Here is a 72,089-nt window from a genome sequence, read left to right as displayed (position 1 = left end):
GATAGGATGAGAGAATTGTACCCAAGCTTGTTCATCGAGTAGTTAATTTCGGGGACGAAATTCCTAAAAGGGTGGGAGTATTGTAACATCCTGGAAATTTCTACCCGGAATTTTTGAAAACGATGTATTTTGAATGATATATATATATATATATATATATATATATATATATATATATATAAGTATTATTCAGTGTATATGCATATATGTTCTTGGTAAGGGTAGGAATAATGGGGGCAAGATACGCGGGTTAGACTAATTAAGGAAGAGAAATCCATAACTGGGAGGTTATGGGTTAATTCTTAATTAATTAGTTTAAAAATCATCGTTTTGCGTGCGACTTAGAATTTAACGAAACCAACCTCTGAACCACGCTCGGGGTTTTATTCTGAGCGTTTTGATATATATATTGAGTACTTTCAAAAAACTGGCCCCGACGGACACAGAGAAACGCGAGAAACTAGAACCAGAGAAACGACACGCAAACTGAGGCAGGATTTTAGCGTTTCAAAGGTCATATTTTTCTCACTTTTGTGGCTGAGTGTGGATCACAGTAAAAAGGGAAAGTGGGCCCTTTTGGCTCCACTCAAATAGGGACATGTGGCAGAGCTTGAATAAAATAATAGAAAAAGAGAAAACCCTTTATTTAAAACCAAAAAGCTTTCCTCTCTCCTCACTCAGCCAAAGCAGAAAAAATTCTGAAGCTCTCCCTCTTCCTCACGTTGCTTTTTCCTTCTCCTCCATTCTCCATTGAAACCCCAACAAAGCTCCAACCTTTGGCCATCATTTCTGCTCCAAATCGCGAAAGGAGGGCATTTTCGGGGTCGTGAAGTGCGTGGCTACGAGTGGGACTTCGAAAATTCAGGTTTGGGTGGACTTCTTTCTCTCTTAAATTTCGTGGGTATGGGGTTTTGGGAGATATGATGGGTGGTCTTGCTAGTTTTCTGCTTCATGATAGTTATTTGTGAAGAAACTTGTTGAAAGCTTGTTGAAATTGCCATGTTTGGATGAGTTAAACATACCCATTCTGTTTTAGGGTTTTGGTGATGATGTTTGTGATGTTTATATGCTGAAATTGCCCATGGAAAACTGTTAGAGATGAAATGTAGAGTTAACCTAGGGTTGGAAAGTGAGAATGTGGTGTTATGAGTGGAAAAAGAGTGAGGCTTTGAGGGTTGGAAGGTTAAGTCTGAATTCTGTGGTAAATGGAGGTTAAAGTGAGTTAATACTAGCTTGAAATGTCATTTAGGACTTGGGAGAAAGCTTGGACTGTGCTAGAGAGAAAAACAAATGATCAAAGTGAATAAAGAGCCATTTCTAGGGCAAAATTGGGTGTTGAGGAGTCAAATTTTGATTCGGTGGAATTTTAGGTGTACATCCAGTTTGAACAAGTCTAAATTGATGGTATAGACTTGTGTGAGGTGAGAGTTTGCTTCAAATTTGTCCCATTCTCAATTCCACTTCTCAAACCTAGAAAACCCATTGAATTGAGGGGTGTTGGACACCTAGATTCTGTGTTGTTGTGCTTTAAAGCTTGATTTTGGTTTAGACATGATTGATACATGATTTGGGACTTGTAGGATTTGATTTGGGCAAGATTGGATGAGGGGAAGTGTGCTTTGTTGGTGCCCAAAATAGGTATTATTAGGCACCAAATCCCTAAAATAAGTGATATGATGAATGTGTTGAGTGTTGCAACCTTCTTTTGTAAAATCAGTCATGCACACAACATCTTCATGATTCATGTACATAGGGACTCATTAGGTAGGTTTGTTCTTATTTTTGGTTTTAATACAAACATAGGTGCTCATATGGGACACCTTAGGTTTGTCGTATTTTTTTGTAGGAATAATCAACACGAAAATATAGAAAAAGGTACGCTTTATTGCATTACTTTCCTTAATTTTTTAAATAGTGGTCAAGGGGTTCCCACAGACCCTAAGAGAATAAAGGTCATTCCTGATTGGCCCACTCCACCAAGTATAAGGGAAATCTGGGGCTGTCATGACTTAACAAACTTTTACAAAAGGTTTGTCCCATATTTTTCTATACTTGTAGCACCACTCATTGAGTTGGTGAGGAACAATGTTCCCTCATGGGAAGATGTCCATGAAAGGGGTTTTCAGACCTTACCCTACTCTAACATACCCAACACCACTAATACTTATATTTTTATTCTTTTTACAGGTGTCGAGGGAAAGAGCCCAGAATATGAAGAACCTCGAGATTTGAGGTCAAATCCTTTCCAAGGTGGAGGGGATGATGCAATCCTACCCCTCAAGGGTATTGGATAGAAGACTCCAAGAGGATTGGGCTAGAGCTTCTAAAGAAAGCCTTGGGGTTCTCATGAATCCCAGGGTAGATTTCTGAGCCCATGGACCAAGGTTGGGTCCTCTCTTCTTTGTAAATATTAGAATAGATTTTTCCTTCTTTTAGGCCTTGTATTTTGGCCATTCTAGTAGTATAGGGTTTTAGCCTTGTATTTCAGGGCATTTTGAGTAGTCTTTGTATTAGGGACTTTTTTTTATATTTTTATGTATTTTGGCATGGGGGTTAGCTTAGCTATTATAGGGGGTGTGTGTAGCTAAGCTCTAGCTTCTTTAGGAATCTTCTCAAGGAAGCTTCTCAAAGAGGTGAGTTTAGTTATTAGAGGGGTGTGTGCAGCTAAGCTCTAGCTTCTCAATGAAGTTTTCTCAAAGAAGCTTCTCAAGGAAGTTTTCTCAAGAAAGCTTCTCAAGGAAGCTACCAAGTCTATAAATAGAAGCATGTGTAACACTTGTTGTAACTTTGATGAATGAGAGTCTTATGAGACATACTTCAAAGTTCCACTTCTCTCCCTCTTTTATTCCTTCAATTTCGTGCTCCCCCCTCTCTCTTTCTCTCCCTCTTTCTTTTCCTCCATTGAAGCATCCTTCCAAGCTTCTTATCCAAGGCTCATCTTGGTGGTGAAGCTCCTTCTTCCATGGCTTATTCCCTAGTGGATGGCGCCTCCTCTCACCTCTTCTCCTTTGTCTTCCGCTGCATCTCCATGGTGGAAAATCACCATTAAAGGACATCATTGAAGCTCAAAGATCCATCCTCCATAGAAGCCCCACAAGCAAGCTTCCATCAAGTGGCTTCAGATGAGTGATCATTTTCTGGTTTTGGCTCATGCTGTTGAGGTGCCTGGGCTGTTAAACTTTCATTATCCCCCACAAAAGAAGGTCGAGCCCCAGGCCAGGCCACCTTCTCAATGAACTTCTCTACACTCATAATTGGCCTTTGCTGAGCTAGTTCCTACAAGCTTTGTATAATGAGAATCTGTCCTTCGAACAAGCTTTGCAATTTGGCATATGAAGTTTGAGAGCTCTGGGCAGATAAGTCTGCTAAAGCTGGGAGTGGGGTGAAGTAGAGGATGCAAGGATGCCAGCTATTGGCGCAAAGGAAGAGGGAGCATCAGCTGCTCTGAGCTTGCTCTTCCTTGCCTCTAGAAATTTAACTGTTTGGTCATTTGCATTCCAACAGTTCCTTATGATATAAGCTAAGTCAATGGTCGGCCTTAAGTTTTCATAGGAGGTAAGGGCATCAAATCCTACTCCCCTCGATCTACACAAGGTTGTGATTAAAGCTGGAAAACCTAAGTGAGAAGAGTTAGACTGAGCCATCATGGTCATTTGTCCATAGATCAAACCACCAATGTTCATGTCCATCCTTGTGATTAAGCCATAGACCAACCTAGCTCTGTCTGTGTTCAAATCTGAAGTATGGGAGGTAGGATCTAGGTTTGAGTACGAGAAGACGCTCCATGTCTGAGCCAGGGTGGTAAGATCTTTTCTAAGGAGCTTCCATGGTTGGCCCTCTATGTTTAGAATAAAGCCCCTGGTCAGAATTAACAGACTATCCTCCATCTCTTTGGGATCAGACTTAGTCTGCAAAATCTAGAATAAGTGGGTAAGGATTCCCCCTCCTCTAATAACACTGGATTCTGGAGGAACTCATTCAAACTGTCTGCGTCTATCTTGATTAAATGACCTCTTATTCTAGCACATTTAGGAGCTTGATCTGCTGGACTATAGAAATTGGCATAGAATTCTTTAACCACTGCCACATCTATGCTTCTTTCCTGAAGGTTGGCGAGGCGTTTGTGAAAGTTTTGCCTTTCCAATTCTACTTTAAACTCGTCGAACTCAGAATGATAAAGTTCCACATTCCTTTCCAGAAGGATCCTTCGGTCTAAAATATTATCGATATATCGGTTCCAGGCTTCCTCTGATTGAAATCTCCTGTTATCATTCTGGTCTTGTGGCCTAGAATCACTACTCTTATGTTTCTAAGAGGCCATCTGCATATAAAGGAACCAAACAACTGATCTGGACACAAGTTATTCAAACTTCAAAAATTAGAAAATAAAAATGAAAACAACACTGGCCGCTTAGCGAGACATAATTCACTTAGCGGGCCTTCACAAAAACGACACTGGCTTAGCGACACAAGAGTGCCGCTTAGCGGAAATTGCTACGGTCCAGTGTTTTCAAAATTGGCTTAGCTGGCAAGGAGCCCGCTAAGCCTAAGGTTAGCCGCATGGATTTGAGCTTAGCCAAGAATAAGTTGCGCTTAGCGGCACTAAACTGAGCAAAAATTTCACTAAGTTATGGGAGCTTAGAGAGTGAAGCTCGCTTAGCTCAACGAATGCCGCAACCAATTGCGCTTGGCTTAGGAATGCTCAGCTTAGCGCGCGGCTATCACCAAAAAAAATGGTTAAGTTACCTGGCTTAGCGATTCAGTCTCACTTAGCCATATGTAGTTCAGCAAGAGGATGAATGTTCATCCTCAAAGGATGACCTCGTTTAGCGCAGTAAGTGCACTTACCGAGTTCTTCAGATAAAACTTATATACAATGAGTATTGATGAACTCGCTTAGCGCAACATTCTCGCTTAGCGAGTTCATCGCATTTTCCAGAAAACGCAAAAAACGCAGCTAATTTTCTCGCACTTTTCAAGCCTCTAAAAGGCATATTAGACATGCAATGTGTGTGCCATACTCAATTCAGTATACAAGCTTACATAACCCTTATCTTAAACTAATTTTAACAAAACATAAAAACCCTAAAAATCTAAAGCTACAGTTAAAGTCTTCTACCCTAAAGTTAAGACAAGAAAAAGAGAAAAAGGATCAAGGAACTTACTTGGACGGTGTATGATTGATGCTTCAAAGTCGAAAATGCACAAAGAGAGTACAAATACAAAATGTGCAAATTTTTGGAGAGAGAGAATGCATAGGCGAAGTTTCTGTAATCTGGAAAATGTGAGTGAAACTATTGTTACACTCACTTAAGCAATTTCGATACTTTCGCTTAGCGGACCGTTGCGCTAAGCGAGCAAGAGAGACGTTTGGTTTCTCAACCAGGTTCGCTTAGCCAACATTTCAAATTTGATTTTTTTTTAACAGAAACTCGGCTTAGTGTGAGAGTAAGTCCGCTTAGCGAGGTCTATAGATTAGAAAAGATGCAACTCTCGCTAAGCCTAGCTCTGGCCAACTTAGCTAAAATGATGCATCTTAAGTACAGAGGAGCATGCGCTTAGCTGAGAGGTTCTCGCTTAGCGCTCATATTGCCGCAATGAATCTCACTTAGCTGCCATGACTGGCGCTTAGCTTTATCGACCTCAGTTATGGCCGTAAGGAATTGCGCTTGGCGACAATAGGTCCCGCTTAGCCACTGATAAGCTATCGCTTAGCGATCAGGCTGAAGCTTAGCTAAATTCAGATCAAATCGAAGTTAGCTTAGCTCATCTTTGGCAAGCTTAGAAGACCAAATCAGCCTCAGATGCAAGGGTTGGGCGCTAAGCGCTCAAGACTCGTGGCTTAGCGCATGAACAGAGATGCGCTTAGCACGAGGCTTGCGCTTAGCAAAAGGATTGTTTTTCAAAAAGATTTTCTAAGTTATTTTTTAGTCCTTTTTCCAAGAAAGTGAAACCCTTATGTTACGCATTCGAAGATTGGCTGATATACTCCTATGTACAGATTACATAGCAAGTTCCAAATGATTTAAATGCATAAAAAAAACAAACAAACACAACAAAGATTAAAACTAGGTTGCCTCCCAGGAAGCATTTTTTTTTTAACGTCATTAGCTTGACGCTTTTACCTCTCTGGGCAATCTCATGTTTTGGTTCTCACCTTCAGAAACTCTTGACCTTCTCCCATTCCTTGTAAGCAAACATTGTGTTCTGGAGCAGGCTTGTCTTCCACAAACAAGTCAAAATCAATTTTCTGGTCTTCAAAACATAACTCCTGCTTTCTCTTCCCCATGTCAACTATGCAGCTTGCAGTCAACATGAACGGCCTTCCCATGATTACAAGGATGTCAATATCTTCAGAGATATCCATGACCACAAAGTATGCTGGGAAGATAAAATGCTTTACCCTAACCAACACGTCTTCAATCACTCCATGGGGCCTGGTAATGGAGCGGTCAGTTAATTGTAAAGTCATTCGAGTGGGCATAATCTCCAACTCTCCCAGTCTTTTGCACATGGAGAGTGGCATCAAATTAATGATGGCTCCCAGATCAATCAGAGCCTTTCCCACATTGACTTCTCCTATTGAACAAGGAATGGTTACACTCCCAAGATCTCTGTGCTTAGGTGGAAAGATCTTTTGGATTACAGCACTACAATTTCCTTCCACTATGATGTTTTCCTGATGAATGTACCTATGCTTCCTTGTCAACATATCTTTCAAAAATTTAGAGTAGAGTGGCATCTGCTGTAGAGCTTAGCCAAAGGGCATGGTTATTTCCAGTTTCCTGAAAATACCCAAAAATCTTGCCAAATGACGATCTTTTTCTTTCTTGGATGGCACCACAGGATATGGTACTTCCACACTCTCTTCCACAGCCTTTCCTCTTCTACTCTTCTTTGCAACCTTATTTTTTTCTTTTTCATTTTTCTCATTTTCTTTTTCTTTTTCTCTTTCTTTTTCTTTTTCTTGGTCCTCCATCTCTTTATTCTGGACCATTATTTTCTTCCCTTTTTCCTGATTCTCTTTACCCTTCACATCATTTTTCTTAACCTCGGCACCTTTCTTTTCACCTCTTTGCTCCTTTTCTACCATATTTTCTTCATCCTCAGCTTCCATAAACCATTTACTCCTGGTCATCACAGCCTTGCATTCCTCCTTAGGATTATTTTCCGTATTTGCTCCAAAGTTGTTTGATGACTTGTCAGCTATCTGCTTGGCCAGTTGTCCCATCTGTACTTCAAGGTTCTTTAGTGCTGACTCAGTACTCTTATGATTCGACATCGTTACCTACATAAACTGAGTCAAGGTCTCTTCCAACTTAGTTGTCCTCTGAAAGATGTTAGGCCCTTGTAGAATTGGCCTATTTGAGGATCCTCCTTGGTCTTTATTGAACTGGTTGCCAGGGTGTGTCCTCCACTGTCCTTGCTGATTATAAGGACCTTGCTGGAAGCCTGAAAATCCTCCTTGAGTGTACCCTTGCCTCTACTGATTCCCCATGAAATGAATTTCTTGAGTGTTATCGTCAGTGGGAATGCATTGGCCTGTCTCATGAGCTTCACCACACATGGTATAACTTGTGACCTAAACACAGAAGAATGTGTAGGTTGTCCAATCAACAGTTTAGTTGGTAGCTTACCAAGTGTTTCCGTTAAGATCTCAAGTTGCTTAGATAGCAACTTGTTCTGTGCCAACAAAGCATCGTGTGATTGATCGAGGTCATACCCGAATCAAATAAACATGAAAATGCAGTAACTAGAAAGTGATCCTAGGTCGTTTCCCAACGAGCAATGATAAACCAAACGTTCATAATATACTTGCAGTAACAGTAACGATTGGGGCGGGTTGTTTGATTTGTGATTTAAGGAGCAGAACAAGTAAACTGGAATACGAAACTAATAATATTAAAAATGGGTTGTTTCCTCTGATTCAGAAGCCATTCTCTTATCCTGGGTTATGGAGAATTTGTCCCCAATAGTTAACCACTTAATCCAACCCTATTTCAATTTACTAAGCGAAAATCAACTTAGGGTTGTCAATACGTGATTAGGCACCACATACACCAGTTAGCCCTTCGTCCATTAAGCATGAACGCAAGTTAGGCTCAGAGGCAATTAATCGAACACGAAGCATGTACTGATTAATGTTCGCGAATTTGGGTTAACTGGTGAAGGGAAAACTGCCAGGGAACCACATTATAAACGAAACCTCAAAGAGAGTTGGGCTTTGTCCTCAAAAGGAAACAACACCAGAATATTTAGCCTTCCATAGATTCAAACGGAAAACGTAAATGAAACATGAAGCAGAAACGAAAATGAAAACAGAAACGTAAATGAAAGTAGAAGAAGAAACAAGAACGAAATTGTAATTAGAAGCAGGAAATGGAAAATTGCATTACGTGAACAGTAGCATCCAAGCAGAAAAACGTAAAACCCTAAACAAAGCTCTGAAAAATGAATGGCATAACAGAATAGCCTTCACGAATCCCAAGGCTGCTATTTAAAAAGAGTCACTAAAAGTCACTGGGCCCTATTACAATACTCTGGCCCAAAACAAAATAAACATTGAACCACATAAAATAAAATTGCGAAATTTCCTAATTAAAAATTAATTAAGGTAAGCGCTGCTTTATTTGCCCTCTTCAAGTCCACAACCAAAATCTGGATTAAGCCCAATGTTTCATTAATTCCTAAAATTAGATTAAAAACATCAAATTAGCTAAATGAGCCCAAATAATAAAATTGCCTAATTAATTGACAATTAAAACCAATCAGTAATTAAAATGGTGCAAAAAGGGTTTAGAAAATAGAAGAAAATGATGGCACATCAAAAACCCCCCCATACTTAGCCTTTTGCACTCCTGGGCAAAATGAAACAAAGATTAAAGTCCAAGGATATCAAAGAGAGACAAATGAAAACATTCACATATTTCTCAATGAACATCAAGGAATGAAAGGAATGGGTAACATCTAACATAAGGAGATCCGAAAAGTCAAGACATTCATGAAAATCATCCAAGCAACCCAATCATGGCAAAATAGTTAATCAGCTCAAGAATGAAAAGTGATAAAGCCTCACAAGATATACACTCTATCTCTCAAGTGTTTAGGCTACTATTTACCCTCAAAGCACCCATGAAAATAAACACCACATAAACTTGGCAAGATTCTAAAATTGACAATCAACCCATAAACACAAGCACATGAGGATCAAAAGGTCTTTTAAGGTTGTAATGGGGCCAAGGACAAGGTATGGAAAAATATGGAATAAGTGGCTGAATCCCAAAGGAATAGAGGAGCAATGGGGAATAAGTGCATATTAAGAAAACATAAGAAAATAAAAAGAAGTAAAGATAAAATTTAAACATAAAGGGTAGAACCAAGAGTCTCATCATTATTTTGTCATTTAAGATCTTATTCACTCAACTTTATTGCTTTTCTTTTTCTTTTTCGATTTTTTTTTAATAATATATATATATTACTCTGTAGACTTTGAGAAACAACATCATATTTAGCATGTCCAACATTTAACCAATATGCAATGTACATCAAGTATGGCTCAAAATATATCATGAAGCATGGCCAACAAAACATGTTATCCAATGAAACAAAAACCCCCACACTTATTCCCAAAACAATTCCAAAGCTCCAAAATTCCTTAAGGATATGGTGATATCATTGTTTTTCACTTGAGGCTTGTAGTGAGCTTCAATACAAGGAAAGGGAAACAAGGCTCAAAAGGGCTATCAAAGGAATTAAGTCAAGGTAAGTCTATTTGGCTAGAAGCTTATAAGAACAAAATTGCCTCAATCATATCCAAATATGCATGTGAATTAGGAAGCATCAACAAGAATCAAGCCAAGGCTATTGTGCAAGCAATCAATGGGGCAAAACACACCAAATGATTATGATGATGGATGGCTCAAATTCTCAAAAAGGTAAACTCATCACTTTCAAATTGAGCTTTCAAAACTATCATGATATGTAGAGGAGCATCAAAGATTTCAAGTCACAAAATGTCAAAAACTTTTATTTTCAAAACAATTACCCATTTCTTGAACATATCCTATGATTCAAAGAAAAACATGCAAAGTCGTACATGCACACAGAATTGACCCAAAATATTAAACTAAAAATCCGACGAAACTAACAACATTAACAAATTAAAACAACTAACAAATTAACAAAACCAACAAAACTAACAAAAACCAAAGAACACTCCCCCCCCCCCCCCCATACTTAAACAACACATTGTCCTCAATGTAGCACAATTAAGTGATTAAAAACAATTAAATCATCAAATAGAATCGGACAAGTGTAATTAAAGCAAGGAAGGAGATAGGAAGAGAAGAACTCCCTAAGTCATGGTGGAGGAAGAGTAGGGTGGAGTAAGGAAGTCTCTTCCACCACTACGTCCACTAAAGAAGGGTTCGTGAGGAATGGCTTAAGTCGATGGCCATTGACCTTGAAGCTCTTGTTTGTGGAGTCGCTTTTGATCTCAACTGTACCATAAGGAAAAACATTAGTAACATCAAAAGGACCAATCCACTTAGACCTCAACTTACCACTCATGAGTCCAAGCCTAGAATTATACAACAACACTTTTTGCCCAACCATGAAGTCCTTCTTAACTATCATGATATCATGGAACTTCTTGGTCTTTTCTTTGTAGAACTTGGCATTCTCGTAGGCTTCTAGGCGAATTTCATCTAACTCATTCAGTTGCAACTTTCTTTCCTCACCAGCTTGATCCATAGAGAAGTTGCAAGTCTTCACTGCCCAGTATGCTTTGTGCTCAATTTCCACTGGAAGATGACATGTCTTTCCAAAGACAACCCGATAAGGAGACATTCCTATAGGTGCTTTGTAGGCAGTCCGATGTGCCCTGAGAGCATCGTCAAGCCTGGTACTCCAATCTTTCTTGCTTGGCTGCACAATCTTCTCTAAAATTCTCTTGATCTCCCTGTTAGAAATTTCTGCCTGTCCATTGGTCTGGGGTTGGTATGGTGTGGATATCCTGTGTACCACCTCGTACCTTTTAAGCAGGGCATGCATTGTTTTGTTGCAAAAATGGGTTCCTTGATCACTAACAATTGCTTTAGGTACTCCAAACCTGCAAAACAGATTAGACCTGACATAATCTGCAACAACTTTAGCATCATTAGTTCTAGTGGGCTTGACTTCCACCCATTTTGAAACATAGTCAACTGCAAGGAGAATGTAAACATAACCAAAAGAGACAGGAAAAGGGCCCATGAAATCTATACCTCAGACATCAAACACCTCATAGAATAGCATAGGTTGCTGAGGCATTTGTTGTCGCCATGTAAGTGTATTCCCTGCTCTCTGACACTGCTCACAAGTGCTGCAGATCTTCCACGCATCTTTAAAGATGGTGGGCCAATAAAAGCCACAATCAAGCACTTTGCAAGTTGTCCTTTGAACACCCAGATGACCTCCCGGTGCGGAAGAATGACAGAACTGCAAGACTGAGTCGGTCTCATGATCTGGAATGCACCGTCTAATTACCTGATCACTACACAATTTCCACAAGTAGGGGTCATCCCAAATAAAATGCTTAGCATCACTTTTAATTTTATATTTTTGGGCCTTAGATGCTAAGGGAGGAAAAACAAAAGCAACCAAATAATTGACAATGTTAGCAAACCAGGGAGTAGAAAGAGAGTCAGAAATACTATAAAGTATATACAAATGATCATCCGGGAAATCATCCCGAATGGGTGAATCTGCATCCGTTACACATTCGATCCAACTCAAATGATCAGCAACTAAATTTTGTGCTCCGCTCCTATCACGGATCTCCCAGTCAAACTCTTGGAGCCAGAGCATCCATCGGATCAACCTAGGCTTAGAATCAGCCTTCTTCAACAAGTACTTTAGAGCTGCATGGTCAGTATAAACAATAATGCGGGTACCAAGCAAATAAGATCGAAATTTTTCAAGAGCAAAAACTATGGCTAGAATAAGCTCTTTCTCAGTAGTAGTATAATTCGCTTGGGCAGCATCTAAAGTCCTAGAAGCATAGTATATCACCCTGGGCAATTTATCAATTTTCTGAGCAAGGACAGCCCCCAATGCATAATTTGATGAATCACACATAAGCTCAAAAGGGGCTGCCCAATCGGGTGCCTGGATGATGAGGGTGGTAGTCAGCGCTCTTTTGAGGCAATCAAAAGCCTCTTTGCATCTGTCATTAAAGTCAAACTCCACCTTCTTTTGCAACAAGTTGGACAGTGGAAGGGCTACTTTGCTAAAATCCCTTATAAAGCGCCTATAGAATCCTGCATGACCAAGAAAAGATCGCACCTCTCGCACACAAGAGGCGTAAGGCAATTGTGAAATAACAGAAATTTTTGCAGGATCTACTTCAATACCCTTATTGGAAATAATGTGGCCTAAAACTATACCTTGCTCAACCACAAAATGACATTTTTCAAAATTTAGAACAAGATTGGTTTCAATGCATCTATTCAAAACTTTTTCCAAACTATCCAAACAACCATCAAAAGAGGATCCATACACAGTGAAATCATCCTTAAACACCTCTATGCAATTTTCTAAGAAATCACTGAAAATACTAATCATGCACCGTTGGAAGGTACCAGGGGCATTGCACAGGCCGAAAGCCATCCTCCTATAGGCAAAAGTGCCGAAGGAGCAAGTGAATGTGGTCTTTTCCTGATCCTCAGGAGCAATAGTAATTTGCATATAACCAGAAAAACCATCAAGGAAACAGTAGTGAGACTTACTTGCCAGGCGTTCAAGCATCTGGTCAATGAATGGCAGGGGAAAATGGTCCTTTTTGGTAACCTGGTTCAGCCTCCTGTAGTCAATGTAGACTCTCCAACTGTTCTGCACCCGAGTAGGAATCAGCTCCTCCTTCTCATTTTTTATCACTGTGAGGTCGGTCTTCTTCGGGACTCACCCATTGGCACTGAAATTTTTGGGATTTTGGACAGATTGAGAAGGTAGCTTGTCAGAATTCTGGGACTGTCGTTGATTCAATTGTGTAGCCAATTGTCCCATCTGATTGGTTAAGCACTGAATGGAGGCTCTGGTCTCTTGTTGAAACTGCATGTTCTGCATAGTCATTTGCCTCACAAGTTCTTCGAGGGAAGGTTGTGGAGGAGCCTCAACTGTTGGTTTTTTCTGGGGCTGTTGCTGTTGTTGGATTGGTGGAGGAATGTATGGTCTGCTTGGGCCAGCAGCATTTTGGAAGGAAGGAGCAGGCTGATGTTGTTGTTGCTGAGGGCTAGACCATCTGAGATTAGGGTGATTCCTCCATCTAGGGTTGTATCTGTTGCTGGAGAGGTCATAATTGTTCTGCTGTAGTTGATTTTGCTGCTGAGGTTGAGGAGGTCTATTGTAAATATTTGCAGCATAAGCTTCGGGCTGCTCAATTGCTCCAGGTTGCTGCATGGAAGGGCAAAGGTCTGTATGGTGGTCAGCAGAGGAGCACAAACCACAGACCCTTGCAACAGGTACAGATTTCTGGTTCAAGGCCAGCTGGGTTACCAAGTTAACCAATGCATCCAGTTTTCCTTCAAGCTTCTTAGTTTCAGATGATGCAGCTAAGTTTGTAGCTACCTCATGCACTCCTTTAATGACTATAGCATCATTTATGGCGCTAAACTGCTGGGAGTTAGAAGCCATCTTCTCAATTAAATTTCTGGCTTCAGCAGGAGTCATGTCTCCAAGCGTTTCCTCAATGGGTTGTTTCCTCTGATTCAGAAGTCATTCTCTTATCCTGGGTTATGGAGAATTCGTCCCCAACAGTTAACCACTTAATCCAACCCTATTTCAATTTACTAAGAGAAAATCAACTTAGGGTTGTCAATACGTGATTAGGCACCACATACACCAGTTAGCCCTTCGTCCATTAAGCATGAACGCAAGTTAGGCTCAGAGGCAATTAATCGAACACGAAGCGTGCACTGATTAATGTTCACGAATTTGGGTTAACTGGTGAAGGGAAAACTTCCAGGGAACCACATTATAAACGAAACCTCAAAGAGAGTTGGGCTTTGTCCTCAAAAGGAAACAACACCAGAATATTTAGCCTTCCATAGATTCAAACAGAAAACGTAAATGAAACATGAAGCAGAAACGTAAATCAACAGAAATGTAAATGAGACAAAAATGAAAATTAAAACAGAAACGTAAATGAAAGTAGAAGAAGAAACAAGAACGAAATTGTAATTAGAAGCAGGAAATGGAAAATTGCATTACGTGAACAGTAGCATCCAAGCAGAAAATGTAAAACCCTAAAAAAAGCTCTGAATAATGAATGGCATAAGAGAATAGCCTTCACGAATCCCAAGGCTGCTATTTAAAAAGAGTCACTCAAAGTCACTGGGCCCTATTACAATACTCTGGCCCAAAACGAAATAAACACTGAACCACATAAAATAAAATTGCAAAATTTCCTAATTAAAAATTAATTAAGGTAAGCACTGCTTTATTTGCCCTCTTCAAGTCCACAACCAAAATCCGGATTAAGCCCAATGTTTCATTAATTCCTGAAATTAGATTAAAAACATCAAATTAGCTAAATGAGCCCAAATAATAAAACTGCCTAATTAATTGACAATTTAGACCAATCAGTAATTAAAATGGTGCAAAAAAGGTTTAGAAAATAGAAGAAAATAATGGCACATCAGTGATGTTAGCTCCAATAGGCTCTTCTTTGTGGGTTGACGGGTTCTGTCCCTCAAGATGGCGTGATCACTGGCTAACATGTTCTCTATGAGCTCAGTTGCTTCTTTTGTGGTTTTTAGCTTTATTTTTCCCCCAGCAGAAGCATCTAATAATTGTTTGGTTTGTGGTCTCATCCCATCTATGAACATATTCAGTTGGATTCGCTCGGAGAATCCATGGGTGGGAGTTCTTCTCAGTAAGTCTTTGAATCTCTCTAATGCCTCACTCAAGGATTCATCAGGGAACTGATGAAATGAAGATATTATTGTCTTCCCTTCAGCAGTCTTAGATTCTGGAAAATACTTCTTTAGAAATTTTTCCACCACTTCTTCCTAGGTTTTAAGACTGTTGCCTTTGAATGAGTGGAGCCACCTCTTGGCCTCTCCTGCCAGCGAAAATGAAAAAAGGTTGAGTCTGATAGCTTCATCTGGTACACCGGCAATCTTAATAGTATTGCAAATCTCAATAAATGTTGCCAAGTGTGCATAGGGATTTTAATTTTTAATTAGGAAATTTCACAATTTTATTTTATGTGGTTCAGTGTTTATTTCGTTTTGGGCCAAAGTATTGTAATAGGGCCCAGTGACTTTGAGTGACTCTTTTTAAATAGCAGCCTTGGGATTCGTGAAGGCTATTCTCTTATGCCATTCATTATTCAGAGCTTTGTTTAGGGTTTTACGTTTTTCTGCTTGGATGCTACTATTCACGTAATGCAATTTTTCATTTCCTGCTTCTAATTACAATTTCGTTCTTGTTTCTTCTTCTACTTTCATTTTCGTTTCTGTCTCATTTACGTTTCTGTCTCATTTACGTTTCTGTTTTATTTACGTTTCTGCTTCATGTTTCATTTACGTTTTCTGTTTAAATCTATGGAAGGCTAAATATTCTGGTGTTGTTTCCTTTTGAGGACAAAGCCCAACTCTCTTTGAAGTTTCGTTTATAATGTGGTTCCCTGGCAGTTTTCCCTTCACTAGTTAACCCAAATTCGTGAACATTAATTAGTGCACGCTTCGTGTTCGATTAATTTCCTCTGAGCCTAACTTGCGTTCATGCTTAATGGACGAGGGGCTAACTGGTGTATGTGGTGCCTAATCACGTATTGACAACCCTAAGTTGATTTTCGCTTAGTAAATTGAAATAGGGTTGGATTAAGTGGTTAACTGTTAGGGACGAATTCTCCATAACCCAGGATAAGAGAATGGCTTCTGAATAAGAGGAAATAACCCATTTTTACTATTAGTAGTTTCATATTCCAGTTTACTTGTTCTGTCCTTTAATTCACAAAACAAACAACCCCCCCCCCCCCCCATCGTTACTGTTACTGCAAGTGTATTATGAACATTTGATCTATCATTGCTCGTTGGGAAACGACCTAGGATCACTTTCTAGTTACTGCATTTTCATGTTTATCTGATTCGGGTACGGCCTCGATCAAATTTGGCGCCGTTGTCGGGGAGCAGTTTCCAAAGGTTCATAATAGCTAGCGTTGTGTGTTTAATTCTTTCGTGTTTTATGTCTAATTGTTAGTATGTGTGTTAGTGTTGTTTAATGTCCTGGTATTTTGTTTAGTGTGCGTTCTGTTTCAGTTTTCCTAGTAAGCGTTTCCCCTGTTTCAGTCTTGGGTGTTTTTGCTATGAATAGTGTTTTGTGACAGACTTAGCGACCACTTTTGCTTGCGGCAAAACAGAGTAGTAGTAGAAATCATGTAGCGACGAATTTTAGCGACCACCCATGCTGAATTATTTGGGATTTTTTATTTTAGTAGCTAGGGTTATTATTTTTGGCAGAATTTTTTTGTGGTAACTTCTTTCAATCCATATTTTGTGGGAAAAATAGCTAGAGCCTTTAGTTTGGTCAGATTTGAAAGTTCCAAAAAAAGTGATTCTGTCAAAAGTTTTTTTTTTCAAGTTTTATTCACTTATTTTTCTTAACCTACCATTTTTAGCTTCCATAGTTAGACTTTGAATTTTTGCCTGAAATTTGTTGTGCTATCTTCTCATCATTTTATAAGGTTGCTCACAAAATTTCAAGTCATTTGGATATCATTTGAGGGTAGTTGTAGTTCAAACCTACACCTTTAATTACATGACAAGGCAAAACTAGTTGTGCATGTTGAATGCAGTGTATGACTAGAGGCAATCCATCTGACTTACAACCCTTTGATCCTGAGATAGATAGGACATTTCATAGATTAGTTAGGCATCATTTTATACCTTTTGATCATCCTGAGCATTCCATCACTGATGAATCTGTGCATTCTGTTATTGGTGATTTTGATCATCCTGATTTTAAGCATTATAATTTTGAGCATCCTGATTCTGAGCATTCTGATTTTGAACATTCTGAGAACATGGCACAACCTCCACCCCGTGAGAGGACTCTAAGGGAAATGGTTGCACCTGATTTCACCTACGAAAGCTTGTGCATCCAATACCCTGATGAGGATGTCCCATATGTTCTTAAAACTAGACTGATTCATTTGCTTCCTAAGTTTCATGGCCTTGCAGGTGAAGACCCGCACAAACATTTTGAAGGAATTTCATATTGTCTACTCCACCATGAAACCCCCAGATGTCCAAGAGGATCACATATTTCTGAAGGCTTTTCCTCATTCTTTAGAGGGAGTGGCAAAGGACTGGTTGTATTATCTTGCTCCAAGGTCCATCACGAGCTGGGATGACCTTAAGAGAGTATTCTTAGAAAAAAATTTCCCTGCTTCCAAGACCACATCCATCAGGAAGGATATCTCAGGTATTAGACAACTCAGTGGAGAGAGCCTGTATGAATACTGGGGGAGATTTAAAAAACTATGTACCAGTTGCCCTCACCATCAGATTTCAGAGCAGCTGCTTCTCCAATATTTTTATGAAAGACCCAGTAATATGGAGAGAAGTATGATAGATGCCGCCAATGGTGGAGCCCTTGGAGACATGACTCCTGCTGAAGCCAAAAATTTAATTGAGAAGATGGCTTCCAACTCCCAGCAGTTTAGCGCCAAAAATGATGCTATAGTCATTAGAGGAGTGCATGAGGTAGCTACAAACTCAGCTGCATCATCTGAAACTAAGAAGCTTGAAGGCAAACTGGATGCATTGGTTAACTTGGTAACCCAGCTGGCCTTGAACCAAAAATCCGTACCTGCCACAAGGGTCTGTGGTTTGTGCTCCTTTGCTGACCACCATACAGACCTTTACCCTTCCATGCAGCAACCTGGAGCAATTGAGCAGCCCGAAGCTTATGCTGCAAACATTTACAATAGACCTCCTCAACCTCAGCAGCAAAATCAACCACAACAAAACAATTATGACCTCTCCAGCAACAGATACAACCCTGGATGAAGGAATCACCCTAATCTCAGATGGTCTAGCCCTCAGCAACAACAACAGCAGCCTGCTCCTTCCTTCCAAAATGCTGCTGGCCCAAGCAAACCATACATTCCTCCACCAATCCAACAACAGCAACAGCCCCAGAAACAGCTAACAGTTGAGGCTCCTCCACAACCTTCCCTCGAAGAACTTGTGAGGCAAATGACTATGCAGAACATGCAGTTTAAACAAGAGACCAGAGCCTTCATTCAGAGCTTAACTAATCAGATGGGACAATTGGCAACACAATTGAATCAACAACAGTCCCAGAATTCTGACAAGCTGCCTTCTCAATCTGTCCAAAATCCCAAAAATGTCAGTGCCATTTCATTGAGGTCGGGAAACCAGTGTCAAGGACCTCAACCCACAGCACCTTCCTCATCTGCAAATGAACCTTCTAAACTTCAGTCTACTCCAGAAAAAGGAGATGACAAAAATTTACCTAACAATTTTTGTGCAGGTGAATCTTCCACTGGTAATTCTGATTTGCAGAAGCAGCACATCCCTCCTCTTCCATTCCCTCCAAGAGCAGTTTCCAACAAAAAAATGGAAGAGGCAGAGAAAGAGATCTTGGAAAAGTTCAGAAAAGTAGAGGTAAACATACCTCTGCTGGAAGCAATAAAGCAAATTCCAAGATATGCCAAATTCTTGAAGGAACTGTGCACTAATAAGAGGAAGCTTAAAGGAAGTGAATGAATTAGCATGGGCAGAAATGTCTCCACATTGATTGGTAAATCTGTTCCCCAAATTCCTAAAAAATGTAAAGATCCAGGTACATTCAGCATACCTTGTATTATAGGGAATAGTAAGTTCAACAATGTCATGCTAGATTTAGGAGCTTCTGTTAGTGTTATGCCTCTGCCTATTTTTAATTCTTTATCTCTAGGTCCCTTGCAGTCAACTGATGTGGTAATTCATTTAGCTAATAGAAGTGTTGCCTATCCTATTGGTTTCATAGAAGATGTCTTAGTTAGAGTTGGTGAACTGATTTTCCCTGTTGATTTTTATATTTTGAATATGGAGGATGGATTTTCTCAAGGATCAGTTCCCATCATTCTAGGCAGACCCTTTATGAAAACTGCTAGAACTAAGATAGATGCATATGCAGGCACACTATCCATGGAGTTTGGTGATATAACTGTTCATTTTAATATTCTTGATGCCATGAAATACCCATCTGAAGATCTTTCTGTATTTCGTGCTGAAATAATTGACCATGTTGTTGATGAATACATGACTGATCTTTATTCTAATCTGCATGCCTCTCACTCTTCATGCATTGAGTCTGAAATTGTACTTGATCATATGTCTGAATTTGATGTTGAGAGTGAATCTGAGAGTGATATTGATTGCATGTCTGGTGGTGGTGTTTTACCTCTCGCGATTGATTTTATAGAGTCGGATAGGACTAACCATGTTTCAGGAAGTACACATACCTCTGACTTTCTTTATGAGGTACAGGCTGAGAAACCATCTCCTTCTACCACTATCCAGCCGACCACACCAGAATTGAAGCCTCGGCCATCAAATTTAAAATACGCTTACTTGGATGATAGCAAAAGTTTTCCAGTGATTATATCTGCCTCCCTTGCTGATGAGCAAGAGGACAAGTTGTTGTTTGTTCTCAAGAAGCATAAGAAGGCTATAGGCTGGACCCTGGCGGACATTCCTGGTATTAGCCCATCCACATGTATGCATCGAATAAATTTAGAGGATGGAGCTAAACCAGTAAGACAGCCACAGAGAAGACTCAACCTGGTGATTCTTGATATAGTGAAGAAGGAGATAACCAAGCTTTTGCAAGCTAGAATCATTTATCCTATCTCCAATAGCCAATGGGTGAGTCCTGTCCAGGTAGTCCCGAAGAAGACCGGCCTCACAGTGATAAAAAATGAGAAGGAGGAGCTGATTCCTACTCGGGTGCAGAATAGTTGGAGAGTCTGCATTAACTATAGGAGGCTGAACCAGGTCACCAAAAATGACCATTTTCCCCTGCCATTCATTGACCAGATGCTTGAACGCCTGGCAGGTAAATCTCACTACTGTTTCCTTGATGGTTTTTATGGTTATATGCAAATTACTATTGCTCCTGAGGATCAGGAAAAGACCACATTCACCTGCCCCTTCGACACTTTTGCCTATAGGAGGATGCCTTTCGGCCTGTGCAATGCCCCTGGTACCTTCCAGCAGTGCATGATTAGTATTTTCAGTGATTTCTTAGAAAATTGCATAGAGGTGTTTATGGATGATTTCACTGTATATGGATCCTCTTTTGATGGTTGTTTGGATAGTTTGGAAAAAGTTTTGAATAGATGCATTGAAACTAACCTTGTTCTAAATTTTGAAAAATGTCATTTTATGGTTGAGCAAGGTATAGTTTTAGGACACATTATTTCCAATAAGGGTATTGAAGTAGATCCTGCAAAAATTTCTATTATTTCACAATTGCCTTACCCCTCTTGTGTGCGAGAGGTGCGATCTTTTCTTGGTAATGCAGGATTCTACAGGCGCTTTATAAGGGATTTTAGCAAAGTAGCCCTTCCACTGTCCAACTTGTTGCAAAAGGAGGTAGAGTTTGACTTTAATGACACATGCAAAGAGACTTTTGATTGCCTCAAAAGAGCGCTGACTACCACCCCCATCATCCAGGCACCCAATTGGACAGCCCCTTTTGAGCTTATGTGTGATGCATCAAATTATGCATTGGGGATTGTCCTTGCTCAGAAAATTGATAAATTGCCCAGGGTGATATACTATGCTTCTAGGACTTTAGATGCTGCCCAAGCGAATTATACTACTACTGAGAAGGAGCTTCTAGCCATAGTTTTTGCTCTTGAAAAATTTCGATCTTATTTGCTTGGTACCCGCATTATTGTTTATACTGACCATGCAGCTCTAAAGTACTTGTTGAAGAAGGCTGATTCTAAGCCTAGGTTGATCCGATGGATGCTCTGGCTCCAAGAGTTTGACTTGGAGATCTGTGATAGGAGTGTAGCACAAAATTTAGTTGTTGATCATTTGAGTTGGATCGAACATGTAATGGATGCAGATTCACCCATTCGGGATGATTTCCCGGATGATCATTTGTATATACTGTATAGTATTTCTGACTCTCTTTCTACTCCCTGGTTTGCTAACATTTTCAATTATTTAGTTGCTTCTGTTTTTCCTCCCTCAGCATCTAAGGCCCAAAAAGATAAAATTAAAAGTGATGCTAAGTATTTTATTTGGGATGACCCCTACTTGTGGAAATTGTGCAGTGATCAGGTAATTAGACGATGCATTCCAAATCATGAGACTGACTCAGTCCTGCAGTTCTGTCATTCTTCCGCACCGGGAGGTCATCTGGGTGTTCAAAAGACAGCTCGCTAAGTGCTTGATTGTGGTTTTTATTGGCCCACCTTCTTTAAAGATGCATGGAAGATCTGCAGCACTTGTGAGTAGTGTCAGAGAGCAGGAAATACACTTACATGGCGACAACAAATGCCTCAGCAACCTATGCTATTCTGTGAGGTGTTTGATGTCTGGGGTATAGATTTCATGGGCCCTTTTCCTGTCTCTTTTGGTTATGTTTACATTCTCCTTGCAGTTGACTATGTTTCAAAATGGGTGGAAGTCAAGCCCACTAGAACTAATGATGCTAAAGTTGTTGCAGATTATGTCAGGTCTAATCTGTTTTGCAGGTTTGGAGTACCTAAAGCAATTGTTAGTGATCAAGGAACCCATTTTTGCAACAAAACAATGCATGCCCTGCTTAAAAAGTACGGGGTGGTACACAGGGTATCCACACCATACCACCCCCAGACCAATGGACAGGCAGAAATTTCTAACAGGGAGATCAAGAGAATTTTAGAGAAGATTGTGCAGCCAAGCAGGAAAGATTGGAGTACCAGGCTTGATGATGCTCTCTGGGCACATCGGACTGCCTACAAAGCACCCATAGGAATGTCTCCTTATCGGGTTGTCTTTGGAAAGGCATGTCATCTTCCAGTGGAAATTGAGCACAAAGCATACTGGGCAGTGAAGACTTGCAACTTCTCTATGGATCAAGCTGGTGAGGAAAGAAAATTGCAACTGAGTGAGTTAGATGAAATTCGCCTAGAAGCCTACGAGAATGCCAAGTTCTACAAAGAAAAGACCAAGAAGTTCCATGATAGCATGATAGTTAAGAAGGACTTCATGGTTGGGCAAAAAGTGTTATTGTATAATTCTAGGCTTGGACTCATGAGTGGTAAGTTGAGGTCTAAGTGGATTGGTCCTTTTATTGTTACTAATGTTTTTCCTTATGGTACAGTTGAGATCAAAAGCGACTCCACAAACAAGAGCTTCAAGGTCAACGGACATTGACTTAAGCCATTCCTCACGAACCCTTCTTTAGTGGACGTAGTGGTGGAAGAGACTTCCTTACTCCACCCTACTCTTCCTCCACCATGACTTAGGGAGTTTTTCTTTTCCTATCTCCTTCTTTGCTTTTATTACACTTGTCCGATTGTATTTGATGATTTAATTGTTTTTAATCTTTTAATTGTGCTACATTGAGGACAATGTGTTGTTTAAGTATGGGGGGGGGGAGTGTTCTTTGGTTTTGCTAGTTTTGTTGGTTTTGTTAATTTGTTAGTTGTGTTAATTTGTTAATGTTGTTAGTTTCGTCGGATTTCTAGTTTAATATTTTGGGTCAATTCTGTGTGCATGTACGACTTTGCATGTTTTTCTTTGAATTATAGGATATGTTCAAGAAATGGGTAATTGTTTTGAAAATAAAAGTTCTTGACATTTTGTGACTTGAAATCCTTGATTCTCCTCTACATGTCATGATAATTTTGAAAGCTCAATTTGAAAGTGATGAGTTTACCTTTGTGAGAATTTGAGCCATCCATCATCATAATCATTTGGTGTGGTTTGCCCCATTGATTGCTTGCACAATAGCCTTGGCTTGATTCTTGTTGATGCTTCCTAATTCACATGCATATTTGGAAATGATTGAGGCAATTTTGTTCCTATAAGCTTCTAGCCAAATGGGCTTACCTTGACTTAATTCCTTTGATAGCCCTTTTGAGCCTTGTTTCCCTTTCCTTGTTTTGAAGCTCACTACAAGCCTTAAGTGAAAAACCATGATATTACCATATCCTTAAGGAATTTTGGAGCTTTGGAAGTGTTTTGGGAATAAGTGTGGGGGTTTTTGTTTCATTGGATAACATGTTTTGTTGGCCATGCTTCATGATATATTTTGGGCCATACTTGATGTACATTGCATATTGGTTAAATGTTGGACATGCTGAATGAGATGCTGTTTCTCAAAGGCTACAGAGTAAAAAAAATCGAAAAAGAAAAAGAAAAGCAATAGAGTTGAGTGAATAAGATCTTAAATGACAAAAGAATGATGAAACTCTTGGTTCTACTCTTTATGTTTAAATTTTATCTTTACTTCTTTTTATTTTCTTATTTTTTTCTTAATATGAACTTATTCCCCATTGCTCCTCTATTCCTTTGGGATTCAGCCACTTATTCCATATTTTTCCATACCTTGTCCTTGGCCCCATTACAACCTTAAAAGACCTTTTGATCCTCATGTGCTTGTGTTTATGGGTTGATTGTCAATTTTAGAATCTTGCCAAGTTTATGTGGTGTTTTTTTTCATGGGTGCTTTAAGGGTAAATAGTAGCCTAGACACTTGAGAGATAGAGTGTATATCTTGTGAGGCTTTATCACTTTTCATTCTTGACCTGATTAACTATTTTGCCATGATTGGGTTGCTTGGATGATTTTCATGAATGTCTTGACTTTTCGGATCTCCTTATGTTAGATGTTACCCATTCCTTTCATTCCTTGATGTTCATTGAGAAATATGTGAATGTTTTCGTTTGTCTCTCTTTGATATCCTTGGACTTTAATCTTTGTTTCATTTTGCCCAAGAGTGCAAAAGGCTAAGTATGGGGGGTTTTGATGTGTCATCATTTTCTTCTATTTTCTAAACCCTTTTTGCACCATTTTAATTACTAATTGGTCTTAATTGTCAATTAATTAGGCAGTTTTATTATTTGGGCTCATTTAGCTAATTTGATGTTTTTAATCTAATTTCAGGAATTAATGAAACATTGGGCTTAATCCGGATTTTGGTTGTGGACTGGAAGAGGGCAAATAAAGCAGCGCTTACCTTAGTTAATTTCTAATTAGGAAATTTCACAATTTTATTTTATGTGGTTCAGTGTTTATTTCGTTTTGGGCCAAAGTATTGTAATAGGGCCCAATGACTTTGAGTGACTCTTTTTAAATAGCAGCCTTGGGATTCGTGCAAGGCTATTCTGTGATGTTATTCATTATTCAAAGCTTTGTTTAGGGTTTTACGTTTTTCTGCCTTGATGCTACTGTTCACGTAATGCAATTTTCCATTTCCTGCTTCTAATTACAATTTCGTTCTTGTTTCTTCTTCTACTTTCATTTTCGTTTCTGTCTCATTTACGTTTCTGTTTTATTTACGTTTCTGCTTCATGTTTCATTTACGTTTTCTGTTTGAATCTATGGAAGGCTAAATATTCTGGTGTTGTTTCCTTTTGAGGACGAAGCCCAACTCTCTTTGAGGTTTTGTTTATAATGTGGTTCCCTGCCAGTTTTCCCTTCACCAGTTAACCCAAATTCATGAACATTAATCAGTGCACGCTTCGTGTTCGATTAATTGCCTCTGAGCCTAACTTGCGTTCATGCTTAATGGACAAGGGGCTAACTGGTGTATGTGGTGCCTAATCACGTATTGACAACCCTAAGTTGATTTTCGCTTAGTAAATTGAAATAGGGTTAGATTAAGTGGTTAACTGTTAGGGATGAATTCTCCATAACCCAGGATAAGAGAATGGCTTCTGAATTAGAGGAAATAACCCATTTTTAATATTAGTAGTTTCATATTCCAGTTTACTTGTTCTGTCCTTTAAATCACAAAACAAACAAACCCCCCCCCCCATCATTACTGTTACTGCAAGTGTATTATGAACATTTGGTTTATCATTGCTCGTTGGGAAACGACCTAGGATCACTTTCTAGTTACTGCATTTTCATGTTTATTTGATTCGGGTACGGCCTCGATCAATCTCTATTATACAGTTGTGAATGTTGTAAGTCAGTTTACATTATTGTTTATTACCCAACTTATTATTTTAAATTCATACATAATTTACTTTATTTTAACAACAATAGGTATATGGCTGAGACAAGTATGCGAGCAGGGAATGTCGATGTGTATGGATTCCTCGACCCATAGTCCATACAGAGATCTAGGCAAGCACAATCTGAATCAGAAAGTTATATTAAGAATTGGATGCAGAAATCAAAGAGAGATGTGTACCTAGGAGCCTACTTGAATGGGTAAGTTAAACTGAACAAATGAATTAAAATAATGTATAATAGTATAATAACTTATACTTTTCTCTACTACAATGCACATTCACAAATGGTCGTCATTTTGCCTAAGGAAAATGTTGTCATCTGGTTTTGTTCGTTGCATAATAGGCCAGACAACTACCTCAAAGGAATAATTAATAGGTCAGTTCTATTTTTCATTACATTTGCATTAGCATTAGTTGAGAACATCAATATCTTAATTGTACAATACGCATCCATGTTTGTATTGAGCAGTGCTTTGAAAGGACTTGACGATACTCCACAAAGTAAGTCCAAGGTTGTTGCTAGGTGGATTGTTGTTAAAGTAAGTAATTTAAACAATGCTTCTAGTTATATTTTAATACTGTGTAGACTAATTTGTACTTAACATTCAATATCTAAATTTCATAATGTATTTAGTGTAATAGACAAAAAGGAAACATTGAGTGTGGGTATTACGTCATACATTAGATGTCAACTATAATCTTAGGAAGTTTCACCAATAATTGAGAAGCAGTAACTATTTAATTCAAACATATTTCATTTTGGTATGATTGATATTATATATTATTAACTTATGTTTTATTATATCATGTAGTATTTCAATGATGCTCAACCATTGGAATCAAAGAGATTGAAGGCGCTTTGCATCCAGTGGGCAACTTATTATTTGAAAGTTAAAATAAAACAATTAGTGTTTAAGTAATTTTGGAATTGTAGTTTAGCTAATTTACATTTTTTACAATTCAATTAATGTTATATGTGCATTAAATATTCTTTTAATTCAAAGTAAATATTTAATTTTTTTATGGAATTTCTACCAAAATTTGTTTGAAAACAGACTGAAAATTATCTTTGTTGTGGTTCTACTTTTAAATTTACAGGTTAGTTTGAGATTATTAAAAAACAGACAGCACATTAAAAATAATCCAAACAACAACATCAAGTTTTACTAAAAATCGATGTTAAGCTTTACTCACAACATCAGTTTTAGAAACCAATGTTGTTGGTGAACATACAACATCGGTTTTTATTAATAACTGATGTCGGTTATTTGAAAACAACATCGGCTTTTAGTAAAAACTAATGTTGTTGGCTGACTAGTAACATCGGTCTTTAATAAAAAAAACCGATGTTAATATATACATACAACATCGATTTTTAGTATATATGACTTTTTTATATAATTTTTACTATATAACATCGATTTTGTGAAAAACTGATGTCATTTTTATGTTAACATCGGTTTTACAAAATTGATGTTAACGGTATTACTTTCAACGCCGGTACTCTCAATATCGATTAATAACCGATGTTGAAAGTCCTTAATAACCTATATTAAAACCTTATTTTCTAATAGTGTTTATTAGCCACAAGTTGAAATGATGTTTATTTTTTTATAAGATTTAATTTATAATATTTTTTGTATTAATTATTTTTAAATTAAAAATATTTATAATTTAAAGAAAAGAAATAATATATTAATAAATAATTAAAAGAAAAATAAATATTAATTATAATGATGATTTTTAAAAAATTATAAATTTAACATAAATTTATTATTATCAATTAAATTAATATTTTTTAAAATTTTGATGAATTAAGTAATTGCATCTTGTTTTAAGTAATTTGTTTGATATATTGGATTGATAAATTTAGAACTTATATAACGGGACTTTTGTTTTTCTTATTTTTGGATTTTCATTTAAACAAACCCCGTAAACTTGATCTGATCCCATTTGTACTGTTTGAACCATAATTTTCTCTGTCATTTCCTAACCACATTAAAACCCTCGCAAATTAGTAAGCATCTTTATTAATTTCACGTGTTGAAACATGGAATTGACCTTATAAAAAAGGACTAGAGAGGGAGAAACTTTATTTAATTCAAAACCCTCGTAGCCCTTTCTTCTGAATGGGAGTGTCGTAGGCCTTGAGCTTCTCGTCGTGTCGCTTCATGTCGGTAATTTGTTCTTCAGGCTTGCAGAAAATCCTTATAGTAACAAGTTAGATGTTACATCATGCAAGATATAAAATATCAAAGCTATGAATTTCGAAGAGGACCTACAATGGTAGTGAAATATACTAAGCCTTAGTCTTATTCTTTTTAAGAGGGAAAGTCACGAATTGGTGCATAAGCTTAGAACTAATGCATAAAACCAAATATAGTATTAAACCAGCGCAATTGTAACTCCATTTATTCTGAAAAGGTATTAGTTATCACGTGATCATGCAAGGTCTATATCATTAAAATTCAAGTTATATACTTGCTGCGAATCTATTTTTGAGACTAGCATACATTGTCTTATACTTTCTTCTCCCAACGAAGATACATAGGATTTGTGATTTGACAGTCAAATTATTATTAGCTTTCGATTATGGTATAAAATATATACTTCTAGAACACTGTTTCTTGATCTTAAACATTCATGTTATTTTTATGTCAATTAAATGTTTAGTTAGGAACTCGAGGGAAGCTCCAACAGTATCGGAATAGTATTACACAGTACCAACACTGAAAACACACCAACCACCATTAGGGATTAGCTCCCACAAAATAATTATATCAACAACAAAAATAAATTCACATGTTAAAGGGAATTTGCATCGACCTTACCAATTTTGTCAGCCCGAACATCACTATCTCATGTTGAAATTTAAGTTGCTTAACATGAATTCACGGTAAAATCACAATTATACTTAGAGTAAATTACATATAAGACTTTTGTCGAGAGATTTAAGAAAATTATATATGTTTTTTTTAATATTTATATATGTCTCCCTCAAAATTTAAGAAAATTACACATATTTTTCTTTTGTTTTTAAAATTTATACAATTTTTTTAAATATTGTCTAAATATTTAATAGTAACAAGTCATGCTTATTGACAATTTTGATTAAAAAAGAATAAAATATATTTTTCGTTTTCATAAATATGAAAGTGTTCAAAATCTGTCGCTGCAAATTTTATCTATTTTTTGTATTCGTAAAATTAAAATCTGTTATTTTTTGTCCCTGAACTAGGTTCTCGTACATCCAAACCTACGTGTAAGTTATTGTAGAAAGTGTCAAATTTTTCAACTTTTTTACATTGCTTATGTGTATAACCAATGTTGAAAGGTTGAAATTAAAAATTTTATATTTTTTACAACAACATACAAGAAGGTTCAGATGTACCGGAACCTAATTCGAACATATAATTGATGTAAAAAAGTTAAAAACCTAACACTTTTTACAACAATATACCCATAAGTTCGAATGTATCCAAACCTAACTCTAGTTTAAAAAATAATAAATTTTAATTTTGTAAAGGTGAAAAATAGAAAAAAAAATTTAGTTACGAATTTTGAACATTTTTATATTTATGAAGACAAAAAACATATTAGTCTTTTCTTTTAATCAAATTGTCAATGTACATGACTTGATAGTGTCAAATGCTTAGACGATATTTAGGAGGTTTGTGTAAATTTTAAAAATAGAAGAAAAATATATGTATATTTTTTTAAAATCTCAAAAGAAATACGTAATTTTCTTAAATCTTAGGAAAGACATGTTAGATTTTTCAAAAAAGAGAAAAAAACATATCTAAATCATGATAAACATATATAATTTAGTCTTATTTTTATTTTATTATGGTAGTGGATACATGTTTTAAAGCCCACTTGGGCGGTGAAGAAAATATCATTGGTCGGAAGCATGGTTGCACCTGATTTAATTTTCCTTCGATTTGAAATTTTTTGTCTAACTATTCTGTTTTAAGTTTTAATGTGTTTTTAGGCCGGCAACATTAGTGATTATTTTTTTAATTTTTTGAATTTTTTTTAAAAAAAATTATCTCTCTAAAAGTTAAAAATTTACTTTTGATATTTATTATTGTGTGACATTTATTATCTATTATGTGTTTAACGGAAAATCAAGTAACCATCCAATGTAATATCTATTAGTGTATGTTGTTGTACAATTTTAACATGTAATGCTTTCAAAAAGAATTTGTTAGATCCCAAAAATAAATGTTATTTATCTATTTTAAAATGAACTTTGGGGATTTTAGATTTTAGGAGGATTAAGATAAAAAAAATATTTTATATGGACTAAAATGAAAAATAATTGCTTATTTTATAATGACTAAAAAAATAATTTTAAATTTTAGAGGAATAAACAATATAAAAAGGTATAAAGACAATAACTAGTTATAGAGATAAAAAATATTTAAATTATTATTTTATCTTAAAATTAGCTTATAATTGATTTTAGTATACAAATGAAAATTTATTTTAACTATAAGAAGTTTAATAACTCACACGTTCTACCAACTAAATTATAGTCTTCGAAAATTTCCAACGTATATATAATACTCCATTTCAATTCATCGAAGATTAAGGAAGTTTAATCGATAATTGCAGCTTCAAAATACGGTGTGTTTTTGGTTCGGCACAACCAGGTGTTGAAAAATAGAAATTTTTTTGCACTTCAAGGTGGTAAGGGAAAGATGATTCTAGTCCTACAATTTTAATAAGTAATAAACAAAATAATTCGATAAATAGGTGTGTTAAGTATTATTTTACTCTAATAAAAAAGTATTATTTTACTGGTGTATTTTTTTCTGACTAAAAAAGATATACATTTAATTACTGATGTATTTATTCTAAGTGCACAGGATAAAAAATGACAATGCATACTAATTAATGTATTTACTCTAAGTAAACAAAAATAATTCTGTAATTAATACCATAAATGCGTGAAAAATACACATTTTTCTCCTTTTATTTTCTGTATTTTTTCTTATCACTAAAATCCTTCTAAAATTTTGGTCAAATTAAAATTGCTACAACAGAAAATAAGATCTTACGTGGTTAATATAAACATAAAATTGTAGTTAAATTAAGCAAATAATAAATTTAATATTATTTTATTTTAACTCAAACTGTTAAGAGAGTTTTTTTTAGAAGAGAGTGTTAGAGAGTTAAATGATACAAAAAGTACAATAAATTAAACAAAAAGTATAAAAATTACAAAAGAGTAATTTGTAATTTATCTTCATCCAAACATTCTATTAAAAAAAATTAGTTACATATGCCTTTAAGATTAAATAGTTGTTAGGTCTGGATGACCACCTTTTATACCTATCTTAGATTTTGATTATTGATGTTTTAATAAGTTTATATATGATAAATGGACAAAATCAACGATATTAAAGAACTTAACCACAATCTACATGTATTGTCCACCTCCAAGAGAAAACCAAAGAACATCCACTCATTATGTTAACCAGTATTATACACTATGTTTTGTTATCTCTCATGTCTAGCTAGTATTAGACTCACACATTATTTCGAAATGATCAACACCAATTAAAATGTTCGTGATAGTTGAAAAGGGAAGCACACATGCTCTAACTTCTAAAAATTCATTTTGTCTCTCTTTTATTTTGAATTGCTAATATTTGAATTTAAGAAAATGACAAAATAGAAGGAATTCACAGATTCCTTAAAGGTCATTTTTGTCGAGGACAAGGAACATATAACGTTGTACTATTGCTTATTTCCTTGCAAATCTAAGCATGCCACATAGTCTTATCTCCTAGTGTGAGACAATAATCTTTTCAAGGAATTGAAATTGATTCTGTAACAGATCTTTCACTAAAGTCTATACAATGTTGTCTCTACCCAAAAAGAAAGACATTACGAAGAAACAAGAATATATCTCTGAAACAAAACTCTATTGAAATGTTTGGACGACTAATTTAGCTTTCATTTTGTTTATCCTTTGCAAAGTTATTTTGAATTTGAGCTTTATTGTTTATTCACTCTTTGAGTGTTATTTAATACTTATATTCATTCAAACTATTGTTTGTGAAAGCCAAGAGGGACTCAGTGTTAAACAATACTTGAGTTTCTTAGATTTAGGGGGAGTCTAAGAGAGTGCAAGAAGTGGTATTAAAAATACTTGTATTGTCAGGAGTGGTAGGTCAGAATATTTGTTTTGTAATCAAGTTTGATTAGTGAACCCCTTTATTGTTAAGTAAATGAGAATTAAACATAACTCAAGTTGAGTGAACCCAATATAAATCAAGTATTTTTACTTCTCTCCTTAACAGTTTATTAAGTATTCTCTTAGCACCTTCTATCATTCTTTTTATATCGAGTATTTGCTTGAAAAACTTTTTTAAAAGACTAATAAGTCATTGGACGATCAAGCTTAACATTAATAAAACCTGTTGTTTTTTTTTTAGTGGACGACTTACTATACATATATATAAATATTTGTCTATATATCTATGTTAATAGTTTCTAAATGATATTATCTTTGATAAACATATTATTCAACCCTTTTCTAGTGTAATGGTTGTTATTTCCATAGTGCCATAAATACACTTGATTCAATGTATTACTTGTAGTTACACAACAAGTTTCTTGTTGTAATTATACAATAAGTTGCATGATACTCAAAACTATTTTCATGATTAATTACATAATAATTATCTTTTTTAAGTAGAATAGTTATCTTTTTATTTTTAATTTAGGTTTAATTATTTATTTGATTTCTATAGTTGTACAAATATTACCTTTTAGTTCATTTATTTAAAAATCATCCATTTTAATTTTTATACATATAGTTTTTTAATTTTTTTTAGCTCCTATGAGTTTAGGTTGTGGGGAATTAAAAAGATTAAAAATAATATGTATAAAGATTAAAATGAGTTAAAATAATGTAGGTAACAATTAAAGTGAATGATTTTTAAATATAAAAATTGAAATACAAAGTTTGTACAACCAAATAAATATTTAAATCTTTAATTTACTGTATAAACCTATCTTATGTATCAAACTGATCCTCACGCCATATCATGTCACCTTGATAAATTCTTTTAGTTTTAGAAGCGCGCCTTATAGTTTTTAAAATTAAAAGTTATGTTATACCTTCTAAAATATTAAAAAAGCTACTAAATATAATATTTCTAGATTTGTTCATTAATTTAATTTTAATTCTAAGTAGGAAAATTTATAACTATATATCCAATATATGTAGTTACATGAGTAGATTATAAATTTAATATCTTATGTAATTATTAATTAAGTAATCAAATGATTAAATTAGATTTTTTTTGGGTACAATGTTGATACATTTGATTAAACGTTTCAGTAGAAAAACTTGGTATTGCATAAATCAAAAGTAAATAAATTGCAGTAGGAATCGTATCTGTTGTCAAAAGATTATTTTCTTTTAATGATTAAAAGAGAGAGAAAAATAAAGATAAACCAAGAGGAAGTAACATATGTGTCAAGTTTCAAGCCCAAGGAAATGGAATTGCTTTTTGAAACACATGGGATCCACGTTTCACTTCTTTGTTATCATTAATACAGTTAAAAGGCTAGAGTTTAAGGTTGTCTCTCTTGAAGTATATAGAGTTGCTCATGTCGTATGAAGAATAAATCCAAGTTGCCAATTATGTCAAAATTAATATAATCATAATGATAAATTGAAAATTACAATACAAACATTTCCACTTTTTATTCGTTTAAGATTATTTAAAATGCCATGCTCAAAGCATGGATAATTAAGGACATCCTTAGATTTTGTGAAATTATACAACTCTGAAACCAATCTTAATTTCTTTGAAAACTTCAAGTTATTTTTTAATTTTGTAACATATTTATTAACACAAAAAACTATTAATAGTTAAGATAGTTTCACCCCTCACACCATTCAAACAAATTATAATTTTTTCAACATCTAATCAGTGAGAAAAGACTTTAGGACCTTCAGATCGATTAATATTTCATCATCCCTTAACTCACTATATATATAAAGAGGGACACAAACATCAAAGTTGTAGCCACAAAGTCTACTTTGTGGAAATAGCTATAGCAGAAGTTCTATGCAGCTAAAAAGATTAAAGATAGACATATCAACTCAACAACTTGATTGTGATTGGGGAATATATATCTGCCACCCCAGAATCTTGTGGCTGTTCAGCTCAGCAACCATTTGCTTCACTAGAAGTTTCTCAGTCATAGGTTTGCTTTATTTGCTTTCTACTTCTTAATAATACTTATTCTCCAAGTGATGAAATGTTATATCATTATTCTTTTTGGTTCCTTTTCCCACTCAAAACTAACATTCAGCTTGGTCCATGACTTTATATATATGTATACATTAATATATGTTTGTTCAAGTAGATGCACTATCCCCTAGTACTAGTTAATTTTTATTTTTGTTTGGAAACAAAAAAAAAGTGGTCTAATACTTCCTAGAGGGAAAATATCATTGTGCAATTGATCATATAGAAAACAAGAGCTCTGAATAAGGTAGATTAATGGGATTCAAACACCAATAGAACTTAACGCTCCCCCCCCCGCCCCCCCTCTTGCAATTAATATAGAGGTTCCATTAAGTTGATGTTTTGTTTATTTAATTGTTGTGGTCCTTTATGTCTATGAGCTGCACAACATATATGTAAACTAAAGGTAAAAATCAATTCTCAAGTGCCACTGATCCACCAAATTAAATGACGGAATATATATATATGGTCCTCACTTGAACAGCGCAGGGAGAAAATTAACCAATTAAATCGATCAATTATTCTAATTACATTACTATCACTTAAAATTTCTATTAAGAAAAAGATAAAATTAAGATGAGAGATGTTTCATTTTTTATATTTATTATATTATTATATTATATATAGTAAATATCATCATATCATGAAAACTATAAATGTGGAAAAAAAGCGAAGCATTTGTTGACTATCTCTTTATGATAAATGTCATTTTTTTATTGTGTGGAACATGATTGTATTGATTGAAATGGATCGTCAATCAACCAATGCTACGTGCGGTTGTTAATAACACAAGGTACTTGTTAATGATAGTTAATTAACTTTAATTCAGCACCAAAAAGAAACCTTAATTTCTTTTATAGTTTGCTATACGTTTTTGGCAAGTCTCAGTAGTTTAAGAAGAAAAAGAAATTGATTCAATGCAATAGTGCAGGTCTGAATCTCGAGTTTAAGAATCTGGCCCACCTTACCCTGTATTAAGATTTAAAGGAATTTGAATACAACTAAGCATGTTCAATTATTTATTTTTACATCGAAGAGAACCTTATTCATTACGGCTTTAATTTTATGATAAAGTTGCATTTTCTTCTTTTAATTATAACTCTTCATATATTAAATAATATAAATTGGTATAGAGATTAATAAGAGACAAACCTTTTTTTTACAAAAGAGACAAAACTTAATTAATAAATTTATTTTATGTTTAATAATGCATTTTTTAAATAGAAAAGAAAAATGTTTTCCATTAAAAGAGTGAAATTAAAGAAAACAAAAATATATTTTATTTCATTTTTTTAAAATGATTTTATTTCATTTTTATCCCTATGCCAAATTAATATTACATTATTTTCATTCTTACTATCTTTTTCACTAACTTTCTTAAGGTCTGACTTTAAGTGAAAGTGTTATTGCATAATATTTTCTTTAACACCTCCTTTCTAGAAGATTGTTTATTTATCATTTAATTAATTTGTTAGAAGCTTAATTTTAAATATTTTGAGGTCGAATTTCATTTAAATGAAAAAAAAATATTTTCGCTTAATTAAAATCAAAATATATAGAAGTTAAATTATATAAAAAAATAAAAATATAAGGAATTCAAGTCAACCTTACTTTACAAAGTCTTTTCCTTTTTCTTTTTGGAATAAGAATAGTAGGAAGTAGATAACAACCCCAATTCTACTTCACAGTGCAGCTGGCGTGCTAAGAAAATTAGTAAATGCCCAATATAGAGAAAGGTTTTAATTTATTGCACAGCTTAAACAACAAGCAATTCTCTCGTGAAAAGATGCCTATCAAAAGAATTTTGAATGCTTTTAGGATATTCGAACTTGTGCATACGGGGAAGGTGAGTCTTTGTCAAAATCCTTCATTATATTTGTGTCAATTTGTATTGGTTGAAAGGTTATAGTATGGACACCAATTTCCAATTAATGGTGGTATAATAACATCTTTTTTAATTACTACTTCTAAAAGTTTAAACATAAGTCGTAAATTTTCTTACTCCAAAATTAACTATGACATATTCGAGTAGTGATTGTCGTCGTTATTAATGAAATTGAAGGGTGGTGTTTAAACTAATATTATAAAAAAAAACTAGTAAAAATGCCTTAATTATTTTTTAATTTGTGTGAATCAAAAATATTTTTACAACAATTCATACATCTTTACTCAATCAACTAAATTAGACTTCTTTAACACTAAAAATATTTTAATTAATCATGTGTTATATATTATTAATTTTTTATCTTATATCTTAATATCATAAATTTTTATAATTATTCAAAATAAACATTGTTTTAAACATATTTAATTATTTTCTTTGTCACTTTTCATTGATTTATAATTGATATTATCATGAGTAGGATTTTATAAAAAGATATAGATACATAAAATCAAATAATTGATGGGTATATATGCATATTGGAAATTTTACTAACAAAGAAGATTTTTTTTGAAAGGTACTAACAAAGATATTTATGATCGACGAGTCTTTATTTTTTAAAAAATGAAATTATTTGACTTTCTAAGGAAAAGGACAAGCATGCAAAAACATGGGCACAGAGTGTTGTTCTAGAAAAGAAAGAGAAGGGAGGCCCTCAAGATGCCGTCTACAGTAATAATTTCACAAACCATAAGAGGGTTTTGGTGAAGTAAATCTAGGCATCCATGTTACGGTTATGTTGCTTTTAAGCGAAACAATAAAGATAGATAGAGGGAGAGAAGTGTGAAAGGGAAACCAGAAAAGCTGTGGCAAGGGTGTCCCTTTCAAAAGTTGTGGTGGGGGCATGTAAAGGATCTATCCCTCAAAGGGCATCAAGACAAACACACTGCCCTGAGATAAAATTACAAAACCAACGGTTCTAACTTCTAACTAGCAAGTGAAACTAATGGATTTATGGACCGAACTTAGGTGTTTTGGGTATTATTTTTTTAATTAGAATTCAAATTTTATATTGATAATATGTGTGATAAAATGTTTATGTTAAGCACTATCATATTTTTCTAAGCTTAATTATGCAATTGATCCCTTAATTATATTAGAAGGTTTAACTTGATATTTAATAAAATGTTTAATAATATCCTATAATTATTGAAGATATTGTAATTGTATTATCTATTGGTTTAAAAATAAATATTTTTTATATCAATTGTCAACCATGTAAAAATGATATTCTCATTAAAATTTGTGACTCATGTAAATAGTCGTTTTTACATTGATTATCAATATAATCGATGTAACCAGGTAATTTTACATTGGTTACCAATACGAAATTCTACTATTTTAAACGATTAAAAGATCTAATTGAACTTTTTAATAAGTGAGATTCAATTGAACTTTTAATTATAGTTAAGGAACCAATTACATAATTAAATCATTTTTAAATGAACATATAATATTTTTCAATAGAAAATTAATCTCTAATTTTGGGAGGCATACTAAGATTCATATAAATGGTTGATCTTTCCTAATAAATATTTTATTAATACTTACAAATTTAATCACTTAAAAAATAAAATTATCTATTAATCATATCATATTCATATTATGTCGGTAAACATCAATATAAATCTGAAAGTAACCATATTACATTATGTTAGTAAATGTTAACAAATATTATAAAAGTAAAACTTTAATTCTAATTGAAAAGTAATTTGAAAAACACCAAAGTAAATATATGGAAGTTTTGTTACATGTACATAACAATATAGTAAAATAAAGTAGACCCAAATTAAGAAAGAGAAAGAGAAGAGTGAATTGGTGAAAGTTGAAATAGGGGCAGGAAGATTGATCCAAGATTTGGAGATTGAATGAATGTTGGGTGTGTTGGTTGTATTATGTATAATGTCGTGTGTAGTGTAGTGTAGTGTGGTATAAGAACAGCAGCAGAAGAGGGGCAGTGATGCAGTCACAGATATTTAACACCTCCATTCCGACCAAACACTGTCACCCTTTACCGCTGCCATCATCAAGCCCTCTCCCATAGGGCCAGAATGAATTCCTCTTCCCTATAACTGTGATCTCGTATCTGCCTATTGTGCTGAGCCTGAGAGATGAAGATTTTGTTAAATTTTTTGCAAAACGACACGAGTTGGGTGGTTACCTAAGGTGGTTTGTCCGAGACCAAGAGGGTATTAACGAACCCAATCGTATTGTGTAGTTTCAGTTTGGTTAGTACATTACATTACAAAGTGTATAAAGGGGAGCTCAATTGGCAAAAAGGCACAAAAGTGGTGTGTGTGGAGAGAGAGAGAAAAAAACAAAGAGGGAGAGATAGAGAGAGAGGGCAAAAAGATGGGTTAGGCTGAAAAGTGAGTTGGTATAACATTGTTGGTTTGGTTTAATTTAGTTTCCTCAGTGCAGAGGGCTCTTTTATTTTGGTGGTGATGGAAGTGGGAAAATTGAATGGCAGGAACTTTTGGAAGAGGCAGAAGCAAGTTTCAGAGTGGTGGCAGTTGCACAAGCAACAAGAAGTGCAAAGCTGGGAGTGCAAGGAATCAACAACCCATTAGGAATAAGTGCAAAGCTTCATTAAAAGCTGGAAGAGGAAAATCACAACAGGGGTCTGACTCTGGATCCTAACAGGAATTATCATCATCATCATCTTCTGCATCAACAACCTCATCATCAAAATCTGATTCTAAATTCAAGAAGGCATGTAACAAACCAAGAAGACCAAGAATCTCATCCTCACCAATTCCATATCCAATTCCAACAACAAAGGGAACAACAATCCTACACAGCTTTAGACACGGAACTCTTAAACCCACTCCAACCACCAAAGAAACGGTCTTGCCGCCCGCCTCTTCCGCCGCCACCACCTTCCTCGCTTACTTTATCCGAACATGCAAGAAAAATGGGAGAACCACAACACCCTCACCAGCACCATCAACAAGCAGCAGCAACACCGTCGAGAGCGGCGATGAGAGGCGGCGGCGGCGGCGAGATTGTGGAGGTGCAAGGCGGCCACATTGTCCGCTCCACCGGACGGAAGGACCGCCACAGCAAGGTCTGCACTGCCAAAGGCCCCCGAGACCGCCGCGTGCGCCTGGCGGCGCACACCGCCATCCAGTTCTACGACGTCCAGGACCGCCTTGGCTACGACCGTCCCAGCAAGGCGGTCGACTGGCTCATCAAGAAAGCCAAGGCAGCCATCGACCAACTCGCGGAGCTCCCGCCATGGAACCCCACCGCCACGCCAATGCAACCGCCTTCCCAAGAAATTGTCCACCGCGAAAACAAATCTCTCGGGATGGACGATTCATTGACAGCCTTCAGTTGCCGCGGCGAGAGCCCCGCTTTCGCCGCGGCTACTAGAGATTCAGAACAATTCTCTCACCCACAAGTAGAGCAGAATGAAAATGCTAACAACATCAGCAGCAGCAGCATCAGCATCAAATACAATAGCGGTTCTGGTTTTCTGCCGGCGTCCTTGGACACTGACAATATTGCGGAGACAATCAAGACTTTCTTTCCAGTGGAGGCGACTACGACGTCGTTTCAGAGTTACCCGCCGGCGCCACCGGATTTGGGGCAGCAAGATCTACGGCTCTCGCTACAGTCCTTTCAGGACCCTATTATGCTTCATCACCAGCCTCAGAGTCACCACGAGCCGGTGCTCTTTGCCGGAACCGCCGCCGCGGCGCTCGGCTTCGACGGCGGTTCCGGGTGGTCAGAACACCAGCACCAGAACCATCACTCGGAGGAACAGCGATTGCTCTATGCTGGTGGCAACAGTGGCCATGGCGGTGGGTTTGTGTTCAACACGCCGGCGCCGGTGCCGGCGTTTGGCCAGTTTTTTTCTCAGAGGGGACCCCTTCAGTCCAGTAACACCCCTTCGATTCGTGCTTGGATAGACCCTTCGGTCGATCACCACCACCATCATCATCACTACCTCTCGCAGTTGATCCACCAGGGTTCCGTCGCCGGAGGCAGCGGATTCTCCAGTGGATTCTCCGGCTTCCGCATTCCAGCACGAATTCAGGGTGAAGAGGAACACGACGGCGTATCGGACAAGCCGTCCTCTGCTTCCTCTGATTCTCGCCATTGATTTGAAAAACACATCAAAAACCCCAACTTTGTTCTTCCTCAGGTTCTCTTTCTTGACTCAATCCTTGAAATGAATCTCAATAGGGTTCCCCTATGTTTTTTTTTCCTCCTTCTTACCCATTAATTCTTGTTTTTTAGGGTTTGTGGGTTGCATTGAAGATGTTTAAATTGATGGAGAGAACATGCATTTGGAAGATTAGGATGGATGAATTTTCAAGCTACAATGGGAATTCAAGAGAGTTGGGTTTGGATTTCAGATGTGTTTATTTTAATGGCCTATATATGCCGTGGGAATGAAGAAAATCTGAGGTGGATATTCAGGTTTTCCAATCCCTCGGTTTGTTATGCTTTTTATGTTTTACTTACGTTTTTCTGTTTAATTTAAATAGAACTAGGAGTATTGTGTTTCTTTTGTTTCATCTGTATTGGATTGCTATGTTTCCATTTGTTAAGTGATTGTGTCTACTTTGTACTTCTTCAGTTTCTTGTTTCTTGTAGTGATTTGAAAACCATGCAAATTAAATAAAAGAGCTAGTTTGCTCTAGTTATTGTATATTTCCAAGTTAGTGCAGACCCAGATGGAACAGGGTAATCCAAAATAAGCCTACATAGGAATTTTGCATCGTTTGGATGAGAGCAGCAGCTGGTTTTGTTGGCTTGGTATGAATGTTGCTGTCTTGTTTCAAATGAGAGAAAGAAGATAGCCTTTTAATGGAAGTAATCATATTCTCAGACATTTTTCTCACAACACTTTTTTGGACTCAATTTTTTCTTTCTATTTTTCTATTGTGTCACTCTGCTTATCACTTTTTTTCTTCTCTTCTGATGTTGTATAAAGTGTTCTGAGAAAATTTGTAGGAATATCATTACTGTTTCATTGATTCCTTATCTTTGCATAAGAATGATTGTTGTTTTGTTCCTTTTTTACTACTTTTTAGTACAACCATCCACCCATCACTAGACACTAGCTTCCCCATCCTGCAAAAACAATTGGAAAGAGATCTACAGCTTCATTACACCTATCTCTTTCTTGCTTCGTTTTTGGGAGCATTTGACTGAGAAGTCATTGTCCATGAACAGTAGAAAACTATTGACAAAGAAGAATGGGTTGTGTGAGAGTTGATTCCTAGCTTGGTTAAAGGGCAAATATACTAAATTCAGTATGGTTTAATGCTTTTCTTTTCTCATGTCATAATTGTAGTTCTTCAGCTAGTTTAGTATGCTATGATAGTGACTGAAAGCTTGATTAGGAATGAAAAAGTGACAGAAGAAAACATCCCCAAGTCATCTTTGATGACCCACTCACCTACCTACTTAGTTAACTCAGAAGGTGAGTTTAGTTTCAAATGAAAGCTTTAAACTTGTAGTACAATGGTTTTCTACCATGTAATTTTGAACCAAACATATCTTCTTACCTTCTAGAAAAATATCAGGTGCTTTTTTGTTTGTTTTTAAGCCTTACAACAGTAACATGAGGTAACTGTTTTGAGGGGTGGGGGGTATCTTTTGGTGGCAGAAGTCCATCATGACTCATGATTTGGGTAGATAAATCCTAATAGGTAAAAACAAGTGGGAAAAGTAAAAAACAACATCTGCTGGGGGAGCCATGAAAAGGAGAGGGTGATGGACGAGCACAACCAGGCTCAATTATGAATAAGTTCACACTATGGATACCACCACTAAAGTGTGATACTTGTACACCTGTCTGTGGTCCCCTACCTTGTAATCCCAGAGCCTCATAAAGATCTTTTGTAATGTTCACTTGGGAATGCTCTTCTTCAAGAGGATAATGAAAAAATAAAATGATGAAAAAAACATTTGGCCTCTCTTGAGATTGTGGCAATCATTTTTCGGTAGTTAGTACTGCTGATAGTCGGTTGATAAATAAGATTACATCAAAAAAACAAAATTCTAATGGGTCATCAATCCGTCATACATCATACAACTCAGGTTACTATGTGGAAAGTGGCAAGTATTTAATGAATATGACACCACCTTATTTCTTAAATTAAACTACCAGAAATCGTCCAATGATATTCATATAATTAAACGCCAAAGTAGCTTAATTATGTTACACCAAATCAGAAACCTCAGGGTTCTGACATGGGAAAGGAAGATAATACTTTTGCTGATTATTTTGGTTTAATAAATAGTGGAAGAAGAGGGTTGAAGATAGTCACTCAATTATTGAAATTGGGTATTTTTTATCTTCTAAGAAAAAGAAAAACCATCGGATCTGAATCGTATATTACTGTATAATGACCATAAGATTATCTTTCGCCAACATTTGAAATCACTGTTACCTTGAAACAAGGTTTTTAAAAAATGGTCATCGACTGATTCTGGCTGCCAACATCAAGGTTTCTTTAAGCGTTCACAACCGCAATGTCACCTTTTGATGTGACCGTAATTATGATCATATCGGTAACATTTGTTCACAATTTTCTACGATATAAAAAAAATGCGACAAAACTGCATCCACTATTGCGATACAATTTAAAACCTTGCCTTCAATTGGAGAGGATAGTATATTATCCTCAGGTTTCAACCATCAAAAAACTCCTTATGGGATTGGTAAGATGCAAAGATCATCCATGTTTCTAACTGATCACGAAAATACAAATTACAAGTCTCCTCATTTGATGTACACACCAGATTATATATATATATATATATATATATATATATATATATATATATATATATATAAGGGACACCTGAATCTCTTCAGACCAAATTTGAAAAAAAATGCGAAATGAATGACAAGAAATACGATGAATAAAAAAGATTGTGCCATACAAGGGACACGTCAAGTAATTGATTAATCACCACAGATGACACAGGTGACAGCGTGGTTTATTTGGCCAGAGTGTTCGTAGACAGCTCTGTAATGATGTTTTCTTTCCCTTGAGTTTCCTTTCGGTTTGACAACTCAGGCTTAGACAACGGCACTTTGCTATTAATATTATCAATGTGATCTTTTTTATCTACTTTGCTTCTATGTATGGCTGGCCATTGGTTTTCCTTGTCATTGGGCCCTGAAAACGAACCCAGATTTCCCAAGGACGGGCTGCTACCCACATCTCCAACCCCAGCTCTCTTTGCCTAGAGATGTTGCTTTGGCCACCAGCATTTTTGCTGGGACACCCAGCATCTAAGGTAAAAGGGTTAAAATGCCCTTCACCTTTTCTCTATAAATAAAAACAAGTGACTCTTCCGTACGAGTCGTTGTTCATTGCCGTTTACGTTTCTCCTCTCCTTGTTGTTGCTTTTTCTTCCTTGCTTCTTCTTCGTTCCCTATTCTCCCTATTCACCTTTTCTCTATAAATAAAAGCAAGTGACTCCTTTTTTTTGCCTTATATATGTTATTTTTAATTTTGTGGATAATTTTTTTTATTTGATACATTTATTTATTGACATTGACATTTGGTTAATTTATAAATTTGGTATGTTACTTACGGACACGTGGTTAATTATTTTATACAATTTTTTGTTATCTATTTATCGTTAATTAGCCGTTAATGTTGATTTGAGGAATAACTTAATTTGTCCTTAACAAATTACCAATGTATGTTTGTTATTTTCAAAGTACTTATTTATGTCCTAACTTTTTTAAGTTATCTTATCAAAGCAACACAATTAGTGGAAATAACATGCATAACATAACAAAATGTCAACAAAATAATTATTTATCGAAATGTCAGTGGAAATAACATATTTTATGTTCATTCTTCACCTAAATCAACAAATTCAGTTTTCAGCCTTAACAAATTTGTGTAACACTGCATTCTACCTATGTATGGGGTGGACCATTACTTTGCCTGATAATGACAATGTGTATTTCACAACAACGCCAATGGTGGTAAAAGACAATGATCTCGTAAAAAAAACATGTTACACAATTTAAAGAAGGTCTGAGATCAATGAACATTTATGTAATAGAATTACTGTACCAAGAACAAATTAGACAAATACCAGAGAAGTATTAAAGGCATCAGAGCAATCAACATGTTCTACTTTCACGTCAGCATCTTTCTCATTTTCAACATTCATATCAACTTCTTTAGACTTTATAGTATCATACCTCCACTGTTCTTCGTCCATCTTAATAAAATATTTAACAAATTCAATGAAACAAAAAATGACTAAAAAATTATACAACCACCTCATTTTTTATCGGCACAAATATAGCTCTATACAAAATTAAAAAAAAAAATGTATTGTAGATCATATAGTCACAGAATACATTTTCACTACATATTATTAATATGTTCAATTATAAAAAATAAAAAATTAATATTATAATTAAACAAATGACTAATAAATATCATATAAATTCTAATAAATACTTCATTCAATTAAATATCAATTTTGTTTAATTATCATTTGTTGTAATAAACATTTAAATACATCATTCAATTAAATATCATATTTGTCTAATTTTCAATCACTAATAAATATCTAAATACATCATTCAATTAAATACCAAATTTGTTTAATCATCAATTGCTCTAATAAACATCTAAATATATCATTCAATTAAATAGAATATTTGTTTAATTTTCGATCATTGTAATAAACATCCAAATACAATTAAATATCAATTTTTTTAACTATTAATTACTGTAATAAACATCTAAATACAACATTAAGTTAAATATCAATTTTTTAATTATCAAATTTTGTAAATAAATTAAATGTATAAAAAATTCTAAATAAATTATAATTTAAAAAAAAATCAAAACATACTGTAATTCGTATGTTTTGAAAAAACAAATACGCACCTCTTCTTCTCCGGCGACGAAAAACCACCGAACTTCACTGTATCAATAAACAATGCACGTACACTATCGACGACAACAAATGCTCACAAAAGGACGCTAACAAAAGCAAGTGACACTAAGGAAGTGCAGTTTTACGAAAAAAGGTGTTGCAGAATTGAATAAGGGTATTTTCAGCATTTTGAAAAACTATTGGGTGTACCAGCAAAAATGTTGGGTGCCCCAAGCAGTTCCCTTGCCCAAGTTGTATGTAGCCTAGCCCAAGTATTGTTGAAAAATAATTGGGCCTCCACTGAAATATGATTTGTCAGTTCACATGAGTGATGTCAAAGTTTGACTTTTGAAAAATGAAAATAGAAAAAAAGGGTTTGACCTAGGGTAAAGAGAAAGAAGAAACATAAAAGAAAGTGGGCTAAGTTTTAGGCATATGTGTAAAATAAGAAAATAAAGGTGTATTTAATGCAAATTTAAGGTAGACTAAATTTACAAAATACTTAAGTTTAAATCTAGAATAAAAAAAACATAAATGTTGTTTCTTTGATGCATTTGTAATTATTTTCTATTAGAATTAAAGTTTTACATGTGTAATTTGTGTAATAAATGTTTATATTAAAAGTTATGATCTTACTAATCAGTGTTCTATGGCTACTAATTAAGAAATTAAAAGAGAAAAGTTTATATTGGAAATCATGTGGGAGCGCATTTAAACTTATCATATCGGAGTGTCTTTTTCTGCCGCCTAATAAAATACTTTCCTCTTTTACTTCCTTAACCAGTGCCCTTAAGTTAGCATTTGCCTAAAAGTTAATATAGATTGAATAACTGTGTGTTTGTATACAGGTTAAAGGTAACACAATTGAAAAGAAAAAGCCAGGTTCGTTTGATGTTTTTGCATTGGAATGCAAAATTTCCCATTCAACGCGTTTCCAAACACAACCTAAATAATACATTATTGAAATTGCAAAGATCTTTTACATTGTCATCCAATCACAATTCATCATGTATTGTTTATTTGCTTTTATAATATTTCCTTAAATGTCATACTAAAAATGATATATGATTGGTTGATAATGTAAAATCTTTTAAGTTAACAATGCATACTTATTAAACGGATAAATTATCTAGGTAAAACTCTAAGTGTGATTGAGAAAATAGTACTAAAAGCCTCTCCAGAACTGTATTAAATTTTGTAATTAAATCAAGACTAGAGACAATCTTGGTTTGCTACTTTTAGAATAGAGAAATCAAAAGTTCAAGTTTTGTACCTGATGAGAGTAGGCATATGCCATAGCTCGCTCTCATTTAACTGCTGCCTCTTCTTCTCGCTGATGTAACCTGCAAAGTATCTCTTCCATTGTTTCAGAACCTCCACTCCATTCCACCTGACATGTACATTTACCAACAATACATGTTTTCCTTTGTTGGATCAAGTGGCCTCAGAATAATTAAGAAGGGGAAGTTGAATTAATTATTCCTAAACCTTTACTAATTAAAAATTTACTCTTCTAAGGCTTTTACTTATGTTGTTAAGAGAAACTTAACCAAAAGTAAAAGCAGAAATTAAAATGCACAGCGGAAAGTAAAAGAGTAGGGAAGAAGGAGACAAACACACAAGAGTTTTTATACTGGTTCGGAAACAACCCGTGCCTTCATCCAGTCCCCAAGTGACCTGCGGTCCTTGAGATTTCTTTTCAACCTTGTAAAAATCCTTTCACAAGCAAAGATCCACAAGGGATGTACCCTTTCTTGTTCTCAGTCAATCCCAAGTAGATGTACCCTCTACTTGTACCACAAAGGATGTGATGGAAACTTTCTTGTAGAGCTTCTATGGAGGCTGGATCTTTGAGCTTCAATGAGGTCCTTTAATGGTGATTTTCCACCATGGAGATGCAGCGGAAGACAAAGGAGAAGAGGTGAGAGGAGGCACCATCCACTAGGGAATAAGCCATGGAAGAAGGAGCTTCACCACCAAGATGAGCCTTGGATAAGAAGCTTGGAAGGATGCTTCAATGGAGGAAAAGAAAGAGGGAGAGAAAGAGAGAGGGGGGAAGCACGAAATTGAAGGAATAAAAGAGGGAGAGAAGTTGAACTTTGAGTTGTGTCTCACAAGACTCTTATTCATCAAAGTTCCAACAAGTGTTACACATGTTTCTATTTATAGACTAGGTAGCTTCCTTGAGAAGCTTTCTTGAGAAAACTTCCTTGAGAAGCTTCTTTGAGAAAACTTCCTTGAGAAGCTAGAGCTTAACTACACGCACCCCTCTAATAACTAAGCTCACCTCCTTGAGAAGCTTCCTTGAAAAGATTCCTAAAGAAGCTAGAGCTTAGCTACACACACCTCTCTAATAGCTAAGCTCACCTCCTTAAGATGAGAAGCTAGAACTTAGCTACACACCCCCTATAATAGCTAAGCTCACCCCCATGACAAAATACATGAAAATACAAAAAAAAAGTCCTTACTACAAAGACTACTCAAAATGCCTCGAAATACAAGGCTAAAACCCTATACTACTAGAATGGCCAAAATACAAGGCCTGAACGAAGGAAAAAACCTATTCTAATATTTACAAAGATAAGCGGGCTCATACTTAGCCCATGGACTCAAAATCTACCCTAAGGCTCATGAGAACCCTAGGGCCTTCCCTTGGATCTCTGGCCCAATCTACTTGGAGTCTTCTATCCAATGCCCTTGCGGGGTAGGATTGCATCATTCCTTCCACCTTGGAAAGGATTTGACCTCAAATCCCGAGGTTCTTCATACTCTGGGCTCCTTCTCTCAACACCTGTAAAAAGAACAAAAACATATGTATTAGTGGTGTTTGGTATGTTGAAGTAAGGTACGGTCTGAAAACCCATTTCCTGGGCATCTTCCCATGAAGGAACATGGTTTCTCACCAACTCAATGAGTGGTGCTACAAGTATAGAAAAATATGGGACAAACCTTTTGTAAAAGTTAGTTAAGTCATGGAAGCCCCAAATTTTTATTATACTTGGTGGAGTGGGCCACTCAGGAATGACCTTTATTCTCTTAGGGTTCATGGGAACCCCTTGATCACTATTTGAAAAATTAAGAAAAGTAACGCAATAAAACATACCTTTTTCTGTATTTTCATATTGATTATTCCTACCAAAAATTATGACAAACCTAAGGTGTCCCATATGAGTACCTAAGTTTGTATTGAAACTAAAAATAAGAAAAAACCTACCTAATGGGTCCTTATGTACAAACACCATGAAGATGTTAGGTGTACAAGTGATTTTACAAAAGAGGGTTGCACCACTCAAAACATTCATCATACCACCTATTTTAGGGACTTGGTGCCTAATAATACCTATTTTAGGCACCAAAAAAGCACAAGGATTTAAGCTCTTATTTACTTGAGGAATAAACTCAAGCCCAAGAGGTGTGGCAATGCTAGCAAGTGTCTTTTTACAAAAGAGAAAATGTGGAGGTTGTCTAAGAGGGAAAGTTTCTTTAATGTTTTTCTTTATTGTAAAATGAGTTTCCTTCTTAGCTAACCTCTTGGAGGAGACACTTACCTCCTTACACTACTCTTTAACCACTAATGGTTGTCCATCTTCTTGGGGGTAGATTTCTTCACTAGATTCTTCCCCTTTTGCTTCTTCACTTTCACTAGAGGAAGGTGAAGTAGTAGCCTCATCTTGGCTACTATAAATGTCTTGGCCCCTCTTAATCATGATTTTTGTGGTGGGGCATTGAGAAGTAATGTGTCCTCTTCCAAGACATTTAAAGCACTTTATAGAGCTAGTTTTCTCTTGCATACTAGCCTTAGGGGCTTGCTTTTCTATTGCCTTCCCCTTATCATCTTTGGGCTTAGAAGGTGTCACCCCTAAGATTCCTTGACCTTGGTCTTTCTTTGGATAAGAGTGAGAGCCATAAGATTTTGAAGTAGACTTCTTTTTAAGTTGTTGCTCTACCCTTATTTCCCAATCTAAGTTAGCCTCTACATTGTCCTTCCCATGGAAGTATGAGAGGTTAATGTTAGCCTCTTGAGGCTTTCTTTCATTTTCTCTTCTATGGGAGTGAGGTCTAAGATGTGACCTATGCCTTCCTTCATAATAGTCACGAAGTTCTTCACTTAGGCTCTTGCAAGAGTTATGACTACTATAGGAGGCATGTTTTTCTCTTTTCATTTCTTTCATTATTTTTCTTCTTTCTTCCTCTCTTATTTTCTTTCTTTCATCTTAACTTATTTCTTCCACTCTTTTTTTTTCCTTTTTATTTTCTCTCTTGTTTTTCTTTCCATAACTTGAGGGAACTCAACTCATCTAAGATTCAAGATAAAGGGTCTTTATGACTAGTACCCTCGCCATTAACACTAGATGAATGATGACTCATGTTGGTTCCTAAGTTGTGGTTCTTTCTTGTTGGAGGTTTGAAAACAAAAGGTATAAGAAACTATGGTTGAAACTAGCCAAAATAAACACTAAAAGAGGTGTGAAAGATAAGGGAAAAAACTAATTGGTAAAATGCAAGCTATCTAGGTGGTTTGACAATGGAAGGTAAAGGAAATAAGCTATGAAAGTAAGCAAGAAAAGTAAACTAGGTGAATCCAAAGAGTGTTTGGATGACCACATTCAAGGTTCCCAACAAAAAACTCACTATCCTAAGGAAAAATTGCCTAAAATTATTACACACAAATGGAAGTTTGGTAACCTATTGGAGGCTCCCAGCACACTTCCAATGAAAGGCCTTTTTGTTTCAAAACTTGAAAGCAATGAAGGTAAGTAAATTGCAAATTACAAAATTACAAAACGGTCCTCAATTTTGGTGGTTTTTCTCTCTTCGGTGATTCACTCAATTTGGAGTGCTTCTTAGTCCAATAGCTCTTAAGGTGGTTGGCCCCTTTTTTCTTGACTCAAATTCTTCAAGGGATGGTACCAATCCTCCTTCCAATTCCCTATATGGCAACCCACAAACAAGGAAACAAAGAGACAAGAAATAACCAAAGACAAAAAAATAAAATGAAATGAAAGCTAAACCAATTGAGTTTTAAGAAGACAATTTTTCAAGGATTACTCAACAATTAAAGCAATGAAAAGGACATAGAAGCAAGCTAGGACTCAAAGAGAAACTTAGAATGGCTCTAGAGTAGAGTAAAAAAACTAAAAAAAAAGACTCAACAAATCTCTAGCTTTGGCACTTTTTTTCACAGTAATTTTCAATTGAAATTTCGGAACTAAGATTGGTATAACATAGGCACCAATTATAGAATAAATTTTGAGCTAAAACAACAAGCACACTTCCCTTTCATTTTTTTTCCTGGATACTGATTTTCCTGCCAACTTGTGTGATTTTTCGTATTTTTTCTTTTTATCCAAATCACTTTTTTATTTTTTTTCTAACTTTTTTCCAGATATCTAGAAAATTCAGTAAAAATTTCAGCTCAAAATTCGAAGTAACCAATTCTCAGTAATTTTTACAAGTTTGTATGTCCAAGCTGCCAGCACCAGCGATTTTGTTTTTTAAGCATGGTATATTGATTGCCTTGGGCTTACTTTCAACCTTCCTATGTATGTTGAACTCACTAGGATTGTTTACCACAGTTTTAGGAGTTCAATATTCACTTAGGATCAACATTTCAGCCAACAATTAAATCACCAAAACTCAAATTCACAATAGACACAATCACAAGGAAACCTAAAAGTTCAAGAAAAGGTTCACAATCAAAGACTCTAAGAATTTTGCGTAAACATGTTAAGGACTAATTAACATGAAATATTTGACTCAAATCAAATAATAGGCTAAAAGAATTTCATACACTCATGAACAAATGAGTTAGACAAAGAAAAAGGAAAATAAAATTCAGCACAACATAAGAAATCTTATGTGACAAGTTTCATGACTAGACATGACTTCTATGACAAAACTACGATAGGTGAACAAGCCACTCTAGATTTTTGAGGTTTTCTTCTACTTTAATATTTTTGTAAGAATTTTATGGTTTAAGTTTCAGCCACAAAAAATAACATGACAAAACTCAAAGGAACTTAAACTCATCACAATTCATGGTTCAAGAACAAGAACAAGAAATTTGAACCATAGAAAATCAAATCTAGCTTTTATAGCAAGTTTAATTGGTGGAAACTCTAAAGAATCATGTTAAAACCATTTAGCACAAGACATGTGAGGAGATACATGGAGAAAAATGAAGAAACAACAATGGAAGAGAAGGTAAAGCAAAAAAATTAATGGACGTTTAAGGAGCACCTACTTGAAGCTCTTATGCTCTGATTACCACTTGATGGAAACTTGCTTGTAGAGATTCTATGGAGGCTGGATCTTTGAGCTTCAATGAGGTCCTTTAATGGTGATTTTCCACCATGGAGATGCAGCGGAAGACAAAGGAGAAGAGGTGAGAGGAGGCGCCATCCACTAGGGAATAAGCCATGGAAGAAGGAGCTTCACCACCAAGATGAGCCTTGGATAAGAAGCTTGGAAGGATGCTTTAATGGAGGAAAAGAAAGAGGGAGAGAAAGAGAGAGGGGGGAGCATGAAATTGAAGGAATAAAATAGGGAGAGAAGTTGAACTTTGAGTTGGGTCTCACAAGACTCTCATTCATCAAAGTTCCAACAAGTGTTACACATGTTTCTATTTATAGACTAGGTAGCTTCCTTGAGAAGCTTTCTTAAGAAAACTTCCTTGAGAAGCTTCTTTGAGAAAACTTCCTTGAGAAGCTAGAGCTTAGCTACACACACCCCTCTAATAACTAAGCTCACCTCCTTGAGAAGCTTCCTTGAAAAGATTCCTAAAGAAGCTAGAGCTTAGCTACACACACCTCTCTAATAGCTAAGCTCACCTCCTTGAGATGAGAAGCTAGAACTTAGCTACACACCCCCTATAATAGCTAAGCTCACCCCCATGACAAAATACATGAAAATACAAAAAAAAGGTCCCTACTACAAAGACTACTCAAAATGCCTCGAAATACAAGGCTAAAACCCTATAATACTAGAATAGCCAAAATACAAGGCCTAAACGAAGGAAAAAACCTATTCTAATATTTACAAAGATAAGCGGGCTCATACTTAGCCCATGGGCTCAAAATCTACCCTAAGGCTCATGAGAACCCTAGGGCCTTCCCTTGGATCTCTTGCCCAATCTACTAGGAGACTTATATCCAATGCCCTTGCGGGGTAGGATTGCATCAGGATGTACCCTCCAATGTGTTAAGACAAAGATCTCAGGCGGTTAAACCTTTGATACTTTGTGAATAGGGATACAAAAGAATTCTCAGGCGGTTAGTCCTTTGAACACTTTTGTATAAGGGAAAGGAATGAATCAAAAGAATTCTCAGACTGTGTCGTTTTGAATTCTTTGACAAGGTAGAAGGGAGACACAAAAGAATTCAGACGGTTAGTCCTTCGTTCTTTTGGAAAAGGGAGAAGAGAGACACAAAAAGAATTCAGGCGGTTAGTCCTTGGTGAATTCTTTTTGGCAAAGGGAGAAGAGATGAAAAGAATGAATAGCGCAAGTTTTCAAGGTTTAGAAAAGTAGAAAACTTTGGAAAGCTTTTGGCACAAAGAAGAAGAAGAAGAAGAAGTTCAAAGAGATTCAAGGCTTGTAAAGGATTGCATAAGATTGATTGGAAAAGTGTATTCAAAAGCAAATCAAAGCCTTGCTTTTATAGACTCTTCATGTCTGGCCAAGAGGACCATTTAGAAGAGTTATAACTTTTAGAAAAACTTAAAACCAATTTGAAAAAGTCCAAAAACCATTTGAAGAGTTACATCTTTTGATTTATTCAGAAACAATCACTGGTAATCGATTACCAAATCAGTGTAATCGATTACACAAAGCTTTTATGTGAAAGGATGTGACTCTTCATATTTGAATTTGAATTTCAACGTTCAAAGGCACTGGTAATCGATTACCAAAACATTGTAATCAATTACAACTTTTTGAAATTAATTGGAATGTTGTAAATTCAGTTTGAAAACTTTTTCAAATCCATTTTGCTACTGGTAATCGATTACAACAATCTGGTAATCGATTACCAGAGAGTAAAAACTCTTTGGTAAACATGTTTTTGAGAAAAATCCATGTGCTACTCAATTTTTGAGAAAAACCTTTTCATACTTATCTTGCTTAAGCCTTCTCTTGATTCTTGAATCTTGAGTCTTGAATGTTAATCTCTTGAATCTTGATTCTTGAAATCTTGATCTCTTGAATCTTGATTCTTTATTCTTGAAATCAACTTTCCTTTTGAATCTTGAAGTGTTCTTGATTCTATCTTGAATATCTTGAACTCATTCTTTGATTGACGTTTGAGCTTTTTGTCATCACCTTTATCATCATCTTTGTTATCATCAAAACATCTTTGAATCACTCTTGATTCACCATGAAGCTTTGCTTCTACATCCTTGATACTGAGAATGACGTGATTTGAACAATGGTTATTTAGCACTTTAATAATTAACAAAAGTTGAAAACAAGCCACATCAGGAAGATGGCAGTAATAATAATACCTGAAGCTCATGAATCTTAGCCTCAAGTTTTAATTGTTTTTCCAATTTCTTTTGCTTAATCATGGCTTCTGCTATCATATAGAGTCTGCGAGCTTTAATCTGATCCTGTATTCTGCTCTAAGTATGTATGTAGTTTAGTGCAGTTACTGTTTGTTCTCTGGCCATGTGATCTTGAATCAAAGCCTCAAATTTCACTGCTCCTCTTAGATGGTGCAATGTTCTTCTTGCCTGCTTAGACAAATAAGAGAGCTTAATAAGATTTAGGCAAAAGGCTCAAATAAGAATACATGAATTTAAAAATCAGATTGGAGAACATAAAAAATGTTCTCATAAGATGGTGCCATTCGCTGATTTATTGATTGTTGTTTTCATCATCATTGTAAAGAAAAAAAATGGAACAGGGTTAGAACAGTACTGTGCAGATTTGATTCATTTCAATAGTCACTATGACCATGTTTGCTATACACATTGTTCCAAAATGATTACCAATAAAAAGAATAGAAACCTCTTACCAAAAACAAAGGACTATAGAACTGTCTGACAATGAATTCAATGTCATTGATTTTTGATAAATTTCAATATAAGAATGATTAATTATGAGTTTAGCAGCCATATATATCTGATTACATGCAAATTCAGATGATAGTTCTATGTAATAGAAATAATGATTTAATGGGAGCAAAATGTGTGAGAGGGTTAAGACTTTTGCCTTTAGTTACTTGCTTTCCTTAACAAAACCTCTATCTATTTACTCCTTATTAATGCAACACTATATACACGATCACATTCATAAGCTAAAATGAAAAATATGACAAATGTGGCAAAAAATGCAGAAGATATAAGGTTGATTTAGTAGTGAAGGAAGAAAGGAGGGCGATAAAATGTACCAGAAATGCAGAGTTATTAGGTTTGACTTGGTGATTGGGAAGGTGGGAGAAACTGTGGGTTTAAATCCCCCCACACTCCGATAACATGGTAACAAAAACTAATAATTAACATTTACTGATAAAATAAAATAAAAATATACCAAAAATGTTCCAAAAGCATTTTGAATCCGAGTAGCAGCAATATCTTCTATCAACATCGTGGGAACTGTCCTTTCTACCACCAAACCTTCACTCGGAATGCTAATTGTCTCTTCAAGAGTGTCTTCTTGTTGTAGAAGCAAAGACTTTGCCTGTGATGTTTTGATGATGCCATATGATCGTGATGTTTTGACGCCTTATGAAAATGCACTTCTCAAGTTTAATTCAAGACAAAAAATCCAAGAATACAAGATACAAGCATCAAGAGGATCTCTAGGGTTTTAGGAAGGGAACTCCAAATTGAAACTGCAAAAGGTTTGACCAAGAAATTTAAGCAAAAATGTCTTTTTCAAGAGATTTACTCTCTGATAATCGATTACCAGAGGATGTAATCAATTACCAGTGGCCAAAATGACTTATAATAGCTATTAGAAATTTGAATTCAAATTTTACACTGTGTAATCGATTACACATGGATGGTAATCGATTACCAGCAATTACTGAACGTTTTGATTCAAATTTTAAAGCCTGTAATCGATTACACAAGTCTTGTAATCGATTACCAAAGGAGATTTTCAGAAAATTATTTCCAAGGGTTATAACTTTTCAAATGGTTTTTACATGGTCATCAAAGGTCTATTTATATGTGACTTGGAACACGAATTTGCTAAGAGTTTTTCAGAACAAAAAGTCTTATCCTCTCAAAAAGCAAAATCATTTTATCCTCTTAAGAATTCCTTGGCCAATACACTTGCAATTCAATAAGGAATAAATTGAGTGCTCAATTGTACAATTTATCTCTTTCAAGAGAGATTTCTTCTTCTCTTCATTCTATTTCTCAAAAGGGATTAAGAGACCAAGGGTCTCTTGTTGTAAAGAAATTTGAACACAAAGGAAGGGTTGTCCTTGTGTGGTTCAGAACTTGTAAAGGGATTTTGCAAGATAGTGGAACTCTCAAGCGGGTTGCTTGGGGACTGGACGTAGGCACAAGGGTGTGGCTGAACCAGTATAAATCTGAGTTTGCATTTTCTCTTCCCTTAAACTCCTTTATTGTTTATTGCTTATTATTTCTATTTAGTAAGATTAATTTGCATTACTATTTAGGAGTTCATTTTTAAAAGGAATCTTGGGTTGGTTGGATAGAATCAAAATAAAATTTTGATTAAGAAAAGATTGTGATATCTTAATTCAACCCCCCTTCTTAAGATATCTGAGGCCACTTGTTTCTCCTCGGAGGACTCATTTGATTTTTCAGGGGTAGATTGCACCTACTCAAAAGTGTAGCAAAAGCAATGGATGTGTCAAATAATGGCAAAAGTATTGAATTTAATGAAGAACTATTTTAATTAGATTTCACAAAGACTCAGATCCTCCTCAGTGAAGAAACCCTTATTCAATATCATAGACAAGAAGTAGAAATTCTTTCCAAATTATCGTCATATATATATTTATTATTTAAACTTGAATTGCAAAGATTGTGAAGAGACAACCTTTGCTATTTTCGATTTATCTTCCTTCAGTTTCTTCAATCTAATAATCTTCTTAAACCATTTCTTTGGACTTGTAATTTATTTACCTGCAAAGAACATTCTATCAATTGATTGCTGAATTTCATTCATAACGAGGCTTTAATTGATTTATTCCATCAATTGTCAGTAAAATACACGGGCTAGTAACATTACCTTGAAGAATATGATAATTTCTCGTATTGTTATAGAAATAGGTAAACTATACTCTGTATCAAACTAATTGACGTGACTCAGATGGTATAGTATAGGAATGCCTTAATAAAGTGGGGAACAATAACTCTTACCAATGATTGTGATTATAATAATATACATGCACATGTAAAACAAATTATGAAATTATTAAAATCTAAACTTAAAAAATAAATTTACCCATTAAAGTGTACAACATATGTAGCACCCAAATTCAATGAGCATCCATGTTTTTTATCTTTCTTAATCAGAACATTACCAAACAATGCCAATCTACAATAACCACAACCGAATAGAAAGATGCAAAATGGTAAAGGAAACATACCAGGCAGAGAAGCAAAAGCAGACACTATCAAACAAGTGGTTACTTGGAGATGAAAGGTGGACAATTAGATGACACGTAGAACATTTAAGACAAACCATAGAAAGAGTTCATAGCAAAGTGCTTCTGAATGGGCTTAAAGCTTTGGGACATACCTTCACCAAAGCCTAGATAAACTTAAAGATACTGGATAGCTTTCCTAAGGTGTGGGAACCAAAGACAACAACCATCTAAGATGATAGAAACCTCAAGACTCTTGCATGGGATGAGCTATTAGGCATCCTTTGAGTTCATGAAGTCCATCTCTAGAACAGAGATCTCAAAGAAAGATTTCATTGCCCTCAAGTCTGGAGAGACCGGCTTCATAAGAGAAGAGAAGAAAAGAACAACTCATCTAAAGCTTTAAAGTGCAAATGGTCGAGTCTAATGCTTCAGACAACAACTCTGGAGGGTCCACAAATGATGAAATGGCTCTCATGTCTAGAAAGTTCAAGAAAATGCTGAAAAAGAAAGGAAAGTTTCAGCACACCTCTAGAAGAAAATAAGCCATATTCAAGAAGTATAAGGAGGAAAACAATGAGATCATTTGTTTCGAATGTAGAAAGCCTAGACATATGAAAGCTAAATGTCCCCAGCCAAAGAAAAAGCAATGTTCTAGTGACATGAAAAAGAAAAGTTTGATGGTCACCTGGGATGACTCATACAATGAGGAAAGCAACAACTCAGATGAGGATCAAACTAACATCTATCTGATAGCAGATGCAGACAAACAAAGTTGAAGTAAAAATTGTTGAATTTGTATACCTGCTTTTAATTATGACAAACCATTAGCAATGTAAATTGTAAGGATGGTGCAATGACTAACATTCTACTTAAGTGTTTTAGTGTTAAACATCCTTAACAAGCAAATATGTGCATGCATTCTGAGGTGCCAAGAACAAAGTTCAAAAAGGTTGTCTCAGAACTATTGTCAAGGGTAAAAGCCTCAAAAGATCTTTTGAAGCCTATTTGCATGATGAAGAGAGCTTCCCTTTGAGTACTTGAACTTGGCAAAGTACAAGACAACAAGGCCTTACATAAAGGACATATCAAAGGCTACAAAGAGAGCATCCAACATCAAAATAAAGTTGCACCAGAGTCTACATCAGAATGATGAAGAACATGACTCTGAGAATGAAACTTTAGAATGGATTTTAGAAAGGTTCAAGCCTGCACCTCAAGGAAAACATCTTGTCTTCCATATGCAGTCACTGAAGGAAGCTGACTCATTAGAAGATAGAAATTAAAGATATCACTTCTTCCATATGAAGCCACACATATTAAGGGCTCATAAGAAGATTGATGATAAAGCATTTCCAGATGGAACCATGTTGAAAGCTGAATTTGTCCATGAGAAGATCTGATGTGTAAATCAAAATGGAAGACTAAAGCCATTATGCAGTCTAACCTTGGAAAAAACATTAACACACCAACAACTATTCTTTCACCTTGATCAATGAAGCAATCTACTTCAGAATGCGTTGTGTTGTGAAGATGTTTTAAGTATGATGAATTTGTTTTACTTTAGAATGCCATATCTTTTTTGCTTCATGAAAAGGATTTACTTTAGAATGGATCCTTTCTCAACTAACATTAGAATCACCATTGTGATGTGTGTTCATAATGCTCATAAGAAGAAAAGTCCCTCAGAACATCTCTACTAGTTGTTATGACCTAACAACTGTTACCTTTTTCTATTTCTTCTAGAAGTATGTCAATTATGTGGTCTCCACTTCAACGACAACCTTTGAAACTTTAAGAGGACATGAAGGAGCATCATGAATCATGTTGAAGCCATCCTAGAGAGATAAATTAGAGCTAAAATCCCTATGTGAGAAATCTGTCATTGTTGTTTCAATCCCCTCAAGAGAGAGATAACCACTTCTGCATTTGGTTGTAAACTGATATAGATCATAGATAGAAGTATGAACTTGTAATTTACTAAGTGGGAATCCTTTTGTAAAGAGAGATCTATCTCTGTGTCTTGTTGTGGTTCAAAGAAAAGAAATAGAAGTGTACCTAGTCTAATTCGTAGAAAAGAAATAGTAAGTATTAAGAGTTATCGTATCCATAGAGATTGTATGTAACATAAAGGAATCAATAATTTTTTACACTCATTCACAACAACGAGTTATCAATTCCCTATGGCGAATGTGTGGAGTTTTACATTTTAGAAAAGAAATGTTTCACTGTAGCGAGGCATCAATTTTCTATGGTGAAACCCAACTAATTTTGGTTTTCAAAACATAATTTTGTAGCAAAAAATGAATCTAACAGATCAAAATGTTGTTGAGATGAAGTCCATAGAATTCTTTATATGATACTTGTTCCTAATCAATCTCCTAGTTCAATGCAACTAAGATCCAAACTACAATGAATAATCCTAATTCCTTAGTAATTAGTCCTTGAGTTACAAGTCAAATCCCTAATTCCTTAGGTGGCTCTAACCTAGAAACTCAAAATAAGATCAATGAATCTCTACAAATGCAAGTATTTGATCCATTCCTAGCATAAAAGCCTTGCACAATTTCAATTTAGATATAGGATTTGAACTTCTTTCCATACAATCCAAATCCATAAAAGCTAGGTTGATCACTCCTAACATGCATCTAAGCTTAGAACTGAAATAGGATAACATTAACTATGATATTTGATTAGAAAACAAAGCTTACATGAAGTCTACTTCAATCACTTAACAACTATGAATTTAAGCTCATTTGGACCATGAAAGCTCCAAATAAAACCTCAACAAGTACTAATGGAAGAAAAGAAAGAGGAGAAAGAAAAAGTAGATTAGAGAAAAAAAATCGAGATTCTATTTCTAATTTTTGTTAGGTCTGGATGACCATTCTTCATATCATGTGGGATAATATAAATATATATATATATATATATAAATATATATATATATATATATATATATATATATATATATATATATATATATATATTAATTTGAGAATAACTTTACATTATCAAGTATAAATTATGTGTTTATGACGTTATTCTTATAATTTTTTAAAATTTATTATATTCCTTTAACACAGATCCAATTTTATAGATACACATCATACGAACAATATTTTACAAATTATAAAATCCAAAAATACAACCCATGTAATTGTACGAGTATCCTGCTGGTGTTACTATACAGCTGTGTTTTTAAATTTTGTTGCTTATAGACATCATACCCTACTTGAGTATATTGTCTCCCATGCAGGATTGTTTGATACCGGGAAAAGAAAGTGACGAGAGAATTTCTCAATTTTTCCCAGGAAAAAAAACATTTTCTGGGGTTGCCTCCATTTTCTTTGTACAAGATCACACTTATCTGGTACCTAAGGCAGTTTTGCAAGGTAGGACATCCATAGGCAACAAAACCTTTCCTAATATTTCACGTAATTGCACATCCGAAATTTGAACTCCAGACACCTCCAAAAATATTTAACGCAATTTTCATATTACATATCCAGTATTCAAACTTAAAATCACTTATTAAACTAAAATAATCACGTATCAACACACTTAATGATTACTGGCATCTTTTTCCCACAAATAATTTAAAGCCGGCTCCAGTTGTAGCATTTGCTTAGCCGTAGAATTAACACTTTCATATAGCTCATTCTCACTGCAAAGTCTCCAAACCTTAACCAATTTTGCGCGAGAGGACAAGAGAATTATTTACAACATCATGTCAATTTATAAATGTTTAAATAACGAAACTACTTTAACCAAACATCAAAAGCAAGGTACCAAAAAGGAACCAACATTTTAAACTAACAATTGCTCTGTACTTAGTTTTTAAGGTTTGATGCCATCTCAAGAATTAACACTTGGATCGGAGGTCTCATCATGGACAAATGAAAAACAGATGAATGTCATGATAAAATCTAACACGGATAGATACATAACCTGAGTCAAATACATGAAATGTTTATAGCCTCTAGAAGAAGCTGTACAACACACAAAAGCTACCATAGAGCCAGCCAAATTCAGCTAGAGCCAAACACACCTCACATGTTTACTACTACTGCATTATGGTCATCTCTTCCGCCGCTTTGGCTCCACCTGAAAATTCAAAATTTGAATTCTAATAATACCATAATCCAAAGAGCAAACGTGACAGTAGCTAAACATTGGATCAGGTCTCTCTATCAATTATTTATTTACCCCGTTTGATTTGAGAAACACTTTTTTAATTCCGCTTTTAATTACATTTATTTACTGGTTTTAAAAGTGTGTACAAGAGACACTGAAAACAGAATAAAAGTAAACAATAAGTTGTTTTCATTTTTTCCTATACAAACTTTTGAAAATAGGAAACAGTATAAATTAAGTGACATTTTTGTAATCAAAAGTCAAAATATAAATGTTTTCCTATACAAACAAATGTGTTTTGTCAAACCAGACAGCTCCCAAGAGTTTCCAATTTGTTGTCTTAAAAATCTTACAAATCACATAAGACATTAACTACCGTGCATAACAGATTAAGTGTATGTTTAGAAAAGCATTTCTGCATTTGCAAAATTGATTTTGATTAACATTAATTTTAAAGTGGTGTGTTTATGTCTGAATGCCTTTATTCTAAAAACAAGTTAGTAGTAAAACTTGCTATAAAAATGTTCGTCCAACCCAAAAGGCAAAAGCTACCTAAAATTGTGGACCCAAAATCAATTTCTCAACATAGAACCAAAAATGTGAACATGTACCTAAAATTATGTAGTTAGTATTTAAACAAGATTCTATATCATTTAATGTGAATCCAATCACACTTTTAGGTGGTAAAAAGAATAGGAAATCTAAAACAAAAATGATAGGTAGAGATAAGTCCTTAGGAAACATAAGACTTTACTACAATACCTTACAAGATTCAACTATCATCCCAAATTCAGCAGTGCCATTCACAGAAAATGTACCAAGCACAAAAGTAGAGAAGTAGGAGGAAGGTCAAAATTAAATAACTTTCATGCAGACATATAAGAAATTGGGGGAAGATCAAACTTAAATAACTTGCACAATAGTGACAGAGCAAACTTTAGTACATAGTCTTCAATTTATAACCTCAAACACATCTTGGTGAACATTTTATTGCTTTTCACAAAATAGTTTGATGTAATTAGAATCCAGATTTGAATTAAATATCTTGCATGGAAATTTGTAAACCTATTTAATTAAAGAACCAGCTTAATGGCACTTAAAATTAATATAATGGTACTACTGGGTGATATAAATTATATATTTATCAATAAGAAACTCAAAGCAGTCATTTGCTAACCAATAAGTAACGATCATGTCATGACTTCAAGGACCTTATGTTCACTTCTCATGTATTTTCTTCCAGAGGTTAGCTGAACCACAAAAATATTTTATTAAACTAGAAACAAATCTAAATGCATATCTGAGCCAAAATGAATGAATATAGCAGAATAGTCATCAATCTAAGCCCCAAATGCCTACATGCATATCCCCTCACAAATTGAAAGAAGATGCTGGTTTTTTGTGGGACATATTAAAAACTATGAGCAGAGTGGCCAAGTCAAAAATTTAGTCAAAACCACATTGCAAGAGGCATGCAGGAAGAAAATTTAGTTTTACAACACTTAAATGTGAATTTGTAAACAAAAGGATGTTTCTTTGTAAAATAAACTCTTGGTAACTGATATACAAAATAAAATAATAAGGGAAATTAGATCACCTATAAGGTAATTTCCTGACCAGTGTTTGGGTCTACCATTTGAGAATGAGTTTTGTTATTATTAAAAAATTGGAGCTTTTTTGTATTTTTCCTGTAACTCCATTTCTTTACTGCAAATATTTTTCCTTAATAAAAATTGCCTTGTTAAGTCTGTCTTCTCTGGCTATTAGTCTTCATTTTCAATGATCTCAACAAAACCATCAGATTTTATAATATGCAATTTTTATCATTTCAAATTTATATTTTGAATTGTGGATATAGTGTCACATTTAGGGCTCACCAGGAACCTGAGTATATGTTGACTTAACTCAGAAAATGCAGATGAGTTATATATAGTGAAGAAAACACAGCAAAAAAGGATTCAGATTTATTTGGTGAAGAAAAGCATCAACCGAAGTGAATATCAGAATATGTATGATAATCATAAGGAAATCAATATAGCAAAGGCTATAAACATCATTGATAAATCTATATCTCCAACAAACTAGTTGCAACCGTCAAAGTATTCACAATGATTAGCAAAAGAAACCATGTCTGTCAGACAAAAATAGGCACCCATATCTGTATATTACTTGTAGCTGTCCCGCAGTTTGAACTAATTACTGTTTGCAAATTGCAACGTATTTGAATTCAAATAGTGTCCACATTGTTTCAGATTAAGCAAAGCAAAGAAGAAAATAAGAATGAACAGTGCAAAGTTAGGTATCAAAACAAGAGAAGTGCACATGATGGCACATGATATTGGTTAACATACACATGTCTCGTACTTTTGCATGTGTCTCAATCAAAACACCAATGTCTTCTTGGTTTTGCAACTATATAGAAAAAAAAGAAATCCATGCTAACTGGTGAAAAACTAGCTGCCATGTATGGCCAATTTCAAAACTAGGTTCAACAAGGGTAAATATTTTCAAGAAAAATAATCAATTTTTCCCATCAAACTCTAGATGCAACACCATATGTTAAATCAGTCAATTCTTTTTCATCGATGTGTGTCCCCACTCCCCTCCCTATATCATTGCCAAGGGAAAACAAATTAATAGAAAATCAATGCCTTAGTCATATAATGGGAACAATAAGTAATAAGAACAGTAGTAATTATTTGAAAATGGATGCAACAAATCACCTTGCCATCAGCTCCCAGTGATGCAGAAAATGTAGCTTGGGGTTTCTTCATATCATCATCAGATGAACATTCAGAACATACAAAATGATCTAGTTTCTTTGCTTCTTCAATAGTCATGCCCATGCAAGCAGGATGGTACCTACAAGAAACCTACAAAGATTGAAATATGTGTTCTATAAAATATATGGTGACATAGATATGGAAATCCACAATAGGACGATTCTTTGAACACTCATTGTATTTAGCACTCTTCACAATTAATAAAAAATTGATGTCAACAAAGTTAAGAGTCGATGCCATGAGTGCACCAAAATTTGCATCCCCAATATTACATAAACATTGATATAAAAAACATATCTGAGTATAATTTTCATCACCACTGTGAAACCAATCAATGGACAGAATAAGCCTCTGCATCATTCAATTTATATTGGCTTACACATATATCGGATATCAGAAACAACAGAACCAATAGTCACAATAACAACAGCCACACACAAACACAATGGCCCTTTCAGCCAGAGATAAAATTCATCCATCGCTGAATTTTTTGCTGAGTAGAATCCTTAAATAAAATTCACTCTCTCCTTCTCAGGTTTTTTTTATTGCACAAGTAAAATGCTTTTTCAAGACTAACATGCAAAAACCTTGCATAGGTCAAGATAGGGTTCTTTTAGTTTCAGGACAATTATTGGACCATGGGAGACATCTTACATTTTCCATGAGCTTCTTGTTGTCACAACTCAACCATTTCCCTTCTCATTTAACTACCAAAATTGACCTTTAAAACTCTTTAACACCTTTAGGGCGCTCATTCTGCAGGTGCTGGAATCACATAAGCCATTCAATCCAGTAAATAACATCTAATTCTCAAATTCCACATACATAAACAAACACCTAAATAAGCAAAATCCAAACTCCAAACACAATAACACAACAAAGTAAAGCAGAATACACCGAGTCTTACCAATCCTTGCACCCTTCACATTGTACCATGAGATCATCCGGGTTATAAGGCATCTCACATTTGCAATACCTTCAAAACACAAACCACAAAAAAAGTTCAAGAAAAGAAAAAAAGAAAAGCCCCATCAGTTCCAAAACCCAAAATCCCCATCCCCACAATCAATAACCTCAAAAAATATTAAAAAAATAGTAAAATATGTTTTTAATCCCTCAAAATATCTCAATTCAATTTTACTCCCTATAAAAATTTAATAGGTTTTTAGTCTCTACATTTGCAAAATTGCGGGGGTTTCCCTTCACTCCCTAACCAGGTGCTAAAAACATTTGATCCTCTTGAAAAGTAAAAACTAAAAACGTATTAAATCTTTATAGAGACTAAAAGCAGGTACAAAACACATGTGTTTTCTGTTTTTGCTAAACTAAAATGGAAAAACCAAAAAATGTATTAAATTCTCATAGGCACTACCAAAATCGAACTTTCTGGATAATTTGAGGGAAAAAACATATTTTTTTCAAAAAGGGAAAAACTCACACAGCAACACGGTCAGGGGTGAAAGCCCCGGTGGCGGCCTTGTACTCGAATCTACAATAGTAATCCTCAGCACCCACATTCTCAAGCTTGGTGTAGTTCTTAAAAGAGTGCACAACACACTTGCCCTCAATGGTGTGTGCACTTTGCACATCGTAGTGGTCGGAGAGGAACAGTTCCTTAGCCCCGTGGAACTGTCTCCGACCACCAATCGACTCTTCTGGCCGGTAGTACCACCTCACACGCACCTTCACGTTGCTCCTGTTGTCCTGCTCGATCTTCTCCACGCGCGCCACGTAAGGCGGCTTCGACGTGTCCGAGGGCCGCATCAGAACACAGTCTCCAGCTGCAAAACCCAAACATTCTGTTAACGACAGCCGCCAACCACAAAACGACTTCATGGGCAGCCAGGAAAACGGGGAAATGGACCGTATTTAACAAGAAAACGCAAAAGGGTAGGCGTGTGTTACCTCGGACGATCTTGCTGGTTCCTCTTATGGTGTACGAGTCCACGTCCTTTCTGCCTGGCCTCGTTTTCGCCATGCGGAGCGAGAAGGGTGTTTTGGGGAATGTGATTTTTTTTTCTTGTTGTTTGGTTAAAGGAGAAGAAGAAGAAGAACAGAAGAACCCTAAGTTGAGGGTTGGGGGTGGGGTGGGGTGGGTTGGGGGGATACTTTTTTCGTGTGAGGAGAGGGAGTGACTGTGACGCTTCGCCTGCGATTTTATCAGTGATTTTTTGGGAATGCTATGGGATTCTTGGAGGGTTCACTACATTTGACCGTTTCGTAGTAAATTTTTTGGTCCTGAGATCTCCGCTAAGCAGTTTCCTAATTTGCTTCATCATGTGATATCTAATGTTATCTACTTAAGAAGTGTGACCAATACATTCTTCCCAAGTTCAAACGCATCTCTTATTATTAATATACGATTAATATTTATTGAAAATTATAAAGTTATAAATAAAGATTATTAAACAGTAATGAGCGAGACCTGCAAAATTTTATAATCTTTAATGTTTAATGAATTTCAAATAATAGTAAAAAGTGTATTAGAAAGAATATGAAAAAAAATACCTTATTAACATTTTTCACCTACCTATCATTTATAAAACTTATTTTTACTGAATCATTTATAAAACTTAAATTCTATTTTCTGGGCATTTTTTTTAATTAGATTGTAGTTTCATCTAAATAAATTGAGTGATAAAAAAAATTGTGAAACATCATAGTCAATCAAGTGTTATTATTCAACCTTTCTTTTAGTGACCTTCTAATCTACTTTAGTTGATATCGAAATTCAGCCTTTGAGAGTTGAACACATTTAATAACTTAAGAGAAAAAGATCCTAAAGAAGTCATGGCTATTGCAAGAGAGAGAGCATACACAAGCAAGCCACCAACCACTAATATTGGAAGAGCACACATTCCACCCATAAGGAACTCTAGAAGAGTTTAGACAACTAATAGTCTACCTACTAAGGGTCAGATGATTTGCTAAACATTCATGCAACTAGTGTAACGATCCGTCTTGTCGCCACGATATCACTAACTCTAAAATGTGACATTTTTATTTTAAGTGAAAGCTCCATTAATTTGATTATGAAAACGAGAGTAAATTTTTCGTGATATGCATTCATCAAATAACACACAAACATGTGAATACACACACACACACATGTTAAACCACTATACATCATTCACATGTCAAAACATAATTCAATTTTTACAATTAAGGAATAGTTGATAACAAAACACAACTTTCTCACAAAATAAATTCCAATGTTATAAGGTTGGCTTGGCGGCTCCAACAAAAAACTTCCCTCCAAGTTACCTATTGTTGCTCATCTGCTCGCACGAATGAAAGTTCAAAATCATCACAGGTACCAATCACATGGTACAAAAATTGTAAGGATGAGTTTATCATAAAATATCAACAAACACCAAATGACAATGATTAATAAGAAAACAATAACAATAACCACAATCATTCTCAATAATCTATCAGTTCAACGTACACTTAACAAACTAGTCATCAAATTTTCCACAATTCAAATCAAGTATGCTCAAAATGATGCATGCACATGACCCAACTCTAAAAAGCAATGTGTTACCATTCATCAGGAAATAGCCTAAGCGTGTTCACTTGACACTCTTACTTAGGAAAACTAGGCAGCAAGTATCGAGGTCACCCCATCGTGCACAAGTAACTTCCCCCCTGGTGATCAGCCTGAGTCTCAAGAAAGTTCCAAACCGAGTGACATGCCCCCAAGTATTTTTCCTCATGAAAAAGTATAAGTACTTACTAACAAAGTTTATACTATTTTCATGCAATATGAAGTATGAAACATAGGCACCATCAATGCACTGACTGTGGATAGTTAAAGATTTTAAGTCATCCCATTTTCTCTCCAGGAATGCTTAAAACTTTTCAATCATTCTATTTCCCCCTCCAGGGATATCCAACATGGTCATTGCACCCCCCATGTACATACACAACATACATCATCACAATGACATTATCAATATCAACATCATCTCTTCTTAATGTCATTATCAACATCATTTCATCTCAATATCATCATCAACATGACAAGCAATCGTAGTCCACATACATACATTTAATTCATGTCTGGGATTCACATTCCCCAGGTCTTCAGACAACACAAACCTCATACAACAACCATCCATAATATCACGAGACTGATATTTTAAGGAAAATTTTAAATTAAATAGGAGAACCATGGTATTCAAAACAAACTCTTTTGCCCATTTAAAATTTAATAAAGAAGAAAATAGAAGAACAAATATAAAATTTTGGGCAGAGTCTCCTCTGTAATTAAGACTTTTCCCAAAAATTCCAATAATTACAACAACAACAACATTCACAATTTCAATCATTAATAACAAATATATTGCATCCCATTAGTTAAAAATACATTTTTTCTTGAAAATCAACATGCACAGGGACAAACATACATCCCCATAATTGGGTTTCCTGACCCCAACTATGGTATCAAAAGTTGTAAACAAACAATAAACTCCCCTCACCTATCTATATCTCTTTGTTAGTTCCTTGTGGCATTATTCTAAGATCTCTTAGGTTCATGTTTGTTTGTCCAAACACAGAGCTTTATATACCAAATCGAAGACAATATAGTATAGATTTTAAAGACAAGGTTAATATCAACTTTTGGGATTAAATACCCATTCAATTTAAAAAAGGGCTAAAAGGGTGTTTTGAGATCCACATCAAAGAGACATCATTTTGAAATTTCGATCATGCCGTTGTTATCGGTGTTCAATGAAGGTTACAAAAACGAGGTCTATTTTATAAAAAGGTAACTTTTACAACGTCTCATTTTCAAGGGTTTTTAAAAGGAAGTGTAAAAACATTCAATAACGGTACCTAAGTCATAAGAGATGCTAAGATAGGCTCAAACTAACTAGGAGAAGGCTTAGAACATCACAGTTACCTCAAAGAAACCACGAAGGGAGGATTTGAGGCTTCGTTCTTTAACGAATCCTCGAGTTGAGTTTTGAAGATTCCGCTCTGATTAAAGTGTTACTCTCTGGGCGATGGTTCGGTGGCAAGCAACGACAGCTCATGGCAGTCATTGGTGGTCGGTGGTGGTGGAGGAGGAGGGGGTGGTTAGGGGTGTTGGGTGAGGGTTTGGGGGAGAAAAATGTGTGTTTTATGCTACTGGAAATATTTATAACCTGAAAGACTCGCCTAGGCAAAATTTTGCTCACTTGAGCGAGTTGGCCCAACTTAGACTCGCCTGGGTGAGTTCTAGGCGAATTTTGCTCCAACATATTTTACTGCTTTTGTGCAAATGTCATGTCTTAAACTCCAATTGTTATTTTGCAAATCCCAACGATTAAAACGTGAAGACTTGGGTTGCAAGCCTACAGTCCAAATTTGAAGGCGATCAAATGGTTAATGAATCCGAGATCGTGGTTTTGCTTAAATAGGTTTTGGGTCAATCTCAGAATCACACAGTTCCAACGCAGATCACTTAAACTCCACATAACGTAATATCCACACCAAGCAGTTGCACAAGGATAATTCACAAAATACTTCAAATAATTCAAATTAATGAAGTGATCAAATAATACAAGAAATACATCAAACATCTGTTTTTAGTTATCAAAATTTATGGGCGTCACAACTAGTGTCGTGAGTTTTGCAAATAGTTGTCAAAATCTCGAGAAGAAGACCAAGAAGCACCCTTGGAAATATGAGAAGAGCTGGAAATCATCTCATGAAGAGACCCAGGAATGAAGTTCAGAAGACTAAAATGTTATCTTTAGAAGATAGAAGGTTCAAGTTCGTAGAAGGCTAATGATTATGGAAGATCAAAAGGAGAGGACTCTAGTATTTGTTTGATGGCAAACATTAGAAGCAATCACTGAAGATTGTCTAATGTCAACTAGATGAAAGAAGCAATGGTTCTTTGACAATGGTTGTTTCAAACACATGATGTGAAACATGAGCAAGTTCCTGGACATCAATCAGAAGGATGGATGAGTAGTCACCTTTGGAGACAACAACCAAGCTCAGATCAAAGGCAATTGAAAGATAGGTAAACCTAACTCTTCTTAAGTAGATATGTTTATTATGTAGAAGGTCTGCATCATAAATTCTTGAGCATAAGTCAATTATGTGTAATGGTTATGAAGTAGTGTTCAGACCCAACAAATGTGTTATTAGAAAGTGTAACATTGTGATTTCTATAATGTTTGATTTAGTGTTCTAATTAGATTGCAAGAGTAAATAAATTTATTTAAGTGCATGTAATTAATTAATTAATTGTAAGATGATGGTGTGTGGTGCTTGTATGTATTATTATGTTTACGTATGTGAAAAACCTTATTTAGGTTTGAATAGTAAGTTCTAGAGTGTGTTGGCCTGAGATGAGTAGGCCTTGAGTGATAGGAATGTGGTTGGTGAGTTTAGGAGGTGGTGGGGTGCAAATAGAGAGAAGTAAAAAAGTCATAGACTCAACTTCTAATTGATTCAAAACTGAACCAAACACACAATACTCTCATTTTGGTTTCTTTTTCCTCTCCAAGAAAAACCCTCATTGGAGAGCTTGAGGTTTTGATTCTCCTTGTCGTTGTGCTTCCTTTGAGTTTTGGGCTGATTTTAGTGGTAACAGACTCTCCTCTTTCCCCTCTCATGGTGGAGGAAAAGAGAAGGGTCTCTTACCACTTCATTGAGCATTTTTGTTTTCCTCCCATAAGCACATTTAGAAGCTTCATAAAAGTGTTCATTTTCAAGGTTTTGATGTGTTTTTTGTTGGTTTTTAGGGTTTGGGTGGTGTGGGTGGTTTAGAGTTGTTGTGTAAGTGGGAGAAATATTTTATATTGGACCTAAAGTCTTCTTCTTTCATTTTTCCTTCTTTTCAAAGCTAGTTTATTGAGTTTGGATAGGTAAGAGAAGCTTTACTTTGATTGAATTCTTTGTTTAAGTGGTTGCTACTTGAAATGTTGTTTTTGTGTGTGCAATGATTTGTATGTATGGTATATGATGTGTAATTTAAATTGGTTTAATTTAGAAGTCATTTGAGGTCTTAAGAAATTTGAAGTTATGCAAATGTTTACACTTAAGCCAAGAGTGATTTTCGCTTAAACGAAAATGTCTATAAAGAAATATGGTTGTTGGATTTCAAGCTTAAGCGTAGATGAATATAGGCTTAAGCATGGGTGTGTGTTAAGTTTCCTTTGGTGCATTTCAATTGAAATTCAATTTTAATTGCTTCTTGAGGTGTATGTGAGCCTTAAATGGAATGAATGAAATTGATATATCTTGGTATTCTCATGTAATTCACATTTAAGATTGGTGTTTGATTATGAGAACTTGTGGTGTGAAAAGTATCATGATGTTTAGATGCACTATGTGAAAGTTCAGGATTGGTGAGAATGATATGAATGATGAATTTAAAAAGATGTGCAAGATGAATGGATGATAAATTGAATGTGATATGCATGATGAATTAATGATGAATTCAATCTATATGAATATTGTTTGATAAGGTGAATACATTGATGTTAGCTATATCCTTTGGGAAGATGTTGTTGTTGTTATTGGAAAATGGTTTACTTGGGAGGGTGAGTTTCATGCCAGACCCCACCTCACTAAAGCGACCCGGAGTCTTGCCTAGTGGGATATCTTCCTGAGTACCACCCATACATTTTAACTCCGAATGTCATGTCAGAGTATTGAGAACTACTTCCTAAGAGGATTGGTGATCCTTTTAGTGTATATGATTTGGATTGTTGTTGATGGTGAAACTTGAATCCTTGAGATAGACCATGAGTGAGATGGTGGGTATAGATGTGTTGTACCTCAAACCTCAAGGAATCTAAGCTTAGTTGTTGTTTGTGAGTAGGCATGTAAGTTAAGGGTGCTAAGAAGGCCTTCAACCTAGTGTTGGAGGTGAAGTACCTGAAACACACCAGAAGGAGGGTTGAATAGTGTGATGGATAAAAATTTGGTATTTCAAAAACTATTAAAAGCTTTTCTCAAACAGATATCAATGGATGAAAGGTTTTGTCCAAGGGGTTTGAAATCACGTTGTGCTTAGAAAAACTAGTTCACAAAACTTGGATATAGTAGTGTAAAAGTGATTTATAAAAAAGAACTAGTTATATAAAAGCAGTAAAGAAAACACATAGGTTTTATACTGGTTCACCCTAACTCTTGGGCTACATCCAGTTCTCCTTCAAACCTTGAAGGGTTCCACTAATCAAATCTTTGATTACAACCAAGTATTCTCTATGTCACTTCTGATTACAACGAGTACTCTCTAGGTCACTCCTAGCGCTATAGTTAATCTCCCCCTGAGATTAAGACCCAAGTATTCTTTGTGACTAAGTCACTCCTAGCTTTCACAAAAAATATATGTTTGATATAAAATGTATTCTTGATCACTCACAAAGTGTTTATACAATAAGCTTGAAGACAATGAAACTCACTAATTTAGTAAAGCTAAGATTCACTCAATTTGCTCAAGTTTCTTTCGTCTAATGGATTGACAATGTTACAACACTTGTTCGTTTTGTCTCATAATATTCTCTTGTAATTCAACTTTTTCTTTTATACACGAACATCTTCAAGCTTTATATAGACTTCGGAGCTTCGATCCATTGAGAGATCTCAACTAGCCATTGTCTAATAACTTTGGCACTTGACACGAGGTCGCTACTGTGCAGAGAGAAAGAATGGGACCAAAAATGCTTTCTACAACATATCTTTAGAGAAGTACAGTTTGTCAGTGTCACCTAGTGCTCAAAGCTGACTTTTATCGTATGAATCAAAGGAAATGTAAACAACATAAGACAAGAGGAATTAAGAATGTCAAGACAAGACAATTTAAATCTTCCTTTTTTTGTGTTATGACGCAAGTTTCTTACTGAGCTTATGGGCGCTACTTTCTTGTGAATGTTTTCAATACTTGAGGATTGAGTAACTATTCCATTGCTTTTGTACTGTGAGCCAAGTGTTAAAGCACTTGTCTTCTCAAGGCTGGACGCTGAAGTACTATCGTCCAATGATTGATACTTCATTTTTCATCCAGAGCCTTTTAGTTCATGCTTTTATGCTTGTATCTCATAGAGATATATATAAACCTATAGCTTAAGCATGAAAGGTTAAGACATAAAATTTGTACTTTGTTGACATCAAAACCTTAGGGATTTAATTGTTTGGTATAATCCAATATGACTTGGACATAGCCAGACTTAACAGGAGGTTGTCATGGTGGCTAACATCCAATGGGCCTATAGAATGGATAACACACAACACTCCCTTTGCATCATTGATTGGAGTCTCCTC

The 72,089-nt window shown here is 35.3% G+C and overlaps 2 protein-coding genes, 1 non-coding gene and 1 pseudogene across 7 annotated transcripts; 1 reads left to right on the top strand and 3 right to left on the bottom strand.

Annotated features, from left to right (window-relative positions):
* Positions 1 to 17,443: 17,443 nt before the first annotated feature.
* Positions 17,444 to 17,552, bottom strand: LOC114380668. The gene has a single exon (XR_003659841.1). It is a non-coding gene; the product is annotated as a small nucleolar RNA R71 (small nucleolar RNA).
* Positions 17,553 to 37,296: 19,744 nt separating this feature from the next.
* LOC114380135 (transcription factor TCP3-like) lies at positions 37,297 to 40,117 on the top strand. Its single transcript, XM_028339074.1, has 2 exons — positions 37,297 to 39,605; positions 39,701 to 40,117. The coding sequence occupies exon 1, from the start codon at positions 38,370 to 38,372 to the stop codon at positions 39,561 to 39,563; it is 1,194 nt and encodes a 397-aa protein (XP_028194875.1). The 5' UTR covers positions 37,297 to 38,369; the 3' UTR covers positions 39,564 to 39,605; positions 39,701 to 40,117.
* Positions 40,118 to 42,418: 2,301 nt separating this feature from the next.
* On the bottom strand, positions 42,419 to 55,986 carry LOC114378916 (annotated as a pseudogene).
* A 3,702-nt stretch (positions 55,987 to 59,688) lies between these two features.
* Positions 59,689 to 65,091, bottom strand: LOC114380365 (chromatin remodeling protein EBS-like). 5 transcript variants are annotated; one of them, XR_003659698.1, is made up of 5 exons: positions 64,725 to 65,089; positions 64,258 to 64,600; positions 63,727 to 63,795; positions 62,760 to 62,909; positions 59,689 to 60,006 (listed from the first exon to the last, which is right to left on the bottom strand). XR_003659698.1 is itself a non-coding variant. In XM_028339374.1 (5 exons), exons 1-5 carry the CDS (start codon positions 64,795 to 64,797, stop codon positions 59,980 to 59,982), a joined length of 651 nt encoding a protein of 216 aa, XP_028195175.1. In that variant the 5' UTR covers positions 64,798 to 65,084; the 3' UTR covers positions 59,689 to 59,979. The 5 variants fall into 5 exon arrangements, 3 of the variants coding, with proteins under 3 accessions (XP_028195175.1, XP_028195174.1, XP_028195176.1); XM_028339374.1 differs by having other exon boundaries at positions 62,760 to 62,898; positions 64,725 to 65,084; XM_028339373.1 differs by lacking the exon at positions 59,689 to 60,006 and adding an exon at positions 60,038 to 61,286 and having other exon boundaries at positions 62,760 to 62,898.
* Between the last annotated feature and the right edge of the window lie 6,998 nt (positions 65,092 to 72,089).

Source organism: Glycine soja, chromosome 12 (assembly GCF_004193775.1).
Source record: "Glycine soja cultivar W05 chromosome 12, ASM419377v2, whole genome shotgun sequence".
Classification (NCBI taxonomy): Eukaryota; Viridiplantae; Streptophyta; class Magnoliopsida; order Fabales; family Fabaceae; genus Glycine; species Glycine soja.
Note: the sequence above shows the minus strand (reverse complement) of the source record. Positions and strands in the feature narration are given on the sequence as shown.

Coding starts and splice junctions, on each gene's coding strand:
- LOC114380135 (XM_028339074.1), top strand. CDS start 38,370: ATGGGAGAACCACAACACCCTCACCAGCACCATCAACAAGCAGCAGCA.
- LOC114380365 (XM_028339373.1), bottom strand. CDS start 64,797: ATGGCGAAAACGAGGCCAGGCAGAAAGGACGTGGACTCGTACACCATA. Junction 64,601..64,724: donor AACCAGCAAGATCGTCCGAG/GTAACACACGCC, acceptor TGGGTTTTGCAG/CTGGAGACTGTGTTCTGATG. Junction 63,796..64,257: donor ACCCCTGACCGTGTTGCTGT/GTGAGTTTTTCC, acceptor TGTGTTTTGAAG/GTATTGCAAATGTGAGATGC.